Source organism: Papaver somniferum, chromosome 1 (assembly GCF_003573695.1).
Source record: "Papaver somniferum cultivar HN1 chromosome 1, ASM357369v1, whole genome shotgun sequence".
In the NCBI taxonomy this organism is placed as follows: Eukaryota; Viridiplantae; Streptophyta; class Magnoliopsida; order Ranunculales; family Papaveraceae; genus Papaver; species Papaver somniferum.
The window spans coordinates 48,926,286-48,998,374 of NC_039358.1; the positions used below are offsets into that span (position 1 = coordinate 48,926,286).

Sequence of the window (72,089 nt, forward strand, 5' to 3'; positions counted from 1 at the left end):
TTATATCACAACTTTGACAATAATACTATGGTGATATGTATCACTCCCCCTTAGTCAATACTCCATCTCACATGGAAACCACTCCCCCTTACATAATGATCCGAAAATCATATGTATTTGTAGTGTGAACTACGTATTGATTCTCCCCCTTTTTGTCAATAAAATTGGCAAAGGTATGAAAACGGGATCCTAATGAAATTTCCGAAAGAGACATTTCATGACCAAAAGAAAGCACATATCATCTTATTTAGATGCAATCATATAGCCGAAGCTAAATGCATTCATCAAGGAGTTTATAAAGATACAAGATAACCCCTATAATATTCCACAGCCGCACTCTCCACAAATATTTGGCAATTAAGCACAAGTTCAATTAAGAACTCTCCCCCATAATATGTCATTCCCGAAAGAACAACAAAAGCGACCTTAATTTCAAAGGAAAAGAAGGATTTCTTTGGACATAACAAATCACATACAAGTATGAATTTGAATCCAAAATACTCAATTAAATTAACCACAAGAGAACCCATGATTAATTTAATCGGAAATGCTCAACATAAGTGAACTTATGGAGACTCAAAAATACACAATTAAATTAATCACAAGAGAACCCATAATTAATCTAATCGGAATACACAACCAAATTAACCACAAAAGTAATCAATTTAATTGATCATGCTCGACATAAGAAAACTTACGGAGCAACAACTACATAACCAAACGAGGATGATTAATTTAGTCGAACATGCTCGACATAAAGTACCTCAGGGACTAAGCTAAGAATAACTCAGTCGATAGTGCTCAACATAAGACACCTTATGGAACAACACAGTATATACACAAAAAATGTGGATCGGAGGTCGACCTAATACCGTGGAATAATCAATGATTCATTCTATCTTCCATCACCATTTGCACAATGACATACAATACACATAATCCTTGTAAACAAAAGATTTTAACCTATCTTCCATCAATAATTGACATAATAGGCTTAATTTTTGTATTTGTCAAAAGTTCATTCCTTCTTTTATCAACACATGTATATGGACATATAAAGGACTTAACTTTCGACAAGGTATGGGACAATCACAGTTCACGGACGCAAACACACGTATCCCATAACAAATTGCAATATATAAAATCCTAAAGATTAATACTGCAAAAATCATCTTCCAAACAACTTTAGAATTTAAACCAATAAATCTAAAAACATGAAAATGAAAACGTTGGACATAGCTATGTGTAATCACAATAATGGCTATTCCAAACTCTAGTTATTCTTCTAAACAAAACAAGAAAGTAGAAGATTTACTAGGCATTAAGACCTTTGAAGAATTCTTTATCGTCCCCGAACTCCTTGTTGTCAACATCCAATGGGACATAAGGTTCATGAAGATAGGAGTTAATATCAATAAACCTTCTTGACCGATATCGGACCAGGGCCTTCTGAATCTCATGATTCTTAAACACAAAAGCCTTATTTGATGAATCTCCTTTTGCATCTCCTTCAACACTTCAAGAACATCAGAAAACTTCTGAGAATTTGAAGGAACAACTTTAGGCTTCCTCACATTCCTTCTTTTTCTCTTCAATGTCGGAGATAACGAAGATTTCTATTTTTCCTTCATGATTGATAGCTTGACAACCATATTAACATCCTTTCCATCAGAAGACATGGTACTTGGAGCATCCATAGGCGTATGGGTTTGTGAGAGGAAATCACAATCTCAACAAGTGGTCTTGAGATAAAAATAAGTTTCAAGGAAGGAAAAAGGAATTTAGGGTTAACCTTTAACAGGTTCGTGCACGCACAATTCTGAACCCTAAAGAGAGTAGAATTGTCGAGAATAACCCTCCTTTATTGATAGACTCAAAACTAAGAAAAGAAGAAAAAAAACTTTTCTTAAAGCCTGAGAGGTACACAATCTTGTTTCTTTTGATCAGGCACATGAGACAGGATTTACCAATCAACACAATCAAGTTGTGCTGCGGTGAACAACAATTTGTCCACCATTTTCCCTTTGAGATAAATCCACGGGATTCTGTCTATCAAAGATATTTGACCATACTTTCTTATCTAATGGTCTTGGTTTATCCTTGGAAACTAACTTCTTAGACAAAGATAAAATCCTACATACCTCAGCGGTCTTCTTAGAAAGTTTAAGCTTGTTTGCTAATTGATTTGCTCTTCGTTGAAGTTTTTTGACATGCCTCAATTGGTGTTTGTACTTGTAACACCTTGAAATTTCATGACCCTTTAGAGAACAATATTGTTTGTGGGTGAAAACCGTTTCTGCGGATTCTGGTAATTTTGGGTGTGTGGATGGGAAACAAATCTAAACCCTAAACAATGCACTGCACGAGAGTACTTTTGATTCGAGAGATCAATCTGTACAATCCTGGCCTAAACCAAGAAATGGCCATTCCAGGCTTGCTTCGATCACAAAGTGAAGTAGAAGGGTTGGTCTTAGGGAGGGAAGCGAAGAGAGTGTTGAAACCAGAATAGTTGATTCTGAAGGTGTGATTGTTTATGACTTGTATCTGAAAGTAGAACTGGTAGCATAATGGAAAGCTACCAGGTGATTTCTAGATACTGTGTTGTTGCCGACCAAAAACTTGTCGTCTGGTGGAAATAGGTGAAACCTATTTATACAAGCCGTAATAAAATGTACCCTGATCTCGTAGGAAGTGAAAACGATTGAGTGGTGGAAGAGTGGAGTAACGTGTAACGTTAGAATTTATGCTTCCATGATGAAGGAAACGTTTACATCATTATAACTCACGGCTCACCTGTACCTGCTACTCATTTGAAGGTATTGATCGACGACATTCTCATGCCAGATGAACCAATTGTAAAAGCAAACAGGTTCACACAGACCTTTAAAGATGTTGGAATAGGAGGATATGTGGTTCATCCAAAGAGGTCCATCAATTATAATTAAGACGACTTCACTAATTTTTTGGAGATATGCTATGGAGTTCTTCATGGATATCTTAGCATCTTTTGCATCACTTATATAAATGTCTAGCTAACCCATGGCTTTAGACTTTTTCTTTTGGCTTCTGTTCACACTTTTTTGTATGTATGTTGAACACTCTAATATGCATACTCTTATGTTTTTTTTTATGTATGTTGAACACTCTAATATGTTTACCCTCATGCATTTGTGCAAACAGAAGAGTTTTATTCTATTGTGCTTAAGGAAGAATATTACGCAGTTGCGCATAAGAGGTTTTAACTTTACCTAGTAACAACTGATCTTTTTGATATATGTATATGTGAACATAACGATTTATGAATCTATATTTACTTTTTTACTGCCTTGTTTCTATTAATCATATATATGTATGTGTGGTTGGTCTTTATGTTATATGTGATTGCGCAGGTGGCTTCATTTAGAGTCAATTGGAGAAGTAGTAGTCACCCGGGAAAATATCAACCCCTGGTAAGTACTCCACTTGCTTTCACTTATATTGTTAGGTTTATGTTTGTGGAATCTGACCTTGAGTTTATATATACTTGCGAGGTTTTATACTTAATATTCACTTTTGGGGAGTGAGAAGTGCACTGCAGTGGGATCACCATCAGCTTGTGCTGGCATACTTTTTCTTTACGATTTTGAATTCCTTTTAGGAGTCATTTAACACAACTATCTCTACTAAAGAACTTCTATCTTTCTTTTGGATGTTTAAACAGTGGCCCAAGGTCCGATAATGAACAAGGAAAAAGTCACTGCTCACAGGTAAGTCTTATGATTTTTTTTTTTGGTTTCATCTTATTCCACTTAGTACAACAGTTAGGGTTTCATTCCTTAGCATATTTGAGTTTCCTATATGACTTGAATAGTTTTTCTTCGTAATGTTGTCATGGATTGTATCTCATGAATAGAGGTTCATTCTGCAGGATGTAGAATAAAGTTGGATCTTCTGGTTAAAGTTGAGGATGTAGAATATGAGAAGAACGCCATTATAGTTTATCTGATGGTAAGTTTTCTCTAATCATTGTTGCATTGTTCAGTTTGTTATGTCTTAGACAAGACATAAGTTGGAGGTGTACATAAAAGTTATATTGGTGATAGAGATTATAGTGTTGAGACTGCACCTGATATAAGTTTGAGTTGTTTGTTGCATGCAGTGAGAGTTATAATAGAAGTTAGATAAATTAGGAGAGGTATGAACTGCCGCAGGTGGAGTGGGATGAGGCTTAAGAAGGAGATGTTGCTTAGAATGAGAACTGGTTTTGTAGGTGGTGAGAATGCTGATATGTTGAATGTTATGAATTGCCTGAGTACAAAAATAATATTGTTATTGAAGCTAGATGTGTCATGGATTATGTCTCATGAATGAAGGTTCATTCTGCAGGATGTAGAATGAAGTTGGATTTTCTGTATATGAGAAGAGCACTGGTATAGTTTATCTGATGGTAAGTTTTCTTTAATTACTGTTGCATTGTTCAGTTTGTTATATCTTAGACAAAACATTCAAGTATATCTTACTTTATTTATCGAAGCATCTCTGTATTTAACTTAGTTTGAAATTAAACTTTCTCATTTCCCATAAGAAATAAACGTAGTACTTATATATGTATTTTGTTGTCTAGACAGAGTATTTCAACTGGACTATAACCAACTACTCCCTGCTCACTGGTATCCTCCTCTACCGAGATTTCATTCTTTGGTTAACATGATTTCAATTAGATGGAAGAGAAGTTTGGAATCGAACCACCAACACAACATTACTTGTGTACGATTGATCTTCTTGGAAGAGCAGGGAAATTGAGCTGAAAAACTGGTTGATGCAATGCCGTTTGATCCAGGCTCGATAGGTTGGGCAGCATTGCTTGGTGCATGTAGAACACATGGGAATGTTGAGCTTGGAGTTAAAGCTGCAAACCATCTTATTCGGGTTGCGGAAGGAAGGAAAAAGATGAGAGATAAAAGGGTGCAGAAAAGTCCAGGACGTAGTTGGATAGAGGTGAACAGGGTATTTCATACATTTGTCGCAGAAGATAGTTCACACACACAGATGAGAGAAATTCATAAATTCTTGGAAGAGATGTCACTCAGCGAAGAAGAAATTAGCTGGATATGCACGTGACGTGAGGTTTGTCAAAAATAAGCATAAGCTTCAAGATGATTTCTGGGGCTTTAGTAACTGAGGTTATTTCCAGTACTGTGGAACTACAAGTTCACCCAGAAAAGTAAGCAGTAGAATGATAAGAGTAGAGATACGAGATAGCTACAGGTGCAGTGTAATTAGTGAGATTATGGAACTAGAGAGCATTTTTGCAACAACGCGACAGCTTCCTCGATTACAGTGTTCGTTTTTCAAAGAGCTGTAGTGGATGGCCCAATGACAGTTGACATGTATAAGCCGCACAAACAAAATAAAAACCTGAAACAAGGCAAAACAACTGCCATTTTCATTTTGGCTCTATCACCCACGGAACTTGTTTAACATACTCAGAGAATCAGACACAAGCTTAACAACCCCATTCCAGAGCCATTAATTACCACCATAGTCTCTCGGCAACAAAATTAGTCAAAATGCCTAAACCCAAGGCTATAGCTAAACCAAAGCCACCACTAGAACTTGTACAAATTCAACCAGGGTTGCCACGAGAGACACCATCACAGCAAAGCAAGACCAACTCCTGATCTGTTTCCGATCCAAACCGGTAGTTTCAGCCAAGGCTACCTTCTCCAACTCCTGTTTTAATATCGAACACACATAAATCTCTAATTGATTTCTCTGAGCAAGTGGAAATTTCTAAAAAAGAATCACAATGGATGAGCCCTTCTTTCCTTACTAAAATAGATCCCAACTGAATCCATGATAGAAGCTTATCATCATTTGGGTTTATGGTTGACATACCGATGGGTATGGCCACTTGTAGTGTAATTCCCACCAATTCAGTAGCTTCTGCCCTGCATCCTTCACTAGATTTCCTTTCCGCAGTTCTCTGTCTTCAGCACGAGGATCAATTTCAGGGAGACCCACTATTAATATTCCGGACATCTTCAGATGAACTCACCCCTTGACAGTTTTCATCCGTATGGATCAAGTGATCAGTATCACAAACAAACGGAAATGTAAGAGGGATTTCCTGTTTAGTCCACTAAACCCGACCCGGGTTAGTGGTTAGTCCAGCGGGATTAAACATTTATCCTTTAGTCCAAAAAGGTTTAAACATATGTAAAGTTACCAGGCTATCCTCACTCACGCTTTAACCATTTCCTCCCACTACTTCCTTCTTTATTCTTCTCTACAACTTCTTCGTTCTTTCTTCTCGATCAACAGTAATGAAAACTGCAAAATCAAAACAGCAAAAATAAACTAAAATATGATTAGGTTTAGAGCAAAAATAATCAAAATGAAAAATCAAATTTTCAAACCAACCAAACAAACTGAAATGTTAAAAAGGAAATCATCAAACAGACAAACAAAAAAATCAAACAAACTCATCAAACTGTACATATTGAAAAAAGATTGAAGAAAACCCTATTTTACTAAAACCATGGAGAAATTTACATTTGGTGAATCCTGGTAAAAACAAGATCGAAGAATACAAAGAATACACAAATACCACAGTAGAAGAAGAGAGTACAAAGAAAAATAAAGAGTAGAAGATCCAATTGTACATATTGATCAACAATACATATTGATATGTACCGAAGGAAAATATGTATTGAAGGAAAAAGTATGATTCAACAGTACATATTGATCTAATAGTACATGTTGATATGTACTCATGGAAACCATGTACTGAGGGGAAAAGAACACAAAAGAAAAAAAGAGTAGATGATCCAACACTACATATTGATATGTACTAAAGAAAAATACGTACCCAAAGAAAAAGAGTGGATGATCCAACAATACATATCCAATAATACATATTGATATGTACTGAACAAAAACGTGTATCAATGGAAAAGTATATGATTCAATAGTACATATTGATACAACAATACATATTAATATTTACTCAAGGAAAATATGTACAGAAGAAAAAAAAAGTACAAAAGAAAAAAGAGTAGCTGACCCAACAATACATGTTGATATGTACTGAAAGAAAATATGTATAAAAGGAAAATGTTGATGATTCAATATGTTCTGAAGGAAAATATGTACAAAAAAAGAAAAATAATTGGGTTATTGTAGGATCGTACAAAATCTCCCAATCTTTTTTATACGAACCTAAAACCCAAAACAATTTGATCAAAGATAAAATTAACAAAAAATTGAAATCAAAACTAACCGGAGAGGAAAGGAGTATTAATTTTCACTTTAATAAACTAAATCATATCGTTTTGAATGGACTACCTTCGTTTTCAATGTTGAATAACAGATCCAGACGAGGGAATAGATTAAAAAGTTAAGAATCCCAATATTGATTAAATCCATATCTCTTTATTTTTTTTCTTCGCTGATCTATTAATGGAATGATATTTTGTTCTTCTTTCTTATTCTTCTTCTTCAATTGAATTATATCTTCTTCTTCTTTGTTCTTCTTCTTCATTGATCTGCTCTCGGTCTTCTTCTTCTTAATCGATTCAGATCTGAAAAATAAAAATAATATGCTTGACGTGTTTTTATGTTAGGTATTGATTGGACGGAGGGACAATTACGACATTTATGAAATACACATAAAACACCTTGCACGTATGCTGGACGAGAGAATAAAAAATCTGGTCCAAAAGCATGTTTTTGGACCAGCGAGTAATTGTTTTCTGATGATGGACTACACAGTAACCGGTTCTTCCTATAGTGGATTAACTAGTAATTCCTAGAATGTACAAATTAAAAAGTTAGCAAGCTAGGCATGTATTTCAATATCTCGCGAACAATCAAAATGTTCTAATAATTACCCCTTGCAACATGACCCATACTTGTCAGACCAAGACAGGTCAAGAACTGAATGTTCACGCAGTCTAAAGACACAATATGACGGAAATTTGGATAATCATATACAAGGTAGTCAATATCGGTCGTACATGCCGATATTAAAGGTTTTTATAGGATATATGAAAAAAATCTTTACGATACTAAAAATATCGGCGATACGAAGGAGAAACGACAAAAACGCGTATATCGTCCTGTACGGACCGATATATCGGTTTTACTTGTACACTCATAATATAGGTTTCACTTGTACACTTATATATCACTAATGTATTTTGTCTTTTGATTATGATTTCTTGAACTTTTTAGTTCAAGAAAGTAACTCCACTAATTATGCTAACTTCATATATGATTACGGTGGATGTAATTACTGTAATGTGATGTTGATGGGCTAACATACATTCAATGCTTGGTTTCGTTGTTGATAGTATAAAGCTCTAATCAATTACCTCTTATTTTGTAAGGTTGAAGTATGTTTACTACAATTATTATTTTTTATTACGCTTATATCAATACTAGGTATCACCGGGGCCGCTCAACCTCTGATAAGTGTCAAGCGTCACGTAATCTTCGGTAATGGGCTCATGATTTTTATCTTGCTAAGTCCCGTAAAAATATTTCAAATTATCAATAATATGATTGTTATCCAGATGTTTCCATTGACATTGTCTGGTTTATTTCATCTAGGTATCACCTTTGATGATTCCTAAATTTTTTTCCTTCGTATTTTCGGTTCATTGATTCCAGGATAACTAAATGGTGGCTATTGATTAAATGTTAAATCACCTGTCAAAGATGGAATTCAAAGTATCATGTGACTTTAAGTGGATGATGTTGAGCATTTTTAAGTCAAAATTAAGCTGAACCGTGGTTTGAACAAAAATTGAATGGTTTGAACAAAATTTTGAATTATTTACTTGAAACGAACAAATGAACAATTTTAGTATTTTCTTTAACAAAAATAAAAGTTTCTTTTTTTTTTTAAGAATTTCGAAGCAAAAAGTATAAATTTTAATATAGCATTCTAGGAGATCTATTCCGAAGAGAAAACAGTTTGATATGGATAAGAATTTAAATTATCACAATAATAATAAGGTAAATAATTAGATGAATAATGCAAAATCTATTAAAGTTGTTCAAGCAGTTGCTAAGGTCTTTGACACGGCCAAAAATCTGGTGCACCATGAATATGATACAATGAAGAATATAAACTTAAGTTATTACACATCTAGTCAAGAATGTAAATTGGATATAAAATAGTAAATGAATTTAGATCCATTAAAAACTACTCCAAAAAGTGAATAAATATGTTTTTGACCCATTTCATGAACTCCGAGCTTCTCTCTTTGGACATTTCATTATTCTAGTACAATTGTATTCTTTTTCGAGTCCAAAATTTTCCACACTGGATCATGTATTTGTAAACTTTTGTTCAAACCCACCTTATAGAAAAAGACTGATGCATACTCATTGTTTAAACACCGATGCTATGACCCGACCTCCTAAAAATGTAATCATGTTCTCGTTAAATTTCTTTGATTGTTAAATCGCAGTTATATACCCCATATTCAATGTGATCTTCATTCTTCAAATAAGTCGTATCTTGCTGTCATGTTATAATAAGATTCAATGTTGCGATGATACTTCTCGTTGCTCTTAACCTGATCAAAATCATGCAATATCAAAAACTTAAAAAATCTAATACCATTCTAAACTTTTTTCATTTTCGTTTAATTAATTATTGTATATCATACCTTGTTTTTTTTTTTTTTTGCATAATCTTTCATTCACTTTTTCGTTTCAAATTCATGTTTGGACATTTATTTTTTGGATTTTAGTGACTCAAATTGATAACGTTTTGTTGATGTTGATACTCCAAGAAGTTCTCCAATTTTTCTTCACTATCAGAATATTTTGGCTCTTGATTAAGGACCCATAAGAATCCCTCAAGAATCGATTTCCCTTTCATTTATTTAGCGTTCTTGTTCCTTTTCAGTACCACTGTCATAGCTCTGATCCTTTACAGAATTTATTTTCGAGCAATGATTGCCTTTTCTTATGTCTCCAGGCATTATCATGTCTATGTCCTTGGCTCAATCTTTCATCATTGTATATTTTATTTTATCCATGGTTATTCAATATAAGTTTTATTAATTAAATTATGAATAATGCTAAGTTCACATTTATATTTTGAACATTAGTGTAGTCCACAATAAGCCTATTTAATTTGGAAGAGAAGATTCAACATGTTATTGCTTGTTACATTCTCAACCTATGGTTTTGGTATCCGATTACATGTTCATGGTTATCCAATATTAGGGTTCTTAATTTAACATATTTCAGATGTTTAGTTGATTTTAAAGTCTAATTTCTTCACTTCTAGGTAAATACTCGGTACATAGGGCTAAGGAAAAATCTTGACTACAGTCAAGTAAACTGGCAATCAAGATGTTCAACAACAATCAATTTGCAATATGTTTTTGGTTGTCAATGGAATCGTTTTCCATGCCTTGACCGGTCCTTAGCCAAGTTAGTTTGACTTGATTGGACAAACATGGTAATGCGAAAATGAGAGTTTTCAATATGTATGAAATAAAATTGTAAAATTTGAAGACATGATTTTCCAAAATTTGAAGTTGCAGTTCACGGTGCCTTATATAGTCAACCACTACCCATAATTTGATGTTTAGATTGCAAAGAACGCCATATTGAAAAACTCACAAATGCATAATTTTAAAGTTTTCTTAATTGTCTGATGCTCTTGCAGTTGTTATTTGGCTGCAAATCTAGGATTGGACACCAATTTAGGAAGAATGACCGCAATGTTGGACTGTTAAATAATGGAAACCAAAAATCTCAAACATCTACAACGGATTAATTTTTTGAAGTAAAACAAAAATGTCTTCTCAGAAATTTTTTAAAACTTTCTATATCCTTTTGATATCTTAGATTATGGTAGAAACAAAATATTAAGAATAAATCTAGTCTTAGACATGCTAATATGAAGATAACCTTGCAAGGATTTTCATGACATTTCTTGGTTGTTGATAATAATAAATAAAGCCAATAATAAGAGAACTCCGAGGGTAAACTTCCATAAGTACAACACTGAAATGTCTGGTGAGCTTGATCAAGGTGGAAATCTCGTTGTTGTAAAAATCCCTTAGAGAAGATTTTTGTTTTTGAGAAATCACAGTAAAAAGTTGTGCAGTTAACAGCCTTAATAGCTTGCTACGATCCACACAAAAATCCAAATTAGATCAAGTCAGTACTCTAGATAACATTCAACCATATCAAGTTTCTAATCGATGCTCAAATTTTTTTTGAGGGAAGTATATTAAAACAAAAACGATCACAACATCTACCTACAATGAGCATCAATTGCAATCTCATCAATTTTCTATGTGACAACACGTGCTTATGGTGTTTGTACATTCCCTATTAAGCATGTGAAGAATATCATTCACATGAGAAAATGATTGATCTCGATCTATCAGCTATCAATGATTGATGGTAATATGATAGTCAATTTCAGACCGAGAATGATTGTTGATATTTCCAAATGGATTGGATATTAAACAAAATGAAACAAACAGCGGAGGAAGACAATTCATATAGTAGATATAATATGAAACTACAATCGGCGCATTCGTTGTAGCCAAAATTTGTTGAAGCCGTTTATGTGATGAACTATATACTTCTGTAGGGTGGCTGCAAATTTTCACAATTTTTTGTCTCAACAGTGGGACCAAGAGTCCTAAGTGGCAAGAACACAATATTTACATCAATTACCAGAAAACCCTAAAATGTATATCAGGAGTAGGTTGTTATTATTTTACAGACCAGTTGATCAATCTATTATCATAAATTTATTAAGATCTACAAAATAATAACATATGGCGCATTTTCAGTTTCCTAGTAAGGTCTTATTTTCTTCTTCTCAAATGGTGATTTATTAAATTGATATATTTATTAAATTAATTATTTAAATGGCGATTTATAAGTAGGGGATATATTTATAGAAGTGTCCGATAACTTTTCCAGATTTTAGCCGCATATAATCAAAGGTATCATCCCTTATTTCGTCTATCTTCTTTTAATTTTCTCCCTATATATTATAGTCACACTATGTGTAATTTTACTTGATCAAACACAAACACAAACACAGTTTATATGACTTCAATAATCTTGTAATTGTTGCGTTTCCCGCTCTCAATTAAACGCAATCAGTAAAACAACGCAACAAAGATTGTCAATCAAATGAAGAATATTTTTAAAAGCTACATTTCTTTATCTTTCATTTGAAATTTTTCATTCTCACAAAATATAAATGAGACATCGTATAACGATACACATCCAAAAATTTGATACGATATTCCATTAGTAAATTTAAATAAATATTGTATAGCATCGATAAATCATGCAGCATCATAATCCATTTTTCAACATTCATACGACATATCTAACTTGAGGTTTCATGTGAGGCAGAGTATAAAAAGAAAACTAAAAATTTAAAATTCGTGTATATGTTATTATGAATGTCTAGTCGATTTCACAGTTACCTCAATTCTACATCTGTGTAGTACGTCTAATGCCTACATCTATGTAGTATCTCTGATGCATATCCGGTGAGAACATTAGTTGATGCAATGTTAACCTCATTTTTTTTTATCATATCACACAAACTCATTTTTTCTTATCATATCACACAAACGCATACGTGCGTAGGTCTTGGGCCTTAATAGCCTCTTTAGGTAGCAGAAGCAGTAGTCAGAAGCAAAATGTTTTTGCTTCACAAAAAGTTGAATGTTTTGCTTTTAAAAATCATTCTGAAATTCTGCACCCAAACTAATTTCTAACTTTTTTGCTTTCCGAAGTCAAAAAACAATTTCTGTAATAGTAACTAAACAAGTATAAGTTATGGGAATAAAAAGCGGAGATTGGTAATCTCAAGGCTCGCTCATATTGCTTGCGAACGGAAACCAAAATCCATTTTTCATCCTTATAGAAGGAAATTCTTTGTGAATTCTCGGTACGATTTGGAATTGCATCCCATATCTAACAGACTGATTTGAGAAAACTTATGAGCACAAATATATTTATTTTCATCTATAATTTAAAAGAGCTCAAATAGATTTAAAAGTACCTTCAAACTAATAATAACTAATTTACTTGCAGGTTCCACTATAATTTATTTTCATCACAATTATTGTTCCAGCTAATTGATCTTATTTACAGACGAACTCAGAGGTCATATGCAAATGCAATCATCTTCTCGCAAAAATCTTCAAATAACTCAAGTGTAATGCGCAATCAACTTCCAACATATTCTCTTTTGAACGAAGTGCTGAGAAAACAATATTGGTTTTTGTTTGATAGAGAAAATACAGAAATGAAAAGTTTTCTACAGGTATGCCTATGTCGCGCCATATTTATAATATAGAGATGAAAAGTTTTTTATATGTATGCCTATGTCGCGTTATATCTCTGTATGGGTATCAGAATGCATGTACCGTTTTTGCTTACTCATACAGCTATGCTATCTGTGGGAGTCGAACCCACAACTACATGGTAAACACCATATGCTCTGCCATTTGAGCTAAGACAACAAATACAATTCCAATTGTTTGCTCACGAAGGGATATCCAGAAGAGAGTGTACCTGACACCCTACTTCGTATGCACATGTAACCCTAACATCATGCATGATCTTAAAGTCTATATCGTTTGTCTCTATATCATGATCTTAAGTTTATAACCCTGCTTCATATGCATTCTCGGCTTCTTCACGTATTTCCCTTGGGTTCTTCAGATGATTTATGTAGTCAAACGGGAGATGCGGGGCATTATAGCTATATCAAGCTGACATACCAAAAGGGAAGAAAATTAGGACCCAAAAAACTTCTCAAACATCCATTCAATAAATCAAAAAAGAACAAATCAGACCCAAAAATGTTAGTAACCGACTGTGAAAAGAGTCAAAACCAACCTAAGCTGAGAAATGCAGCATCCACTTTTTTACACAACTTTTAGAGTTTGTAAGGAACTCTTCAGACTGGACAACAGACTTCAACATGCTAACGCAACACCTGTTTCTCATCCTTAGAATGCACCTATGATAGATCCTACAAAGATGGATAAAATTTTAAAAGCCAAAAATAAGCTTTTATAATAATTTATAGTTTCAAATAAAATTATAGATTCTATAAAGTGCATATTATTCCAATCCACCAAATGATTTTTCAGAAGCATCCAGATTGTTTAACTCCTCTAAATAGTGCAACCTATAGTAAGGGGTATGAACATCATGATGAACTCACGAAATTGCGGATCATTATGCCAACTTAAGACCTTACAAAAGGGAATACATACTAAAGAAGTCCTTCGTTAACCCCAACTATTTAGTACTCAACTGATTAAGATACATGCCTAGAACGTTGGAAATTTATTTAAGAAACATAAGAAGCAAATCCTAAATACCAATAGAAAAGCCCAAACTGAGCATTACTATCTATTGAGTAGGGCATGCACACAAAAAATCTCCACGGATACTGTGATATATTAACATGCTTTCCTATAAATTACGTAAACACTATGTGCATTTATTATGTGCATTTGAAATGCAAAAGAGGAGCAACAGGGACAAATACTTCTTGACTGTGGAGGGGAGAATAATATACAGTCATTAAGATGATGTGCTAGTCGTGGCAAGAATGCAAGGTATTAAAAGGCCCATGGCTATGGAGGGGAGAATAATATACAATCATTAAGGTGATGTGCTAATCGTGGCAAGACAACAAGGTATTAAAGACCCGATTTGAAGTGCCAAGATATTATAAAAACTTCACTATTTTTGGTACCCAAAGATAGATTTTAAAGAAGCAAAGCCAACTGCAAGATGTGTGAATAGCTCTCGTTTTTCAGTAAATGAAATTTGATGCTATACCAGGAAAGCTTCAAGATTTGTGTAATAAAACAGTATTAATTCTCATTGGCATGTCAAGTTGATGTGGAAGTTATGTGATACTTTCAGACACACCATGTAAGCTATACATGGATTAATAGTAATACATTGAAAGTTTTGAAATTCCAGTGGTTTCTTACATATAAGAAAGTAATATTAGCTGGAAATAGATGGTTAGAAACTTCTCAGAACAAAAGCGATGACAAATACTCACAGTTCTCACCTCCCGCCCAAATAATCACACATTCCCAAATTTTGTGCATTAACAAAACAAAATATAAGAAAGTGAAGCACCTGATGGATATTAGTCAAAGTCATAGAATCCCCAATATCACGCTTCCTCGGCATCCACGGTCCCATTACCCCCTTGTCACGAAACATTTCCCATTTTAAGCTTTCTTATCTAGAAAAATCAATAGATTTTGATTATAACCCCAAAAATAAGTCTCCCACTGCATCATACTGTTGCACAACATGGAAAATGGGTAAAAAAACGTTAACTCATTACATTGTAGCAATTAATGTTGTCTGAATGTGTAATTCAGCCAAAGTATATTTTTCCCCGTCTGTCAGAGTTTTATTATTCCTACCATGTGAGAAAGAACCATCAAATATGTACATATTCTATCAAGAAGAGATAGAGGTATCAAGAAGCATACTGCAACACCAAAATTATAGTCAGAGAAGAGATAGAGGTATCAAGAAGCATACTGCAACACCACATGCGTACCATCTCATGAGTGACTGTTGGACAACGAAATAATTTTAGATACAGAGGGAGCGAAGTAGGACCTTAATGAAGGAGACTATTGACTGCATGTTCTGCTTGTATTCATTAAGGGGAACATGTTGGAAATCAACCCCATCAATTATCTTTCTTCTCTCTTTCTGGCATTTATCACTGGCCCCTACATATTCATTACATTAGGGCAAAAATAAAAACCCTTGGTTACTGAAAGAAACCAAAAACAATTTTTTTTTTAAAAGATTAAATTCTGACATACTCGTTGCGCTTGTACTACATAGGATTTAAAAAATTTAGGTCTAGAAATCACGACTAAGATGTTACCTACCACTACGCAAACGATAAGAACTCTGAATATTAAAACAGTTGTGTTCTAAGAAACTATCCATAAAATATTTAAACAGGATTTGGAAGAAATAATTGAGTTTTATTTCCCAACCGATGAACATGAAACAATGAGCTTAAAAAACGCTATGTTTCCTTTTTTTTTAGGATAATGGAGCTTTGTTAATGGCAGAAAATGAATCCATATTTATGTTACATGTTGTTACCTGGATATATTGAGATGCAAAGACCAACAAACCAATAAATCTGTTCGCGCTCACAACTATTGTAGGTAGCTACTTCTTACAACTCCTACATAAAGAAAAGTGATGTAGATCAATTCAACTAATACCGAAGTATTTACCATGAACGTGAATTAGTTTAAGAATAAACCTCCCAGTATTTTGCACCCGTTTACGGTTTATTGTACCTCCTTGACCGTGAAAAATCACTTTATGTTGATGTGATGGGAGGAAAGTTGTTAGCCTTAGGTCTTACAGATCAGTTTGTGATTTTGCGGGGGGTCTTCATTACCTTTTTTTTTGCAGGGGTAGCACTTGAATGACTATCTCAGTGATATTATGAAGCGGAAGCCTGAGCATATATATCTGCGAATCAGGCCTGTGAAGCCTGAGCTGTTCATCTGAAAAGGGAAATTTTACATCAGACTGCTAGCAATAGCAGTTTTAAGAATAAAATGGACAAAATACACCCAGTATTAACAATGGAGTGCGGAAAACATGCACTTACCTTCTGATTCTCTCTAACTTGCTTTTGAGGGTTCTTGTCTGAATTTCTCTCTAACTTGCTTGGAGTGTAGCTGCATTTGTAACATGGCATCAGAAAGAAAAGTCAGAAGAGTAAACAATTTATATTGATTACACAAATAAAACTGAAATGGTATCAACATCAACTCGTTTAGGTTTAAGAATTCTAGATGGAGCACTTGTTGGTGTCAGTTGAAGCTGTGAATGTTGCTATATCCAGGGGTAACAGACTTCGGATAGATCTTTCTAAGTGTTGGAGGTGGAATAAAGAGACTTCTACATTAGAGCTCTTCAACGTAGCAGAAACTGCATTGAAAGCCGGAGACCCTGCCTCTAACACGAACTCAATCTGGACTAAAATACATGCTTCTGGATCACTGCGACTTTTCAGCAACACTTGATTTTCCACCATATGATCCTGGAGGTCTACTGTTGGGCCTCTCGCATGGCAGATTTCAGATGAGATTCATATAGTTTCTTACGTATTCTAATTAAGGGGAACCAAATCAATAATGCAAAACGTGCAAGGATATGAGCTGCAATTATCAGCTACTCGAGGTCATAAAAGGTAAAGATATTCTTACATAAGAATAACTACTACCACATTGTTTCAAGATTGCATTATTATTAATAATAAATTTAAGAAAATCACGAATCTTCATGCTCATTACTCAGTATTCCACAGCTATATTGGATTCCGCCTGAAAAATAATGAGATGCAAGGGTATATAACACAAAAATGTAAGAGAGGGAGGTTAGATGTATGACCCCTGTATATAACTAAGAAACAATCAGAGTAAAGGCTGAAACTGAGTTAAGAGCGACTCGCTAATAAACCTCTTTCCCAAGATGTTCATAGTTAAGTAGAGAAGCCACCAAAACCTATGGGTCATGACTCCCTCCACTAATGTAGCTTTAGTACCGACAATCTTATCACATAGTGATAAAACTGTGATATGCTAGACTGCATATGATATCAACATCAATCACATTATTCAAAGGAATATAGCAGCAGGCATACTATCCATTTCGGCACATTTATACCCCGAAAAAATAAATTTACCCATCAATTCAATTGAACTAAAACTACAAAAGCATTTAACATTCACATCTTTAGTTTCAGAAAAACCAATGAAGAAGTAAAATCGAATTGGTAAATCTATTTTTTCCTACTCATGTAAAGAGATCTACTTACATGGGTGGCAAGAGAGCAAAGAAGAAAAAATCAGATGTTACCTCAGTGATTTGAACCTCCAGTTTGAATGAATGTTCAACTTAGATTGTAATTTCTGCCTCAAAGGTGTAAAATTTCAGATTGTACCAATGAAAGCCATGTAAAAAAGATGCCAAATTAGGTGTACGACAGAATATCTCAAATGAAGGCCATTACTTTGTAGAACTGCGGTTTTCTGCTTTTACAAACAAAAAATAGCTGGGCAAGCAAAGTATAATAGCTAGAGACTAAATGCAACCAAACAACATCTGTCTGTGGATTTTAAAATCAATTAAAAATTGTTATTAACCAAAACAGAAATTCCAATAGTAAATACTTCAATTGTGTTACCCATTATACTATAACAATTATAGATCTTCATTGGAGTTGGTAGATTCAAATATCTCATGTTAGTGTCGCACTGAGCTCTGCCACCTGAGTCGTTCACTCGAATAAGGTATCCAAGTCACACACAATACTCTGACATAATATTACATAAAAATAAAAGATGGAATAATCTAAATTGCAAGTCAACTGAACTGTATGCAGCAAATAAGAGATATACATCTGCAACGTACCATGAAATTTGGCCAGAGGATATATTTCAAATGCTTCTTACGACCTCAGCTCCAATTCAACCTCTGATTGTCCCTAAAACAAAACATCAATGAGCGAAATATTTTTAGAGAAGCTGGTGCAGGTGTTAGATGGAATATTCCGTAGCTTCGGTATTCATGTAATATATGGTAAGTACATAGTCGCTATTAGGGACCTATTGATACTGTATTACGGGGGGGAAAAACAAAACACCGAGAGCAAAGATTACATAACAGTGAGTCAAATTCTCACCTGGTTGAGAATTCTCGTTTATGTACCTGTTAACAAATCAACATAACACTGAGTCAAGATGACAAAATATGATGAGAAAGAAATAGACCAAAAGAGATCAAGGAAAAGGAAAGCTGTAAGGTAAAAAGAATACGGGAGATGGAAAGCCGTAAGTGAAGATTAGGGCAGTGAAGATTAGAATAGTATATTAGTCAATTCCAATTTACATAATTCAAAAATCTAAGATGATTGAATGTTAACCTCATATTGAAATTGAATGGTTAAATCATGTAGTACTCAGATTTCATCAGTATTAAATACATCTTCTTCTCTACCAACAAACAAAATTCAGGACCTATTTAAGAATTCCTAAAATTATATCACCAAAAAATAATAATCAGGGTTTAAAAGTTCTACAAAATAAATTAGTTTTTTTTAAAAAAAAAAAAAAACTTGCCACAAAAAGAAAACCCGTGAAATCACCAGGGATTCTTCATATTTCGCTTCAATAGCCTGATGCTGATAGTTTGATGATGGTGAAAACAAAATTAGGGTTTCCACCCAATTATATATAATGAAACTGCTAGAACAGATCAAGAAATTAAAAACGTAAAATAACGTTATTTAGTGAGGAAATTAAGCAATTAAGAGATGGAACCAAGGTTAACACCTGACTATGTTTGTGAGAATACACCATACATGTCTTACTATTGCATCGAAAGCCCCAACAACAACAATTATCAAGTTTCCATTGGTTCAAATAGATTTGGATTGCCTCTAGATATAACTTCTTAAAAGTAGCTCTATTTACTGCCACAAAGTCCAACGCTATGGCTTTGTGGCAGTCGTGTTGTTACAACAAGATATCATCATACGCAACCCTATACAGTGGTAGTAAATACCCACTTTTTCAAGAAGTAACATATCTCTGTCGCACACAGGATCCTGCTACCTATTCTCTCGTTTGTTATTGTGAAGACTTAGAGAGCATTCACCATTTACCACCACATCAAACCTACCCATGAAAAGCACATCCAGTAATATAGTTACGAACATTGTTTGTCTGCTTAAAAGACGGCGAAGATGCACAATCTTCTCTTTGTTACCCAGACTTCAGGAGAATGAGCATTTCCACGAAGTTATTTTGTTCATCTGTAAAATAATTGCAGATACAACATTAGTGACAACAACACCACCTAGAAAAAATTTAAATTATAATAAGTCACACTGTCAATTCTTCCAAGTTATCTGATGATATTTCAAACCTGATAAGATTTTTTTTTTGCAAGTAATATATGACGAATACACCATTCTCATTCTCCAGCTGAGGTCACATTTAGAATATATTGTCTACTCACTGTAGTAGGGAGTCACTGCCACGATAGATATAAATTAAAATTAAAATAAATGCGAGAACGTATTTCATATCCAGTGGACAAAATCTAGGAAGTAAATGGATTGTTAAATCAGTGATGATTACCTTTTGTTTTATTATACTAATAATCCAGATCATCCAGTTAAAATACTGTAGGTCACCATACGTACATATCATGTTGAGAAAATATTCTCTTAAACAACTCCTACAGGTAGCCAATTGGACAATACTATCCAGTTTCATGTAGTGACATCCAAGTTGAAAGCGCTTTTCCCTGCGTATCATAGTAGATGGGTAGGGAAAAAAGCGCTTACGTTGAAGTTAAAAAAGCTCATATCCAGTAGACAAAATCTAGGAAGTAAATGGACAGTCAAATCAGCGATGATTACCTTTTGTTTTATTATATTAATAGTCCAGATTATCCAGTCAAACTATGTAAACTGCACTCAAATGCAATTTTGGGAATCTTCCGCACTATGCTGCTGTGTCTTTCTCCATGTGTAAACTATCCTTTCGGTGATAAATTACCATCTCCAATGAGCAGTACTATATTTTCAGTGTCATCCATGTCCTCTCTTACTTGCCGTCTTGCACCACTATATCGGTCAGGCCGAATTTGTCTACCAATACCTAAATCGGCGACATAGTCCCATAATAACCCTTTATGTATTGTTTAAAGAGACCAAAAAAGCTACTAACCGGAAACGTATACAAATGACTATCACATTTCCTGAGCTGCCTTCTAAATGACTTCTCAACATCCTTATTGAGAAGCTTCCTTTGGAGCCTGATTTGCCTCGAAAAACCAAGCTGCTGAGACATCTAGCTAGAAATGTTTTCCTCCCCTAATTTGTACCTGCATATAGTTGTATAAAATTAGACTGGGGATTTTTGTTTCTCTAATCAAATAGACATATAGACAGGAATGCTAATCTTTCCATTTTATGCTGGAATCTGAACCAACCATCATCGTTGCTCACCGATAAGATAATGCCATCAATACAATCTAATATTTAACTTGTATGAAGGATGACAATCGCAATAACATATTGTGAAAAGCAAGAACAAAAATAGGAACTAACTAATCAGAAAACAACGAATGCAACTGAATGAAACTCAATTTATTTATCCGACTTTATTCAAGCAACCTGCACGAAGTGAACATCTCATAAGCCCTAAGAAATTCAGTCCGCCAGTCAGAGAAAACGCTGATACCAAAAATCAAAACTCTTACATTGTTTTGACCTAATTTTCAAACACAAACTCAATTGTATGCAAACAATAGGCCTCAATTAGGAGATTCATGTCTGGAATCAATCTGTAAGGAGCTAATGAAGGCACCTAAACCCCAACAAGTTGACTTTTTATCTATATATTGAATGCCATTGTCCACAGGTTGTTAACCAATCTACAAAAACGGAATGGAATTACCCAAGAATTTGCAAAAACTCATCAACAAAATTGCAGAAACAAAAAAATCAAAAGCATATAACAGAGAAACTCAATAACTCGAAACAAAAACGAACAGAAAACCTTAAAATCATATAAGAAATTGATAAATTGGTATTTCTTAGCAAGTTAACACAACAACCATTAAACTTATAACAATATATTTAAAACCCCCAAATTTACCACTAGATATATGAAACCCTAGGTTTTAATTTCTAAAATATTAACAAAATTCAATTACTATTACAAAATCTCTTCTTACCTAGCAAATCCCTTCATGACCAACTGAAATCAACTAAAAGATGAGAAGATGTGTGGTTAACTTCGAATCATTTTTGCTCCTCGAGAAGGAGAAGTAGATGAAGGTATAGCTGCTGGTGGTAATTGTGGTGGCGGCAATGCCGGTCCGGAGAAACCAAAGAAAAACTTAGTAAGTAGAAGAAGAAACCTCACAACTCTACGTGGAAAACAGAGAGAAAAGGCCAAGAGCTTAAACCCGCCCAATATTTGGTTCACCCACATGACCAACTTAACATTAACAGAACTTTCCTAGGCGTCCATTGAAAAACTCCATCTGCAGCTTCCCAACCGCCGGATCGGGGTCCTCGTTAAATGACGTCCGTCTGATAGCCTAGGCTATCATAGAGAGAAAGCTCATACCTTTATATAACTATGCTATTTTTTTGTTTGATAAATAATAAATATTTTAAAAAAAAAAACTAATAAAGTATCGCCTATAAAAACAGATAATATCATTTGTATAGATGAATAAGACCCAAACGATACACGACATTAACTACCTTGATCATGTATTCACCAAAACATTCTGCCCCCGAGAATTTAAGAGCCAAAGATGCCGTGGAACAGTGATAGACATTACTTTTATGAGATGTTATTTCTTCTACGATTTTGGATTTAGGGGTATCCATTGATCCGGTAGGGCCAGGACCTAAGTTCAGGGGTAAATAACCAAAGAATACATGGAAAAGACTAGGTGAACCTCTAGTCTAGACAATTGGTTTACAAGTCTATACTAAACCCCTAAACCCCAACACATTCAATTCCCTGACTTTCTCAGAGACAAGCGAGAAGGGTAGAAAAATCTCAATTTCCAATTTCAATTACAAGTCCCCCTTGGATTGATTTGTGTTTTAGGGCAGTAATTTCTGGTAAGTTCTTTTTCTTTAAGCTTCTCTGAGTTCAATCCTTTTTAGGAAACTTGAGCTTTGGTTGAATGAAAACAAAAGTGGTTACTAGGGCTTAATTTTTAGGTTTGAATGTTTTCTATCAACCCATTGAATTTCTGCTCATTTAACCTTGCATCACTGTGTCGTTAGGTTATTAGATGTTTAGAGTATAGTCCGTCAAGAATTAGCAAAATTTGATGGTGAGACCTTGATAAAAGGGCTGGTAAGGAGGTGATGGTTAGAGGCTCCTAAGCTAAGCTTTGATGACCAATTTATTAACACTTTCATGTTATTCTTGTTATTGGGTTTTAATGAAGTTTCATGTTTGTCTAATTATCGAATCAAGCATCTCAAAGATTCATAGAATTTGTATTGTTTGGTTCTTGTTGTGAAACCCAATAAAAAACTACTATCAATTCTACTTATAAAATTGTCCAATATAGCTTACTGTACAAATCTTATGTCATCTTCACACCTGCTTCTGTTTTTTTCTCAGAGATGGAGTATGTTAGTCCTGAAGGCCTCCGGTTAGATGGTCGTCGTCCTATGGAGGTCAAGTTTTCCTCTTTCACATTCTAAACAACAAATTTCATTTTACATGGGGTTCTTCTTCTTTTTCCGAGTCTAACATAGTATCTCAAAAAACATTTTGTTTCATAATTACAGATGAGGCAGATTCGTGCAGAGCTTGGTGCTGTTGCCAATGCAGACGGGTATAATACTTCCCATTCCTTAAACACTTTGTGGACGTAGATTCTTTTCTACATATGCGCATAACATTCTTTAATATTTAGATGTCTAAAATGTCTTTCTATTGTGGGATATGTTTTGTATATGGTCCTGGAGTTAAACCGTAATAGTTTCTCTGTGCTTCCATTGTCGCAGGTCTGCTGTTTTCGAAATGGGAAACACTAAGGTTATAGCTGTAGTATATGGACCTCGAGAGGTAAAGATCAAGCACCTTATTTTTCAAAGTTAGTGTCTTCGCAGCCTCAGTCATTTCAAAAGTAAACTTCTTAACAGTAAAAATATGGGCGTAGGCGCATACAAAAACTAATATACATTTGAGTAGTCAAATGAACTAGACTCTCAGTGATTCATCTGATTTATCTATTTGAGTAGTCAAATGAACTAGACTCTCAGTGATTCATCTGATTTACCTATATTTGACTCTTTTGACTAGACATATTCACAAGTGGGGAGGTGAAATAGTTAAACGTGTATGTAATTGAGCTTTATGCGCCGGCCTTGATTTTATTTATATACTGTATTAATATTATCTCCTAGCTTTAACCCATGCACAAATGGTTTATGTTCCTCCAACTGGGTCAGCAGAAAAAATCTGCGTGGAAAAGCACAATGAGTAGTACAGCTAGCAGGACACTTAACAAGAGATAGTATTTTACCGAAAATTGAACCAGTGATTTATACTTATAGAGAGTTTCATTTTTGATAGGTTGAAAATAGGAGCCAACAATTGAATGATCGGGCTCTGGTATGTATTATAATCTCAATCTCTCTAGTGCTTTTGATTTTTTTAATTTATTTTGGCTGTCCTTGACTCCTTTGATTTACAGTCGCCGTTTTTTTTTTCACGTTGTATTTTAAAATTTGGCACAGGTTAGGTGCGAGTATGGCATGGCTAACTTTAGTACTGGAGATCGAATGAGGAAACCAAAGGGTGACAGGTAGTCGTTTTCATTGTTAACCTCTTAAAAGTTATTGAAGCTCGTAGCATGCCTTTTAACCAGCAACCGATAAGTTCTTTTTGACTTTGCAAGAACAATTTGTATTGGAATCTAGGCTAGCACTAACAAGAATGCCTTTGAGATTTGACTCTTTATCTTTCACATGTTTCTTTCATATCCTCAAAAAGAGTACACGATGACTTGATTAGTACATAAGTTACCTTAGTAGACTGAAATCTTTGCATTCCATTGAATTTCTTGTGTTATGTGAAGGCGATCCACGGAGATATCTCTTGTTATACGACAAATCTTGGAAGCTTGCATTATGACACACCTAATGCCTCGTTCCCAGGTTTGTTACAACTACTTTTGCAGCAATCTCTTTCCTGTATGCAGCATGTATATTCCCTTTTTGAGCTCCTTTTAATATGTGTTCTGCAGATAGACGTTTTTGTCCAAGTTCTTCAAGCTGATGGAGGTAAGCCGAAACACTGTTGCAATCAATCCAGAACGATAGTTAAATATTTGATGATCACATCTCGTATGACAATTGCTTGTTTTGGATCCAAAATTCTAGGAATTGGAAATTCTTTTGGATCCAAAATCCTACTGTTCTTTATCTTGTCTGTAAGTTTTATGCATTTACGCCTGTGATTTTTGTTTTAATATTTTCGACGAAATTGAGGGTTATCCTTCTTTGCAGGAACAAGGTCTGCTTGCATAAATGCTGCAACCTTGGCACTTGCAGATGCCGGAATCCTAATGCGTGATCTCGCCACTTCTTGCAGTGCTGGATATCTTAACAGGACTCCTTTGGTCGGTATGTTAATAATAAGTTTGTTTTTGTCTTAAAAGTTTTGCCATATAGAAGTTTCAAAACTCCATTGCTAATCAAACTTAAATTATGATTCGTCAGATTTGAACTACGTTGAAGATAGCGCAGGAGGCCCTGATGTCTCTGTTGGAATTCTATCAAAGATGGACCAAGTGACCCTACTTCAGGTTCAATTTCTGAGGAATTTGTTTCGGTGTTATAAAAGCGCAAACATTCAGCTTATGGCTTGACCCTGTTTTGAAAAAATTTCCTTTATATAATGGCAGATGGATGCAAAACTGCCTATGGAGACCTTTGAAACTGTAATGCAACTCGCGGTAGAGGGGTGCAAGAAAATAGCAGATCACATCCGAAAAGTATGTATATATATAGCCTGAACTTTTTGTAACCTTCATCCTACAAATATTTTTTATCCAAAGCGTTCTCCCGAGTTCGTTTCTCGGTCTACATTATCATGGAGCCAATTTGTGCCTGACCCTCTGCTCAATTCTCAGGTACTACAAGAAAACACCAAGCAACTGGAGTATCGCCGTGGTGTATAATACTACAGGACGACGACGATGAAGTTGTGTCCATTCTTTCGCAGTATTACATCATCTTTTGCTGAGATTATAACCTGTTAGAAGTGGAAGCAGAATGATATCAATTTTGATCGTAAGTATGATAGATTGTAATTTCTCCATTGTAGAATTTCGAGTTGGAAATGAAAGTAGTAATCATTTAGGTTGATCTAAAGGATTAGTTTTCTGAGACTAATTTCGTACAACCAAACAAAGACATAGAGTAGCCACTGAAAGTATCCTTGTTAGAGCACCAAAGAAGTTAAGAATTTTCTTTATCAATAAAATCCGCTCATCTCTACTCTTTACTCCTTCCACCATGCACACGAGTATTCTGCAGTTCTACACTATGGAGAATGATATTTTTCTGTAACTAGGTAAAATTCAGGAACTGTTGTATTTTAAGAGCTTATGGATATTGCGCAACCTTAACAACCTAAAAGTTTGGTTCTTTTTCTTGGTGAAATTTGTTGTTTCTGATTGGATTGGACAACTAACATGGTGATTGTTTGTGATGCTGTCAGACCACAGTTGAGCAAAACTCACTCAGTGGATGCCTGCCACTTTAACTACCAGTTTTACTACTCAGAAAAGGCTAGGCACCGTTCACTTGACAGTGCCAATCTGTCTAGAAAGATATCTACCATTTACTTTGGTTCAGAAAATGTTCTTAGTGCCTGTTTTCTGTTCAGCAAGACCTACAAAAAAGAGGTTTTGGCCAACCTCTTTGTTATGGTGGGGTTGAAATATTACTTTCATTATTTTATTTTATTTTTTGTTTTTGTGTGTGTATTTATAGGTCTCTCAGGAAGTCTTCTTATCATAACAGTGAAAACCCTAATCATCTTCTTCTTCATTTTGCTCTGGCGACTCAGTAATATCACTTGCAAACTATTTGATTTGCAAGATCCACTGATTAGCTAATCTTTGATTAATGGAGTTTGCAAATCAGATCTGTTAAGTAAGGCCAGAAAAATGATTGAGAATTTAGTCATTGCTGGATTTTGTAGAGTTGGTGAAGCTGGTACTGCTCTTCAATTGCAAAGCTTTGATTTCATATTTGATTGAGATATTAAGCTCTGCATTTGAAGAGCTGCACCTACTTCACCCAAATCTCTGATTTTTTTTCTGTTGGTTTCCTGCAGGATCTTAGATTTGAATTTTAATAGGGTTTCTTGTAAATGGGTATTGAGATCTTCTTTTCATAGTCCATTGATTAATATAACTACTTTGTTTTTGTGTTTTTTTTTTTTTAACTCCTTTGATTGATTAACTTAGATCCCTTTGATTAATCTACTTTACAAACTAGTCTTGGTGATTTGTTGTATTTTGTTTGCTCAGTTGAACCTTTGAATCGTTTATTTGATTGATTACCTTTACAAATTGATGTTGCTCTGGATCACCATATCCAGTGAACTCATGGACAAATTACTTTCTAAATGATTGATATGAGAAAACTAGCGACTAGATTTTTTTTTTGTAGATATAAGTGAATTACAGAGTTGCCTCTTCTTTTTTACAACCTATTTAACAATGGAAAACAATCTACTGTTACTGCTGCACTCAATGTTAATGCTTGGGTTGGATCTGCACAGTTGTTTCCTTGAGTTATTAGCTGATTTGGAACCCATCTGAGGACTTCCACTCATCTACACAGAATCTTGGTTTCTATTTTTCAGTACAATGATACGTGCCTGTGTTTAGGGACTTGATTGTTAACTCTATCAGTGGCTTTGCTTCCTGGTGTAAAATCGGTTGATTGTGGTAACAACCTGGATGTGGACAGTGTTAGATATAGGGCTTATGCAGCAGCAGCGTTTGGTGCAGATCAATTGAAATTCTTGAAACTGAACTTTAATGAATCCAAGTCTAAGGGCTCTTTCCCCATTTGTTGTCAAATTGGAGCATCTGTGTCGGAGGCTTGGAGCCACTACTTCTCACTTGACACTGAAGAAGCTCAAACTATAAATTCATAGTTTATATACATATTGTTTCAAAATTAAGGGATATTCTGTAGGCATGAAATAAACTTTACCAGTTCCAAGTAATTAACGTATTCAAGGGTCATTACACCCTAGTACTTCAATGTATGCATGTATGTCCGGTACTTCATTGTTTGTAAATAATGGAGTGACAACAACCATCCATCCTCCTCTCCGCGTCAATCTATCTCAATAGAGATACCAAACTTTCTATTTCATATGTTTCTCTATAGAGACTCCTGATAGTGATCATCATTCTAATGCACCTCAAAATATACTAAATATTCAAAACCCCGTGACATTTAATCACTATTAAACTCAGAAAGGTTTAATCTGCTTAATCAGAGAGGCTGTAATGGGTAATCGTAATTCCAATTATTCACAACTGGTTTGTGGTAAAAAACTGTTCTGCAAGGGTGGCAGAATATGAACAATTCTTGCCGTAATAATGCAATTTCCATGCATCTCATGATGAGTAATACTAGTCATCCTCATCTTGGAACTACTACAGAAATACGTGCAAGCAATATATTCCAGATTTTACAATGTTTATGTTTGACACTTGCTGTACTACCGCGGACCAGAAAGGAGCGACTCTGCAACTGAAGATGTCCTACTTATCGACGGAGACATACTTCCTTTGCAACTTCGGTGCTCACCAGAACTAGTCATCACTGTCGAGTTGGTATAATAAAGTGCCCACAATTCCGTTTGAGGCAAGGCAACTCTCCCTCTAAATACTGCATCGCTTGTCTCATGCTTGGTCTAGCCTTTGCATCATTCTGTGAACATAACAATCCTAGCTTCAATACCGACTCCATTTCTTCTTTGATATACTCGTTTCCTAAAACTGGATCACTGGTTTGCAATATTGCACCACTTCTCCAACAATTTAAGACCCAATCAACAAGAATTTCACTCTCTTCGTTTTCGGGTACATTTAACTCTATTGGTCTCCTACCACAAGCAACTTCAAGTAATAATGCACCAAAGGCGAAAACATCTGAGCTTGTTGTTGCTTTGCCTGTTCTGATCAGTTCCGGTGCCATATAACCCAGCGTGCCGGCCACATTGGTCGTCTTGGGATTGGTTCCACGATCATATAATCTTGCAAGACCGAAATCACCTAACCTTGCATTCATCTCACCATCTAACAAAACATTACTATCCTTGATATCTCTGTGAACCACAACTTGTTCCCAATCTTCATGCAAATATACTAGTGCACAAGCTACGCCTTTAATGATTTGAAATCTTTGGTTCCAATCGAGAATTGTTGTTGGTGCTGCGGCGGAATCGTATTTGTGAAAAAGTAACTTGTCTAGACTTCCATTAGCCATGTAATCGTACACTAGTAGCAATTCTCCATGCCTTCTGCAATAGCCCAAGAGGTGTGCCAAGTTTCGGTGCCGAAGGTGACCAATGCTAATGATCTCGGAAATAAATTCCCGTACTCCTTGCTTTGAATTATGAGAGATTCTTTTGACGGCAACATTGACCTTTGAAGCAGGCAGCACACCGTTATAGACCTTACCGAAGCCGCCGTTCCCAAGAAGGTTTTTCTCCTTGAATCCGTTTGTAGCAATGTATAGATGTTTGAACGAGAATCTCAACCTTTCATAATTTAGTTCCCAATCTTCAACAACATCATCTGCCATCTTACAATTCCTGATTATCGCAAGGACGAATAAGATGCCAATGATAAATGTTAACGCAAGAACTGGGATAATTATCTGCAACTCAACTCCGAGGAATTTCGCTGCTGCTCTTTTGCTCTTTTGTGCTTTTGCTGGAGGCTTAGGAAGCTGAGAAATATCAATGGGCAGGTCTGTTCCATTGTTAATTACAAAACTCCATCCCAAGATGTAATGAGATGTTTGTGCAAAACTTGTAGCTGATGAGAAGCCAACGTACATGGAATCTAATAATAAATCTGAAAGATCATGGTTGTAAGACAATAATGGAGTGGCAGGTTTAGGAACGGTAAGTGGAGCTAGGGTTACGGTAAGGTTCTTACTAACCTCATCATATTCTATCCAAACGCGAATTGGAACTCCACTTACAAGGCTAAGGTTGCGAAAGCTACTACCATTGTTTTCCGTATAATACCCTGAAGGTTTGGATATTACAGAAGTAAGATCATTGAAATCGATTCCTACATGGTCTCCCTGTATGATATCATATTCTCTATTATGGATGGTGTCTAGTTCTATAGCAAGGACAAAGTTTGTAGGTTGTGTATCGGTTCTTTGATCAAACAAGCCTGGCAGGTCGCTTCCTTTTTCTCCTGGTAACTCTGCTTGAGGTGCGATGATAAAAGCAATCCCTAGACCACGTAAACCTGGAGATTCTGGTAATATAGAGAAGATGAACGAAGTAGAGAAGGAAAAAACACTACCACCACCTGTATTATTATTCTTGAATCGGATTGGATGAGAATAGTAAACAAAACTCATTTGGTACGTACCATCGAAGTCGTTGGTTAACCTCAACAGTCCAGTGGATGTGATGTCTGCTGCGTTACCTAAACTCATATTAGAAGATGCATCTTTAAAGCCATTGTAGACGAAACTCTCAGTATAATCACTACGATCAATAAGTTAAATAAATCAAACTTTTGTATATCTGAAAAGCAACACAAAGTTTGAATACTTCATGCAAGGCAAGAAATAGAAAATTCATGCACGTAACAAAGAATATATTACATCATCCGTGCTTCCGCTAGTGACGACTATTAATAGTGCACTTCTTTCAAAAGTAGTTCCAAAATGACGACTATACACATGGAATTGGTGTAACATTCCCACTAATGGAAATCGAACTCTCGCTCCACAATCCCCGGTTCTTTTCACTCTTCTTGAAAACCAGCTTGCAAGCAGAAAATGAAGTGATATTAGTAATTGTCAACCAAAGAAAAAGAAAATCAACATTAGATTGATTTTGATCAAGAAGACAAGAATGATAATTTAGTTTGCAGCTACAATTAACTTCTCTGGGAGAAAACAATTTTATTAAAGAAAGCAAAAAAAATTCCACATTTAGCGTTTATATTCACCTCTTACCGCAAGTATGTACTACCTCCGTGTACTGTACTAGCAGCCACAGTGGAGAATAGAAGGCTTAAAATCTTGCTCAAGGATTAATTGACAATCTAAAAGCAACAGTTCCTATGGCCTTCTGGTAATTGATTCCTCAATTTGTCTCGTCGGGTGTTGCTCACCGGTGTCTCTGGTATTTTTTCAAGTTCCCAATGGGCCAAGGAGTGTGGTTTTGTCCTTGTACTCAACCATGTTTGGCCCATATCACACATTTCCTTGGAACGATTTTTTGGGAACTCCAATTTTGGGCATGCCTAAAACTTTCAAGGCATACAAAGGACTAGTCCTAACTTGGGTGATCTTATAAGGGGTACCCTATGGGGTGGTTCAATTACCTATATGCCCTTAAATCCATTAAATTACTACTAATCTATCCCTATAATCAACTACACCTAAAATCAGTTTCATTCACCTTCTTCTTCTTCCTTTCCACAGCCGAACTCCACCCTTCCCTTCCTTTTTTTTTTCATCGCGGAAATTTAATTGTCGATTTGTGAAACTATATAATGGATCGTCGTAAGGCAGTATCTCGTTCAAATCGATCGATTGAACAACCTATTCATGAAGAAGAAGATTTAGAGAGTGAAGAACAAACTCAAAATCAACCACAAAATCAATCGGAAGAAGAGATTGAAAAAGAACCAACGTCGGAAATGAAAATAAGAAGGTTAGTTCTACAAACCCATCTCATATTTGATGTTTTTGATTGTTTTGGTCGATTTAATTCGTCAAAATCATGTGTTCTGCGGCGGTTACAGGGTATGGTTCGGCATAAAACAAATGTTAGATGTGCGTCGAGCTGTTCTGAACCCTGAAAGTGCATATGAACGGCTCGGCGTATATCTGAAATCTGTTTTGAGCCGAACTTAGTAAAACAGAGACTTATATTTAGGATCGGCTTATTCGATGGTGTTAGTTTTGTGTCGAATATGTTTTGTGAATTTCAGAAATTTTGCATGTGCGTAGGATCGGCTTGTATGGTAATATTAGTTTTGTGCCGAATAAATGTTGTTTGATATTCAGAAATTTTGCATGTGCTTAGGATCGGCTTGTATGGTAGTATTAGTTTTGTGCTGAATAAATGTTGTTTGAAATTCAGAAATTTTGCATGTGCTTAGGATCGGCTTGTATGGTAGTATTAGTTTTGTGCCGAATAAATGTTGTTTGAATTTCAGAATTTTTGCATGTGCTTAGGATCGGATTGTATGGTAGTATTAGTTTTGCGCCGAATAAATGTTTCAATTCATAAGTCTAGATTCGGCTTATTCGATAGTATTAGGGCTGCGCCGAATATCATTGTTAAAATTTTCATAAATTTTACAAGTGTGTAGGATCGGCTTATTTATATGATATCATGTTGCGCCGAATACATGTTTGAGTTCATAATCATAGGTTCGGCTTATTCGACAATATCGGTTGTGAGCCGAATACAGGGTTCGGCTTACTCGACAATATAGGTTTTGAGACGAATATTTAGGATCGGCGTATAATTATTTTGTGGTATGAGCCGATCCACTCTCTGTGTAAGCTAATAAAAATTTCAAGACATGATTCATACTTGCGCCGAATTAGTCTTATAACTTTCATACTTGTGTCAGGACCAATGCCGCGGGTAGGGAGATGTTGAAAAAAATGAAGGACAAAATTGATTCCAAAACACCAATGACCGTGGAAGAACAAAACTACCTCTACAAAAAGTGGGATGCAATCATCAACAAAGGAGAAGGACCCGAGGAACCCGAGCAAAAGCCTACCACTAAGAAGAGGGGTCGTGGTTAAATGTCCTTTTATGTTTCCAACTTCCTTTTAATGTTTTTCTTAAGTTTTAAGTACACTTTTATGGTGTTGCAAACACCTTCGCTTTTAGGTGCTCAACTTTGTTTTTAATTGTGCTGGGTTTGGTTATGGACACCTTCAATTTCATGTTTTAATGAATAGCTTAACGGTTATGCGCCTAATTTATAGAGTTCGGCTTATCCTCTAATGTTAGTTACGCGCCGAATCATTTTCTTCATAGACATCCTCGGTGATTGACCATATCAAAGCTTCCCATTCGCCTTGGAAAGAAGCCCACAACATCTCATTATGTTCATATGCTTTCAAGAATTCCTTCTCGTGTCTCCAACGGTAGCTTAGCAATATTCTCTAATTCTTTCAACTTAAGTGGTTGAATTATCGGTTGACATTTTTTCCTCACATTGCACCATATGTGAAACGTACAAAGAAAATTGAATACATCCGGAAATACCTTCTTAATAGCATACATCAATGATGAATCTTGATCGGAAACGAACACTTTAGGAAGAGCACCCTCCCGGAAGATTAACTTCAATTGTTCTAACCCCCAAACATAACTCTCTTTCTTCTCGTTTTTCATGAAACAAAAATCCACGGTGAACGGTGCCTTTGTCGAAGTATGCCCCACAATCTTGTACGTGCAATCCAATATAATAACTTGTGGGAAGCATAGAGCCAATTGGGCGCATTCCGGGTGCGAAAGGAAAAGGTGTGGCACTTGATCGAAGTCATCCAACTTCTTTTGGCAAGCGTGGTTATTCTTCACCCCTAACCACATTACTTGTTACATCACCATCCTACCTTGGAAATTGAGTATTCTAATCTTTTGTCTTGCATTGTAGATAGTTTGCATAGTCGACTTGCTATTGTTGTTGTCCGCCTTCAATTTGCTAAGAATCCTAGAAGGTGGCAAACGTGCTCGTGTCATTTTATCCACTTCTAGCATCTCGTCGGGTTTGAGTCGCGCTACTTTCGCATGTCCATGAAGGTCTTTGGGACGTGGGTGGTTATGACGACAATCCATATCCTTATTCATTATCCAATATTGATCTTCTTTGTTCATGGACTTATTCTTGAGGTTGAAAACGATCTTGAAAGGGAAATTTCTTTTCTTCGTCTTCGTCCTATTCTTTCTCCCGGTCTTCCCAACGTATACAGTACCCTTTTTAACCTTGCTAGCGCCGGTTCCACTACGCTCACAAATCATTTCAAACCGATCCCATCGGCTTTGTTGTCCTTTAACTAGTACACAATTTATCTTCATCGCGTGTTCCTCAAGCCAATCAAGAACTTCTAGTTTAGTTTTCCATATCTACGTTCATTCCAAAACAAGTAATTAGTAAGCAAAATTTTGGAGTATTCCGACAACATTAAGGTAAGCAAAAGGTTCTTACATACCAAATCATTTTGGAAGTGATCCTTGGTATCCTCGTGAATTATGTCTACTGGATCAGGTTGATTTTCCATGGGTCCAAGCACGATCTACAAAGAATATCACAAGGTTAAACACTAGAAAGGGAATATAATAACAAGGTTCGGCGAATTCGATAATCACATTATGTGCCGAACTATAAACATTTAGAGGTTTCGGCTTGTACGATATCCTCAATATGTGCCGAACCACAAACAATATTTTAACCCAAAAATTAACAAATGCATGTTCGGCTCAGAAGATAATCATATTATGTGCCGAACCTTGGACATAAGAGGTTTCGGCTTGTACGATATCCTCAATATGTGCCGAACCTCGAACAATATTTTAACCCAAAAATTTACAAATTTATGTTCGGCTCAGAAGATAATCATATTATGTGCCGAACCTTGGACATAAGAGGTTTCGGCTTATACGATATCCTCAATATGCGCCGAACCTCGAACAATATTTTAACCCAAAAATTTACAAATTTATGTTCGGCTCATACTATAATCAAATTATGTGCCGAACCTTGAACATAAGAGGTTTCGGCTGATACGATATTCTCCATATGTGCCGAACCAGTAACAATATTTCAACCCAGAAATTAAAAAATTATGTTCGGCACATACGATTTTGGATATGTAAGCCGAATTAGTAATGATTCTATTCCGGTCTATTCAGGATGTTGTTCGGCTTACTATGAAACTTTCATATAAGCCGAACTAGTATCTAGCAAAAGGGTTGGAATTGGAAATTATAGGTTCGGCGCATGCAGTAAACAGATTCAGTAAGCCGAACCGTTCATCAATGGTAGATTCGGATCATAGATGTGAGCCGAACCTCAACCTGTTTCGCCGAACCATGATTCAAAAAACCTAACTTCCGATAATTGAGAGCTATAGAAGTGAGATTAAGTATAGGATATAAGTGTACCTGTGTATTAGAAGAATTGGGTTCCTCATCAATGTATTCATCATCAGGATTTGGCTCATAAAAATCATCATCTTGAGTTTGAGCTTGAGTTTGAGCTTGAGTTTGAGTGGGTGTAAAATCATTCTCATAATCTAAGAAATCATCCATTTCTGGATCATTGTTGTAGTTGATGTGTGTTTTCCTAGGTTTTTTAGATGAATGATGACCCTCCTCATCCTCCATTGAATCAAGAATTAGAATTTTCTCACTTTCTCTTTCTCTTTCTCTCCTTCTTAACCAAACCAAAACTTTGATTTTTTTTTCCTCAAATTTTTCATCTAAACAACTCTTATAATTCTGAAAATTATCTTAATCACTAAACAAAATATTTAATCACTAATCAAGATTATTAACACTAATACGTAAAGGGCAGATTTGCCATTAAAAAAAAATTGGGTTAAGGGGTTATCTGATTTTGCTATTCAACAACCTTTTTTGTCCTCATTCAGTATGCCTTGAAAGATTTTGGTATGCCCAATATTATGGTTCTTTTTTGGGACCATGGTTTTTTTGGGGGACCATGGTCTTATTAGGCCACCTACCCTACAATTTTAAGGGATGTCCTAAAATCATATGGGATTACTAATTTGCCCCTTACCCTAATTAAAATTAACCCTAACCTAATAACCGTCTCTAACTTTATCTAAAACAAAAACTAAAACAAAATCATCTCTAAACCTAGCCGCACAAAACAAAAAACAGTTTTCTCAAAACTGTTCTCCTCTTCTTCTTCCCCATTTCAACATCGTTTTTATCGATTAATCGTCGATTCACAAAATTTTCATCGTCGATTAATCAATCAAGTATAAGAATGGTTCTCGTAAGAAAACCAATCGACTCCCAGGAACAGGTCCCCCATTAGGGCATCTAGCAAATCTCCCGGGTGAAATTGTTGAAGAAGTGGAACCGCAAGTTAAAGGAATCATCGAGTATAAAAGACGACAGCCGCAACCTGATTCTGCCATGGGACCACTACGGAGGTATTTTCCAACAAACCCTTCACTTTAATTTGATTTTGATTGCTTCAATCGAATAGAAATCATCAAAATAAGGTTTTAATAGGAGTTACAGAGCCATGTTCGGTTAGGCCGATTTTCCAAAAAACCCTAGTTTACTAACCGAACTTCCTTAAAATGAAGAATACGAAGAACAGTTCGGTTCTATAGGATTGAAAACTAGGTCACCGAACAGTCAGTTCGGTAAGTTCGCAAAGAAGCTTAAAACTTTTATCTTACCGAACTTAGCCAGTTTTACAACAATTTTTTTTCCACATGTAACCGAACTGTGCAATTTTGCCCCCTTTTTTGAGTTTCTATGTAACCGAACTGAGTTATCCTGTTCGGTTGGTCCGCATAAAATTTTAAAACAATTCAGTAACCGAACATTACAAATAAAATAAATAAAAAATTTCAATGTAACCGAACTATCCTATTTTGCCAAATATGTTGAGCTTCAATTTAACCGAACTTGTCCAACTTTGTTGAGTTGCATACATGTGGAGTTCGGTTTATTCGCGAAAGACCTTGACAAACCAAACTCTTCACTAATAGTGACCAATGTTGAGTTAGGTTTGTTCGCAAAAAAAAGTTGACAAACCGAACTCTTCATTAATACTGACCAATGTTGAGTTCGGTTTGTTCGTAAAAATACTTTGGTAACCGAACCTTACGCTGAGAACCCTTATTTGCATCTGATTTAGTGAATCGTTTATCGGTTAAGCTAATATATTTTGTTTTCTTGATTTTTGGCAGAGGAAAACAATCCAAACAACCTTCACTGGAAGATCTGAGAACTCCCACGCCTCGAGGCAAAGTACATTGCGGTGCCGGTAAGCGTGGAACCAAAAATGTTAAGTATGGAGGTAGATCATTACCGGGTGTTGTCATCCAAGATGATATCATTAGAGATAATGTTGACAATGTAATCCAACAAGTTAATGAAGAGATTGTGGAAGAGATGGGAAGTCAAGAACATAATCAAGGTGGAGAAGATGAACCATCTCAAGGAGGAGGAAATGAGGGTGGCGATGATGAGGGTGAAAAAGATGAGGACGATGGAGACAAGGATGAAGATAAAGATGATGATGAATCAGAGGATGACTCGGATGAAGAGGAAGAAGAAGAGGAACAAGCATAAATAGTGGTAAAGAGACCTAGAAAGACGCCTAAAAAGCCTTGTGCTAAATATTCATACATTCCTCATAAGGATTTGTGCTTGCCGCCAAAGAATCCAACATATGGTACTCCAAGAGATGGCGGGGAGGTATTGATGGGCTACAAAAACTCATGGACTGCCAAGATATTTGCGACAAAAGTATGGTTCAATCTTAACCATCAAGATTTAGATTTCTCAGTCATTTTATTATATTTTGACATATATTTTTCTTTTCTATATATATTAGTATATAAGATATGATGTTGTTTTTTTAGGATCATAAAAATGTTGTTCGTGTTTTGAAACGTCAAAAGAACAAGGTATGGAATATATAAAATGAATGTGATGAGGTCCGCTTGGCGGTATTTGATTGTGTACTATGGAACGGGATACAACATGCACACCAAAAATTTATGCTGTCATTGTTATTGCATTTGCCGAGAGGGATTATCCAGAGACGGATACCTTTCATCTACCTTTTGGTGAGATGGCAATAACTCCGGATGATTGTTTTAGAATCACATCCCTACCAATTACAGGAACAAGTGTTCCAGATGGCTACGATCCCTCGATGAGTTATAAAGTTCTTGAAAAACTAGTCGAAAGGTGTCTAGGATGGAGCGATAAAAAGGCACAATGTGAGTTTAGGCGAGCTAACAAAGAGCCTAAGGAAGGTGATGAGTATAATGAGTTTGAGGAAGACCGCACGTACAAGAAGAAGTTGAAAAATATCAAGCTCAAAACCTTGTTTGATGAGTTTTCAGGGACGAAATATTTGGTTGCTCAAGGAAAGTTGGTGATAACAGAGGAGAAGACTAAGCACCATGTGACTGCTTATTTGTTATATAAACTTGGAACCATCTTCTTCCCTGAAACTTCAGGCCACGTGGTAAATGCTCATTACCTCCATCTATTGGACCCCTTGGATGAGGTGAACAACTACTCTTGGGGCATTGCGGTTCTTTCATTCGTTCAAGCGGAACTCAGAAAAGCTTCGAGGCTTAGGAGTCTGTATTTTGGAGGCTTATACACCCTTGTGAAGGTACCCCGTTAAATTATCGTTTGTGTGTTTGAATATATAAGTGAATGAATGTGTATTGTTACTAATCATATTGCGAATGTATAATTTTTTGCCTCTTATCATAGGTTTGGGTGTACGACCACTTCCCTAAACTGCAATTGTCTCATGCTCACACTCCTTGGCCTTATGGGAAGTCTACAGCTAGTAAATATGAATTTTTGAACTCACAGGAAAAGAATAAGGAAAAAAAGGTGTTGGAGTTGAGGGAGACATTGGATAATTTAACAGTGGAAGATGTGGTTTTCCATCCTTACAGCATTGCATCAGATGAAGACGAGGAGGATGTTGATGTTATTAATTTCTCACCTGTTGCGGGTTATAATGGACCGTTGTTTCATCCTGGGGGTTGTACAATGTATAATCCTCGAAGAGTACTTAAACAACTTTCTTGTGTCCAAAGTGTCCCACAAGTGGAAAACTTCAACTTCAAGGTAAAGAAGGTCGGAACTACGAACAATGAGAAGAATTTCATCCCCAAATACGATCCTGCTCCATCATCGGACCACTGGAAGAACTTTGGGGATTATCTTGTTCCATTCGAAGAGTTACAAGATTCGTTTGATGTTAAATATGAAGATCATTTCCGCATCCTTGTGCACTTTTCCGTAACGCGTTTCGGATATTAAATGTTATGCAATTTTAGCTTTAATATCACCCACAACTTTTGTTTGTTATTTTGGTGTTGTATTTTAATTAATTATTGAAATTTTAAGTATCCGAATTAGTGAAAATTCTCTGTCCATAAGAAGTTCTGTTTGTTCGTTATTCTGCGGGATCAACCGACCTGCTAGTTCAGTAGTATCTCAAATATATGTATGCCACCCAACTAGTTGTTCGGGTACTACCATAAATTTGATAGGTAACCAAACCTATCACTGTAAACCAAGAGTGACTTTTGTATAAAAGCAAATTATGCAAACACACTATAATACACCCAAATTCCAAAAAAACACAATCTTTAATTCTTATGATGATGTTCAAAGCATACATATTCTAGCTAAGGGTACATTTAATCATCCCCAAGGGAAATTGAACCTTCGTGTATAATTTTGTCTGATTCCTCCAAAGCTTTCCACATCTCCATGTTATGTTCATACATAATGCACCAAACCAACATTGTGTCGGGGTTAAATCCATTCCAATAAGAGCATCCGCATATCAGAGGCAATGGACAATTCTCTTCTAACCGAAGGCCTATAAAATGGTTATGGTTAACGAGCGCAATCACCACTCTCCTACGTCTAAGTTTCTCGACACATATGGTTGTTTTGGGAGTGTATGTGAAACTAGCACCTTTTGAGAAATAGTGAACCACGCAATTGAATGCGTTGGCGATTAAGTACCCGCATATCGGCATGGCCATACAATGATCATTTGTGATTGGATGGGCCCCGTGGAGACACATTTGAAACCTAACAAATTGAATATTGAGACTAGCATCACCATCGGACAACATTGTCTTGTAAAATTCCGGTTTCTCCTTTAGCTTCATCAACATCCTTTGACAGACATAAGTGATTTGATTATCATCATCTAGCTTGGCACCTTGAGTGAAAGGCCCTATTTGTTGTACGACTACATGGAAACCACAATTACCATCCGGAGGGACGTCATGGGTGGATATGACGTAATATCTAATGTAAGGAGGTAACTCTTCCAAGTACCTTTTATCATCAAGAGGTGGTGTATCAATTGGATCCTTTAGATTCACGTCTCGTTGACTTGGTTGGCTCGGTTCCGACGGAGTAGGTTGAGGTGTAACTTCAGAACTTTTTTCTTCATATCCCGTTCACTTGACTCGCCTTTTTCAATAATTTTCCTTCCTCTTTTCTTAGAATCTTCTTGGTACTTCGCCGCGGTATACTCATGCCCCGAAGGATCTCTAGTAAAAGGAGTAATTTCACTTTTCCTTTTAGCTAACACCTTTTCATATTCTCTAACTTGTTTTTTTGTTTCTTTGGTTTTTGGCCTACCTTTGCCCTTGCCTTTACCCGGTTCTTGCACATTCTCCGAAGTATGCGGAAAAACGATTGGCCGCATGTCATCCCAAAAGATTTGCCTTTCGAGTTTGTTCATGTTCCGGTACATTTCGATAACCATTCTTCCCATTTCATTGTCACCAAACTCTTCTCCGACATCGCCCTTTGGAGGAGGGACAAACTTAATTGTTTCCAATATGGATCAATATCGCTTAAAAGGATTATGCCATGTTCATACTTAGCTATCATGTGGCGACAAGGGAGTCCCATAGACTTCCTCATGTTGCAAACACACACCTCGTCCGTCTTGGTTACCCATATGTCGATCAAATTCACCTCAACCATTAACCTCTTAATGCAAGCATGTGAAACAATATAGTGGAGTCCCTTGAACAACCGAAGGTCCGCCATTTTCTTAATGTTACCACCTTTGTTTACAATCTTTTTGTACTTTATGATGCGGCTTTTTTGGAACTTCTCTTTAATTCTCTCAGTATCGCGTTTGAAGTAACTCTCCATTGCGTTAAACACGACCACAAAATTATCGACATATCCAAAGAGATTTTTCTTCAACCGGTGGTGAGCCGATTATACTAAACTTGTCGCTTGATTCCCAAAGTGTTTATAGTTGTTCGTAAAAGCATAAACGAAGCGCTCTTTGTGCGGTTCCAACAATTGCTCCACCACATATGTTATTATATCCTCTGGATATTCGGGGCTAGACCAGTGTTCTCTAAATTCGGAAAGATTTAGATAATACTCTTCTTCGGTGAGAGACCAAGTCAATTCCTCCCATTCCCCGGAGAGGACAACCCATTTAGCGTGATTTATGGTGTATTGTTTATCGAATTCCTCTTTTTCATGCGCTTGTTCATCTTCCGGAAGTTTTATTAATCTCTTCCAATCCTTTCCTCTTAGGTGGAAAAGTTGAGGCTTGCACTTATTCATCACATTGCACCATATATGAAATGTACAAAGCATATTATGTTCCAATGGGAAGACTTTCTCTATTACGTTCATCAATGTTACTTCATTGTCCGTCACGATAACCCCGGGGATATCATCATCTCGGTAGATCGCTTTCACTTGTTGTAACGCCCAAGTTTAACTTGGTTCTTGCTCGTCCTTTAGAAAACAAAAATCAACGGTAAACGGTGACTTAGTCGACGTACGACCAACAATGTTCAACAATGGCATCTCGTATTTGTTTGTCTTGTAAGTGCAATCCATTATGAGAACTTCATGGAATGATTGAGCCAATTGAACACTCTTCGGATGAGCAATAAAGAGATGAGTAATTTCTTCTTCCGGACCTACCTTCTTTTGAACCGCGTAGCCTTTCTCTTGAGCCAAAAAAAGAAAAACAATTGTTGCATTACTTGTCTATCCTTCCATTCATTCCTTTTAATTGTCTCAATTGCATTGTAAATGGTGGACAAAGATGATACGTTATCCGGGTTATCTTCCTTTAATAAGCGAAGCATAACGGTAGGTGGAATACTCATTTTCCTATACTTAGCAATTTTTTCCATTTCTTGAGGAGTGAGCCTTGCAGCCATTGCATGTCCTTCAAGATCTTCCGGGCAAGGGTGGTTATGACAACCTACCACCTTATCCATAGCTAGAAACCATTTACTCGTTAATTTGCTCTTGCTAAATACTAACTTGAACGGGCATTTAATTTTCTTTGAGCATGTTGTGTTCTTCCTCGTCGTCTTTCCTTTATACACATAACCCTTCCTCTTGTGACTAACATCGGGATCTCCACTTCTCTCACAAACCATTTCAAAACGAGTTTGGCTTTCTTTTCCATTCAAAACTAAGACACACTTGTCTCTCTTAGCATGTTCTCTAGCCCAATTCTTCGCATCAATAGGTAAGTCAAATACCAACTCATTAGCATAGTGATGAGATGTATCTTCGTACAACATACCAACCAGAGAAGGTTGATCATGCATTGGTATAGGTTGGCATTCCATCTACAAGAAATATAACAACATCAATTAGAATTACATTATAGTTCGGTTACATAAAATTTTTATCGCAAAAACCGATCTCTCAGTTCGGTTCATAAGCCAAAGTTGAAATGTAACCAAACTAAACACTGTAACTTTTGATATTTTTTTTTCTGAGTCCGGTTGTTTACGCTTTTGTTTAAAGTTTGTGAAACAACCGAACTTAATACATTTAGTATACTCTTATATTATGTCAAGTTCGTAAACATGCAGTTTGCGAAACAACCGAACTTTGTACACTAATTTAACTCTTATTTGTACGTAAGTTCGGTTAGTTATGGTTAATTGGTTGCGAACCAACCGAACTTTGTATACTAAGTTAGATCTAATTTTTACGTAGAGTTCGGTTTGTTAATTATGTTACGAACCAACCAAATATAACGCCGGTAATCCTAGAAACTTCCATTAACGGTGAGTTCGGTAACCTGCGTGTTTGGACCAAGTAACCGAACTGCACTTTCAGCCGAGTTCGGTTACTTGTTCATCACGCGATGAAACAGAACTACACATTCAGGAGAGTTCGGTTACATCTTCTTCACAGAAGGTAACCGAACCGTCCCAAATCCAGTTGAAATTTTTAGATTTTTAGGAAAGTTTTGGCCAATTCAACATACACTATCCAAGTTTGCAGCATACCTGGACACCCAAATACTCTTCCTCCGGTTGTGGTTGATAAAATCCATCATATTCATCTTGAGATTGAGTTTGGGGAAAATAGAATCACCATCTAAGAAATAACTCATATCCGGATCATTGTGAAGATTAACAAATATTCTAGGAGAGGATGGAGATGAAGAATCAGATGAGTCTTCATCACTTGAATACCCAAAGTTAGTGAATTGGAAAAAAAAATTATTTTCCATGTTTTTCTCCTTCATCTTCTCTAACTTTACTCTCTCAATAATTCTACTCATCTAATAAAAAACCCATCTTTTAATTTAATCTCACTAATTAATTTTAACTAAATCATTTCATTAATCATAACCTAAAATTAATTATGAGAATAGTTTAGATATTAATATAAATATCTAGATATGGGATGACCTAGGTTTACTTCTAATGTCTTTATCCAAATAAAACCATGGTCCCCAAAAAAACCATGGTGCCCAAAAATCGTTCTTTCCTTGGTGGTATCAGTCACCCAAAAGGTAACTAGTGCAGGTGGTCAACATGTCTGGTCTTTCCCTACCTGAGTCAGTTGTATGATATTTTTACTGTCAGATTCCAAAATTGACAACCCCACTTTAAATTTTACTGTAATTTTTTTCAGCGGAAGTAAAAAATCAATTAATGGGGTAGGAAGCTCTATTTTGTTTGTGCCAAGTGATGTATGGTTGTCCTTATCTTCGTCAGGGAGGTATGGGGGGTGTCCTGGAAGGGGCTTATCAGTGCAATATTCCATCACTCTTTGCATAAAGAGAGCAAATGAGATTACTTTAGTTGCGCTTAAACCTCATTTGTGAGATCTGAACCCCAAATGAAACTATGCACCATCATAAAGGTTACTATTTTAATAATTCATCAGATCACATTAAAAACATAAAGCTTACACAAAGACACATCCCAAAGGTAGCTTCCAAAGCCATGACCGTACAACACTAGAATTCTTAAACAAAAGGCCAGAAACAACAACAACAACAGCACAATATTCCTAGAGAAAAATGCAAATTTAATTGCATTTTAACATTACGTATCTTGATTTCTGGATTTAGTTTTGTACTTCTTCTTCATGATGATGACAATGCTTAATGCAGACGCAGCGAGAACGAAAACCTCTGCATTTCCCACTGGAGAACCCTTCAGTTTGGCAAATGGCAGCACAGTTACTCTTCCTTACACATATTCCCTTGAACCTGTGACTGGGTGACTCACAGTGCCTGGCTTCCGCTACGTTTGGCCCCAACTCTTAAAAATTTAAAATCAACAACCGATAGTTAGTATATAAAATCAGTATTTAAACGTACAAATCATTTTTGGTCTTACAAAACAAGTGAAATACAAGAATAGCAAATAATTTATGAGATCTTGTGTTGTGTTATATGTATGAGTCCATATTCTTGTATGCGAAGTATAAAGAGAGGTAGAAAGTGAGATGAAGAACAAACCAGTAGCGAGAAGAAGCAACATGAGAACTACAACAGTAGTTGAAAACACACGAGTAGCACGCTCCATTGACAGAATTAAGAATCAGAGACTAGAGAGCGAGAAGAGTAGAGAAGAAACAGAGAAAGAAGTGGAATACTCAAAGGAAGCTATGTTACAAGAGATGATATAAACCTTACTATAGCTAGTCCTTTTTATAGGCATTTTCTCTACCTATAAAGTCCATTAAAGTTAATTAATTTGGTTTAGTACATTCTCCTCCCTGTAAAGTCCATGTTAACTAGTAATTTGGTCTAGGATTTTTTTCCCTGTAAAGTCCTAGTTAATTAATTAATCTTATAGTTTTGGGAAAGACGATTTGGTTGCGATTACCTTTTGAGAAAGTAGAGGAATGGAACCAACTCCGAATCCCCATTGAGTTTGATGATACCCCTGACCGAGTGGGACCAGCTACCAGCGTGGTGACGTGCACTTCGAGTACTGGTAACATTGGCATGTCAGGTTATGGTTACCGTGTGCCATGTTACTGCATCTTTTTATTTTTAAAACAAAAGCCTTTAGTAATGGGCAAAACCAAAGAGATTTTTTAAGGATCATGGGTTTGTTTTGGAGGGATCATGGGTTTGTTAGGCCACCTTTTCTATAGTTATAAGGGGTGTCTTAAAACGTTGAAATGACTAACCTATTCTTCACCTAATTTAATTTAAAATCAACCTAATAACCACCTATATATATAACGACCACCTCCTCCTACCACCACCGCCCACCATCATCGATTACCACCATTATCACCACCTCCAACCACCGATTACCACCACCACCACCCACCACCGCCGATTACCACCATCTCTGATTATCACCACCACCAACCACCGATTACCACCACAAGCTCTGATTACCACCACCACCAACCACAACCACCTCTATATATATAGCTTAATTTAAATAATTAACAAAGATATTCTCACAAACCCATTACTTGTCATTTGTTTTAGGTTGAAAAAATGAGAAGTAATCATCAAAATGAGTTGAAAATGGAAGTTGCAGAGAGGTTTAATGAAGGTTTTTTCAGAGAAAGGTTCGGTTACGTCGCAAAAAACAAGTCTCAGCCGAAATTTTAGTTCGGTTACGTCGCAAAACGTTCGGTTTGGTCGCAAAAAGTTCGGTTATCACGAATTAATTTTTTCCTAACCGAACTCAGAGTTCGGTTGATTCGCAAAAAATACTTTTAACCGAACTCAGAGTTCGGTTGATTTGCAAAAAATAATTTTAACCGAACTCCTTGTATTAGAACAACACAAGTCCATAAGTTCGGTTTCTTCGCAAAATAAACATATCACCGAACTTTATTTTACGAAAATAATGAGAAGTCCAAAAGTTCGGTTCGTTCGCAAAAATGTTAAGTTTTTACTTTAACCGAACTTCACTCTGATATTGAGTTAGGTTAGATATGTTGTTGGGTAAAAGTTTGCGAACCAACCGAACTTCTTACACTTGGTATAAATTTTTTTTTTACGTAAAGTTCGGTTAGATAGTTGGTTGGTATGAAGTTTGCGAACCAACCGAACTACGTACACTTGGTAAAATCTTATGTTCACGTAAAGTTCGGTTAGATATTGTTTGTGAACCAACCGAACTTCTAGACCCTAAAGTTCGGTAACATTTGCGGAAACCGAACATTACTCTGTAAATCCTATAAACAAAGTTCGGTAACATGTCTGTTAACCGAACGACTAAAAACCTCCATTAACGAGCGAGTTCGGTAACCTGCGTGTTTGGAAAAAGTAACCGAACTACACTTTCAGATGTGTTCGGTTACATGTTCTTCACATAAGGTAACCAAACAAGGCCAAATCTACTTCAAAAATTTACATTTTTTTTGAAAATTTGGAGCAATTCAACCAACATTATCTAAGTTTGAAGCACACATGAGTACCCAAATACTCTTCCTCCGGTTTTGTTCGGTTACATGATTCAGATGAGCCATCAATTGAATCATCACTTGAATACTCAAGCTTAGTGAACTCAAAAAAAAATTTCATGTTTTTCTTCTTCATCTTCTCTAACTTTACTTAATAATTCTACTTCTTTTTAAGAAAACCCATATGATTTTTTAATCTAACTAATTATCTTTAACTTAATCATTTCACTAATGATTACACTAACTAATCATTACCCAAAATTAATCAGGAGGGTAGTTCAGGTATTAATATAAATATCTGGATAAGGGATGACCTAGATTTACTTCTTAATGTCTTACTAAAAATAGAACCATGGTCCCTCCAAAAAAACCATGGTCCCCAAAAAATCGTTCAAAAGAAAACGAAAGTTTACAACAAAGAGAACTAGGGTAAGCATGGGCCGGTTTTTGCCTACTCCAGATCCAATTGTGATTTAACATAACATAAGGTACTGGAGAAATCTTGATTTGAATCACCGTTTTTCTTTGATTCTTGTCCTTTCTTTATCTTATCTGGGAGCTGATCACAAATGAACAGGTGTGGAAGCTATAATTGTAAACCACGATATAATCTATGGAAGCATTGGTTTATACATTCCTCTTAGTCTCGACTCTAGGGATTTTTTTTTCGCAATCTTTTTTCGAGAACCACCTAAGGATCCGACTAAGAAATAATTTTCTTTATCTCAATTGAAGTAATGTAATGAGCCCCCCTAGAAATATGTACGGAAGAGAAAGATTCCAACCCTAAATAAAGAACTGTTACAAATAATGAAGAAACTAGTAGATTTGAATAGGAAGCAACATAAAATAGACCAAATTTAATACCTGAATATTTGGTTTGATAACCTGTTACTAATTCTTCTTCGACTTCTGGTAAATCAAAGGGTAAGCTCTCACATTCTGCTAGGGAAGAAATTACAAAAACTGCAAAACCTATAGGTTGACGCCATAGATTCCACCCCCAAAAACCATATTTTGACCGCGCCTAAAATATATCAATTGTACTTGAACTGTTAGATAATTATAGTAGGTGATAACATCACTGCTTCCAACCAGAGACTTTAGTGACTCGAGCGTATGCGAGAGGCTCAAAGAGACTCGACTGCCAAGGAGAGGGACGAAGGAACTTTCTTTTTCAATAGATAGCGGATTACAAATTTGACATCCTCATCCAATCCGATATCTTCCAGATTCGCATCCAATGGATACACGAATGGATGGATTGGATTCACATGATCCAATGTATAATTCTTCTATAATTAAAATTGTAAACAAAAAAGATAAAATTAACAAAAATGACTTGAATAAGGACCGATTAAGGAATAAAAAGAGAAGAATATGACTTAATTTTTCGTCTCAAGGTCAAGCCCTAAAAATTTGATGAAAGAAAATGATGAAGAGATAAACCGACTATATGGTGGACTATTAAAAATACATAATTAACATCATATATTATAAAAATCTTACGAGTATTTTAAATCTAACTGATGCGATGTCCAATGGATTATTAAGAGTGTATCCGCATCCAATCCAAAACCCATCAGATCCCAAAACTTGGATCCGCATCCAATCCAAAATCCGTCGATCCCAAAAATTTCATCCGCATCCAATCCACTAGTGAATGATTCAGGCATCCATCCGCAAAAATGCGGCTGGTAGGATGGAAACCACGGATCTCAGGACAAACTAACCGAAACGAAAATAAGCATCACAAGGCCATTCAAGCCTGGTAAGAAAGTTGGGCATATCATTATAATATAACATACAATATGACCTACCTAAATCGGACCCTATTAGCGGTGAAGTTAATTTCCCTGTAATTGTGGATGAACTATACGAGCTGAGGTTTACACATCACCCATTGTCATCTAGTCTGAACAAACCCCGACAACTTTCCAGAACTGAAAAGTAATTGACTTAGACTGGATCATCATTAGTAACAGATTTTCTGCACAACCCATTCGATAGCCCTTATGATAGTTATAGTTTCAGCTAAAAACATTAGTCGTAATACCAAGACCTCCTGATTCAGCACATATAATGCTGCTGCATTTTCCAGATCTACATGCAATTTTTTTTCATCTCTGTAAGAATCCTTTTATCGGGGCTCACTAAATGATAAAAACGAAAATAGAGATATCATTACTTAATGGAACAATTACACCAATTTGGTGAGGTTGATCAACTTCCCAGGTGCCAATTACATTCATCATTCTGTTATACTTAACATCTTTGTCAGCCTTAGAATTGAAATCTCTACTAATATATTAAAACTTAGAAAAAAACAAGATGGCTCGCCAAAATAAAGAAATCATCCAAAATCGAACTTGCAGCCCAGCTAATCTGGAAATCTGCTTTATTTAAATAAGAGGTAGCTAATCTGGAATCACTTCTTATGCAAGTGTAGTTAAATTATTTGGTACTGGTCCTCTGTACTTGCACAATACGCGAGGCTAAATGAAAGCCTCTATTGTCAAGGGAGTTTGGACCCTATTTAAACATGTTCTTTTGAACTCGATCTAAATCTATTTCGTTCAGATTATCACCCTCACTTAAAATAGGGGTTGCGATATGTACCCCGCGATTTCTTTTACTTATCTCGTGGGTATAAGTTCTTGCAGAAGGACGTCATGATATCGTCGTTGCTGGTGATGTTTCAATTTCTTATCGGAGTGGGTGATCAACATCGTTCTGAATTCTTCGTACTCTTGCATCTGCAAAAGACACTCTGGTGCTTCAATGAGTAAGAGCTCTAAGAAGATTTTATGGAGCGAGAGAGGGATTAAAAATGTGTACCTTTACAGTTGAAATTCCACCTCTATTTATAGGTTATAGAGGAATCATATCCAGTCCAATGTTTGTATAGATACATTTTGACAATGTATCTGGAAAAAATGCATTCCAAGTTCATCTTGGTCAAAACTAATTTTCCCTTTTTTAGGGATCTATAACCTCCAGGTTATACCTGGTCTTATTATGTTTCCCCCTTTTTCTAGGGATTTGTAACTTCCAGGGTTTGAATGTGTACTTGGTCTTCTTAATAATCAGTTTCTTCTTTTTTTGAGAATCTGTAACTCACATGTTATATCTGGTCTTCTCATTAACCGATTCCTCCCTTTTCTGAGGATATGTAACTCCCAGGTTATACCTGGTCTTCTCAGTTCCTGATTCCTCCTTTTTTCTGAGGATTTGTAACTTCCAGGTTATACCTGGTATTCTGGTATATAACGATAATTGCTGACAGGGCTATATATATGATTATCCTTCCATATATTTTACCCAAGAACCCAATGCTTATCTTGGGTAGAATTGTTAGGCTGGGACACTTGGACTCATATACCAAACTATATGGTACAAACAATAATCATTTTACAATCAAAACATAACATACAATTCAATTGGTCCAAATCTTTGTCAATATTTTTGTAGGGTGGTTTTTTTGGTTAAACAAATGTAAAAGGGAGAGAGAAAATTACATGAATCTGTTGACTCTATGATCCGTAGGTCCTGTTTTCTATTCTCTTGTGGTGGTTTTTCGGTAAGAAATTAAAAAATGTACCAAGGGGAAAGAGAATTCTATGAATCGGTTTGACTCGTACATGACTCAGTGCGATACTGAGATAAAAAACGAGTCATTCAGACTCTTGTGGTGATTCTAGAACCACCTCATCGTAGGGGTCTGGATTGATTGATGGTCCAAAAGCAACAGTTCATGTGTCTGTCTACGGGGTTGATTCACATTGTGTCTTATCGGGCCGGTGATGCTCTTGCATTCACCAATGTTGGTTTACAAAGAATTTTCTTTGATCAGTTTCCCCCGTTGGGCTAAGGAGTGTAGGTTTGTCCCCGTGCTCAATCATGAAAGTGGGAATGTTATATATGCCCCTAGTATCCATGGGCTTTGCACGAACATCCTTCAGGGGCAAGTTTACAACGGGCTTAATATCCCCAGGATGTTGATGTCCGATTTTAACCTCAACTCTATTTAACCTTCCGCTTCTTCTTCTTCTCTCAGGAACCATTCGAGACGCCAGTCTCCGTTGATGTTACCAGTACCACCAACATCTCTATCGCCATCACCACAACCAACACCACGAGCGCTTTCTTCCGAATCCCACCACCACCGCAACATCTAATACTGAACTTTCATCGCCGCCACTGTCAGATCGATAACAAACAGAGATGGTGGTTTTCGACTTCAATCAAATCTCAAAATCAAACTTCATAAACACCATCAATAGATCTTCTTCTTCTCATTTTAACTGTAATTTCTACATCAATTGAAGATTCAAGCGATCAAGATAGAGTTTTAGGTTTTCAATTTCGGTTTCAGATTTGAATGGAGATTTTAATTTTGACAATGGAGACGATGATGAATAATGGCTTGAATTATTACAGATGGGATCTGATATCTTGTCAAAATAGGGACGAAACTGAGCTGCTAATGTTCTCTGGTGCAGAATATACTCTATACAAAACTAATCCGGTGAAGAATCAATGAGGAAATAGTTTTCAAAACTTGGATCTGGTGAGGAATCGACGAGAAATGTTTTCTTTAGCGAGAAATCAACACCACCACCATTACAATGATGACCACCACCGTTTCAACAACAACAACTTCCTTTTCTAGGTAAAAAAAATGGAAAATAGGGTTATGATTTGGAGATTTAGAATCAAAAAACAAATCAGAAACTAATTCTTCAGCTTCTGCAATTTAGAGTAGGTTTTAATTTCTGAACATTTTCGATCTTTGTTGCACAGACTTATCAAACGGAGATGTAGTCTTCATGGATCGATACAAATCGATTGTGTATTGATGATTTTTACATTACAAAGGTCAGATTCAAACCATGAGACGGAGTTTCAAGACAATAATTAAGTGCAGAATGGGTTCTCAGGTAGCAAATTCAAATAAGTTAAATTGATTTGTGTGGTGGTTGTATGGGGCTTAGTTATGAGATGGGAAGTTGTTGGATGTGTTTGGTGGTCAAATGGGTGTTGATTGATTTGGTTTTGGGTTCGAGTTGTTGGTCACAAAACAGATGAAGGAATAAGATGTTGCTACTGTAGTTGTGAGATTGAGACTCATAGAGAATTAGATATGGTTTCAATGAGGGAATATGGTGTTCATGGCTGCAGCAATTTCTTTATATCACATTTCTCTACAGGCAACAAAAACATGAAGAATGAGGGATACAGATGATGAGGAAATCGAATAGACGGCTTGTGTCAATGTTATCGAGTTGAATTGTTGGCAGGAAGGAATATATAGATGGCTATTGACAGTGTCGCGGCCATGGTTGATTATTGGCTTCTATTTACTATTGATGTGTGCCTATGGCTTGGATTGGAGAATGTTTGGTATCGTGGGTGTGTTGGGAACTTGGGTTCTCATTAGTGTGTTGTTTGATTATTTTGGGGAGTCACTGATTTATCAGCCGAGAAATTGATACATGGAAATGGTGAGTTGAAGGTCGATGCCATGGTGCTATTCTCAGAATTTGAGGGTCTGCATTTGGAAGCAAGTCAGTGATGGACATGACTCAGACAATAGAAATTGCAGCCGATGAGTGCCTAAATCTAGAAGTTTCGTGAACCAAACTTGGTTGTGTAGACATGAGAGGTGGACTCAAGTCCCATAATCTGTTGGCAGTGTCTGTGTTGGCTGGAGTAACTCGTGGCGATGGCGAGATTTTTGCATTTGAATTATGAAAGGATGAGTCTAAATTCGTGATTGATTTGGTGTGTACAAAATGAAGAGAGTTTGCTGTGGCTGGTACTTAGAAAGTCAAGTTGTTGTAGCCGGAGTTTTCTAATGTGGTTGAGCTGATTAGGGCTGCACATGGGTTGGATTGGGTCGGGTTTGGCCTCACCCACCACCCAACCCACTGATGGTGGGTAACAGAAGTTGTCACCCGCAACCAACCCAACATTACAATGGGTCGGTTTTCACCCTACCCACATTACGGTGGTTTGGATTGGGTGGGTGGTGGGTAACCCACCACAAAATACAATGAACATTACAGTTACAGACTTACAGTCTTACTGTTAAACTTACTTGTGTATAAATAACTAAGACTCTTACAGATTGGAAGTAATAGCTTTTATCAAAAAGCTGACCCCAAATCAAGTGTAGACAATTAACATCATAAGAAATTATTTAAAAGTGTTTACAAAATAAAAATCTAGAGAAGTAAGAAGTTGGTGCAAAGTTGCAAACTGCATGAAAAGTGATAAAGCTAACAATAACAAGAAATAAGTTCAACTGTTCAAAGCTCAAAAGATAAAAGAGTACATTACCATTTCCTACTATACTAAAGCCTAAGATCATATATCATTACTTCAACAGTTGTGGTTAATTTAGGATAGGTAATCTAAGGGTTAGAATTAACTTAGAAAGCTGTCACCCACAGTCGACCCGCCATACTATGGGTTTTAATGTTGTGACTCATAGTCGACCCACTTCTAGGTGGGTTGGGTCGGGTGTGTAATTTCAGGCGGGTATGGGTTGGATTGGTGGGTTGAGTCGGTTTTGTGCATCTCTAGAGCTGATTGTATTCGTGGAGGGAGGTAAGCAGCAAAGATGGAGAAGATTGTATGTGATTTGAATCAGTTGTGGAGATGGACTTGCTCGAGTCTAGTTATCTTTTGGTACTTATGAAGTGGATGGAGCTCGCAAGAGTTCTGTGATAACCAAACTGTCGAGGTCCGTATTATGAGAAGCTTGTGGCTCGATGTTCTATGATATCGATTGAATGTGGGATATTGGCTTGACTGAGATGTAGATAGTTGTTGTGCAGAGAATGGAAAGTGACCAGTGGTTTTGAACGGATGAAGTAATTGGCAAATAAAGTTGCGAGAAGTTACGATGTATGTGTTGGCTTAATTGCATTTGACGGAACTGTGTTTGAGTGAGACGAGGCATTTGGGTCTGAACTGATTGCTAAATACATGCTGATGGTGCAATTTTGGTACTGCAATGTTGATTCCACATCAACAAGGAAGCAAATAAGTCCTTAAGATGGTACAACAATTTTGGAGCTGCATCCAGGGGAAATCAATAGCATCCCGAGAAAGTCTCACTTAGAAATTGGTATCTTCTAACTCTAGTTGATAATTTCTACAGTTATATGTTTATTGGATGTGATTTTGAAATGTTGTACAAATGAATCTGTGGTGCAATGGTAGCACAACTGACTATATGTCAGAAGATGTGTGTTCAAATCACACTAGGTTCACTTTTTTGTGTACAATTTTTATTTTTTGGAGACAACTTGAGATGGTTGCCTCCGTATATGAAGACAATTTGTGCTAGTTGCCTCCATATTTGGAAACAACTTGGGCTAGTTGCTTCCACTTTTGAAGACAATTTTATACCAGTTGCCTTCGCTTTTGAAGACAACTTGAGCTAGTTGTCTCAGATTCGGAGACGACTTGAGTTAGTTTGCTCCATTTTTTTTTGCAACTTGTTCCTGTACACTATTTATTGAAGACAACTTGAGCTAGTTGCCTCCGGTATAGACACTATTTATTGGAGACAACTTGAGCTAGTTGCCTCCACTTTTAGAGACAACTTGATCTAGTTGCCTCCGATATGGACACAACGTGTGCTAGTTGACTCCACATGGTAGTGGTGGTCGTCAGCGGAGGTGGTTGGCGGCGGTGGTTGTGGTTGACGACGGCGGTGGTTAGTGGCGGCGATGGGTGGCGGTTATTTACGGCGGCGGTGTGATTGGTGGCGATGGTGGTGGACATTGGTGGTGTTGGTTAGCGGGGGTGGACAGTTGTGGTGGTTGGCGGCGGTGGTGTTTGGTGGGTAGCGGTGGTGGTCGGCGGTGGTGGTGGTGGTGGTCGGTGGTGGTTGGTGGTGGCGACGGCGGTGGAAAGTGGTGGCGGGTAGTAGAGGTAGGTTTTTTTTTTTTTGAATAATGGTTAGCCCTTTTTGTATATACACTATATAAAAGAGAGTATTTTAGTAATGTATTAATCTTAGGGGTATTTGTAAAGTTCAATAGGGTATATTTGCAAGCGGCCTCATAATAGGCGTATATAGATAATGTTCCCGACAGTGAAACGCATATGAAATTTCCTCAGCGTCTTCCTTTTAGTAACTACTGCGGGTGGTCAACACGGATTGATGGCAAACAACCTGACTCAAGCTCATTCTAACCTATGGATGGTCATGGGGCAGGTAGTGCCAATCCCAGTCACTGCCCTTTCATAAAAAAAATACCCATCCCTACCTCGTTATCCATATGAATTGGGGCGGGGCGGGTATGGGGAATACCCATATGGGGCGGGTTTTCCATGGGTTACCCGTAGCACTGAGTTAACACATAAATTTTATCATAATCAAAATTTGAATATGATTCAAACAAAAATAATAACGTAAGAACAATGCATTCTGAAATCTTAAATTCAGTAATTATCTTAAAGTGAACAAAAGAATTTGTTAATGACTTATTAGTTTTTCTGTTTTTTCCTGTTCCGTTCTATCTTCGTCCACGTTAACCATTTCATTATTTGCTTCATTTTCTCTATTTTAATTTTTAGAGAATGTGTCTGATCACAGAAGAAAAGTAAAGTGATGAATGTACAAGAACGATCGAGAATATGATAAATGAAAGAAAGCTCGACTAAATGGTGGAAGTATAAAAATTATACACATTGTTGCATAAAAGTCTAAACCCTAAGTTATGAAAGATACGGGGCGGGGACCTTGAATCCCATCCCTACCCCATCCTCGTAGCTTAGATTTCGGGTATTACCGATACCCGACCCATCCCCATTTGTACGGGTAAAATTCTATCCGAACGGGACGGATACCCACGCGAATGGGTTTGGGTGGGGCAAATGGCCACCCCTATTCTAACCACTTTATCATTGCAATTTACTTTCTTGAAAATTGCTTAAAATGGAATTGATTATGTTGTCAAAAAATTGCTTATCTTTAAAAAGAACATACCCAAACTAGAATTACCGCGTGAGACCAAGCCCATGGTCTTTCAACGTCTAAAATTGGCAAAAAAAAATGGAAGTTTCCAAATCCATAAAAGAAGGCATTTAAAAACAGATAAATTTGTCATTAATGGGAGAGATCCTTTGACAGTAGCAGGAAACAATTAGTAGCCTGAATGCGTTTTTCTTTGGTTTCATCGGGGGATTAGGTACCAAAACTTGCATCAACATCGGGGATCTTGAAGTGAACAGGCAACAGTAAGCTTTTGGTTTTGGGGGTTCTCCTTCATTTTTTTGTTGCAGTTCAGTAGAGGTGGAGGCAACAGTTTTTTTTTTTTTTTTGGATTATTTTCGTTCCTGCCAGGGATCTCTCAAGCTCTAAAACAAATCAGAAAATGGCAAACATAAATTCAGGGTAAGTAGTAGACCTAGTTCCATATTGTTGCACCTTACATATTTGACATAACTTGAATTTTTTCTCTTATAACCATCTGCGTAGAATTTTAAGAATTGGTGGAAGCTCCAATAGTGATGCCGAAGATTTTACTGCCGTTACTAAGTTTACGTTTCATGAACTTGCTGCTGCCACTGGAAATTTTGCACCAGAATCCCTTTTGGGCGAAGGAAAATACGGGCGTACATTCAGAGGTTGCTTAAAGAGCAGTGGCCAGGTAAGCTTGTATCTATTATCCATAACAAAATTTTCAGTGCATCAGTCAACAACTTGGTGAAAAATCGAACAAGTTGTTTTTGAATTGCTAGTGATGAGTAATGTACAAATGTTATTTTCACAGGTAGTTGCAGTTAGACAAGTTAATGAGCAAAGCATATCTAACGTCTACAGATACCTTGACCAATCAATGTCTTCGACAATTCATTTGCATAGCCTCTTACACCATCCTAACATAGTGGATATGATCGGTTACTGCGTTGATGGAGACCAGATATTTTTCGTTTACAACTTCATGCCGTTGGGATCTTTAAAGGATCATTTACATGGTAAGATGGCCTAGTGTAACTCAATCCCTTTCTTTCATTGACCGCATTCTATTGGCACTAAGATGACTCGATGTGGTATGATTATGTTGTTTTAGATCTTCCGCCTAATAAGAAGCCTCTGGACTGGAATACAAGGATGAAAATTGCAGCTGGTGCAGCTAAAGGATTAAAATACTTGCACAAAAAATCCGACCCTCAAGTAATCCATGGAAATATCAAACCTTCCAACATTCTCCTAAGCGAAGGATACCAACCCAAGCTGTCAGATTTCCTTGGGTTTAAAGAGCGAATTCCAGAATCTGACGAGTCTAACCATGCAAGGATTTTCAGCAGTCAGTGTTATCGCCATGCACCTGAATTTTATATGAAGTTTAAACTCACTCAACAATCCGACATCTACAGTTTTGGCCTTGTCTTGCTTGAACTGATTTCAGGACGTATGGCACAGATTAGGCCTAGTCTCATTGAATGGGTAAATTAGTTGTTTACTTCGCAAACATTTTCTAGAGAAAGAGAAACTGAGCAGATGCAGATTGAGAAAATACCAGCTGATTGAACTTCTTGTATGTTTGGTGAGTGTGCAGGCAAAACGTAAACTGGTGGGTGATCGCGAATTCACTACGGTGGCTGACCCACTACTGAAAGGCCATTATCCAGAGCAAGGCTTGTATCAAGCTCTTTCTCTTGCAGGTGAGTGTTTACAATCTGAAGATGCCAGTCGACCCAAAGGCAATCCAGATTAATCGCGCAGGCACATTAACAATTGGCAATCTTGACAAGGAAAGACTGAAAGAGCAATGGCAGCACGTCTGGTCTTTCCCTACCTGAGTTACTTTCAGTCTTGTATGATATTTATATTGTCAGATTCGGGTAACTGACAGCGCACTTTCTTGACAGATAGGAATCTTACTGTAAGTCTGTAATTCTTTTCAGCGGAGGTAAAGACTCAATATGGAATGGGATTAATGGGGTAGAACAAGCAAGCTGTATTTTGCTTGTGCATACAATTTTCAGGTCCTCTCCGTTTATAGTAATTAAAACGGCGATTCAACCTGATGACGATGGGGTGGCAAATAACCAGCAAAAACATGGTTGCTTCAACCTCATTTGTAAGATCCAAACCTCAGTCAAACTATGCAACATCATAAAGGTCAATCTTTTTAATAGTTCATCAGATCACACTAAAAACATAAATTAAGTTCACACAAAGACACATCCCAAAGGTAGCTTCCAAATCCATGACAGTACCAGCATGAGAATTCTTAAGCAAAGGCCAGGCACAACAACAACAAAAGCACAATCCTAGAGAAAATGCAAATTTAATTGCATTTTAACATTTTATTCTAACATCATAGACACCTCTTGATTTGTGGGTTTAGTTTTTAACTTCAGCTTCTTCTTCTTGATGACAATGCTTAGTGCACATGCAGCGAGCACGAAGACCTCTGCATTTCCCACCGGAGAACCCTTCAGTTTGGCAAACAGCACCACAGTTACTCTTCCTTACACATATTCCCTTGAACCTGTGACTGGCTGACTCACAAAGCCTCGCTTCAGCTACATTTGGCCCCATCTCTTCAAAATTTAACAACAAAAACCAATAATTAGTACATAAAAATCAGTATTTAAACGTGCAAATCATTTTTGGTCTTATAAAATACAAGAAGAGCAAATAAATTAAGAGATCTTGTGTTGTGTTGCCACACCACACCCATGGATTCGTTATCTATGAGTCCATATTCTTGTAAGTTAATATGTGATGAAAACTGTAAAGAGAGGTAGAAAGTGAGATATAAAGAACAAACCAGTAGCGAGAAGAAGCAACATAAGAACTACAACAGTAGTTGAGAATACACGAGTAGAACGCTCCATTAAGAGAAATTATAAGTTAGAGAAGAAGCAGAGAATGATATGAATACTCAAAGGAAGGCAAGGGATGAAAGAAACCTAACTAGAGCTAGTCCTTTATATAGGCATTTTCTCTACCTACAAAGTCCAAGTTAATTAATTTGGGTTTAAGGGAAAGACGATATCCGAATGATACCCTAAGCTAGGTGGGACAGATTTGAACAATTATTTCTCATCAATAATTTTAACTATACCGCAGCAGCGTGGAGACGTGTACTGACAGTGTGACTGTGACTAGTCTGTGAGTACTGGTACGTGAATGATGTTATCTCCATAAATTAACTACCACAGATTCTCTGTAGTGACAGCATATTTTGAGATTAATTTTCTGAAATTTTTACTGTTCTTCACCTCTAGGATTATTGCTATTTCATTTACACTGTCGGTAAAATCACATTGGGATTGTAATATGGGATGGGACTAGAAGATAAACAAAAGCAACAAAAATGCGCATGCATTCGATGTGACGAAGGACTACACTCCACTTGCACTTTGATTTTGATTTGTGAGTAGTTGAAAGAGATACACGGCTTGCACTTTACATGTTTCATAGTGGATTGATGACAACAATTTTCAAAAGAAAATCCAAAATATCTCTGAATCGATAAGAATTCACCAACCAAATTAAGGAAAATGATTAAATGGTACCATATTCATTGATTGATTTGACTGGTACCGTTCACGTGTTGCGTTTACGGTTTATACTTTCATATTTCACGTGTTGTAGTTTTCATGAGTATATATGCACAGTAAATACCTTTCAACTATCTCCGAAGTAGTATTTAGTGCAAACCGAAAATTAGAGGTTTTGGCCAAATAAAACGAGCAATAATTTCTTAGCATTGCAAATAACTATCCTCGTTTGATTGGGGCCTAAGAAACTAATTGGGGGTCATGACATTTTATTTGCACCCCACAATTTTCAGGGGCGCATTAATCCGATCATGAATATACTGTTTTATCCTTGACTATTTTTTTTTTAAAATGACGACCCTAACTAACGACAGTTTAAAGTCGTCATATACATAATTAAAATAATAACGACTCTTCCAAAGTGTCGTCAGCGAATTGATTACGTATATGACGACTCTAAACTGTCGTACATTTCTACCATTAACGATGAAGGTAACGACTCTTTTTAGAGACTAACGATTGTTTTTAACGACACTTCTAAAACATTAACGACTGTTTACAGTCGTCAGATACATAATTAAAACAATAACTACTCTTTCAAAGGGTCGTCAGGGAATTGATTATGTTTATGACGACTCAAAACTGCCGAACATTTCCGCCATTAATGAATCTTCGACAGTTTAGAGTCGTCACTGAAACAATCGAAAAATTAACGACTGTCTAGGGTCGTCACTGAAAATTTTCAATACCATGACGACTTTTCATACAGATCTGGCAAAAAAAAAATCAGACACAAAATTGCAGACAAAAAATCTGGAAAAAAAGAATTAAACTCTAATTAAATCAGATTATCACAAATTATTTAGGGACATTTTAGCCATTTAGAAAATATTTTTTTAAGGGGTGACCCAAATTAGGATTGGGTGACCTTTTTTGTCCTCTAGTGCAAGGGCCCCAATTAAAATGTTTGGCCCCCAATTAAGCTAGGATAACTATCTCATACAATCATCTCCCAAATTCTACAACAACCAGCTCCAACATCTGTCATCTCCACTTTCTGTTTTCTATTCTGGACCTTATGGCCTGTAGTTGCAAGAAAACTTACAACTACACTCCAATGTATCTAGATTATTACTCAAGTAATCATAATAAATTCTTTATTAACTTTCAAGGATTATAATTGGATACAATGGATAACAATGACTTTACAATGACTTTGCTTCCTCTCCAACAAAGTTTCTCTCCTAGTTTCTTGTCTAACACACACTAAAACATCTCTCCTTCTATGTGATGACTTCCTTCCTTTATATAGCGATTCCTCATAGTGGATGACAGCTAAGAGATCCACTTATTTTCGGAATCACTATGTGATACATTCACTCATTTACAATCACTCATTTTCGCACAGACTATACTTCGCATAGAACATCACACTTTACTCGTGATCTTGCTGACATCAACCAATACGTCGCTTCAGCTCTGCCACGTGCGATAGTCCTCGCTTGCATCAGATAATCCTTACTTCGCATACTTATTCATATGTGCGATATTCCACTCCTAAATTTTTGCCTCTTCTCATTTCGCTTACATTGTGTAGTGAACGATATGAGAAATTTTCATCCTATAATATCGCATGTGTATATCTTTTCGTATTCTACCTTGCCAACATTCCTCCGGAATTCCAGTTCATTTATTCACACGCGTCGATTCTTCTCCTTTTTACCGGCTCAAACCGTTTATAACCGGTCGTCTCTTCTACCTATTTATTGACTTACTTTTAAGAAGAATAGAATTTCCTTTTCTTCTTCACTAAAATTTCTCTTTCTTCCGCTGTTTATTTCATTCTTGCTGCTACTGTTCTTCTGCATCTACCGTTGTTGTTCTTCTGTTATTGTTGCCATGGATAAAAATGCGAAGTTTGTTTTCTTCTTTCAAGATTTATCCTTTTAATCTTCTGATAATCATGATTCTTGATTGTAACTGTTATCTTTTTAATTAACCCAATTCTCATACTATTCCAGGAAAAATTCTTCTTTAAGCGCCCTGAGGATAACTGTTCCAAACCCTAATTCTTCCTCAGATGATACAAATAAAGAATCTCAAAAGAGGAAAACTTCGCACAACAAAGAATTAAGAAACATCTAATTTTAACTAAACAATATTGTTGCCTCTATTTCTTATCTACTTTGTTTTCGCAGGTTTCTGATTGTGAGATAGGTGGGGTCAAGAAATCAAAGGTTAAGAAAACTCGCAAACCCACAGTAATGAAGTCAAATCTTTTTATTCTTAACTTTGATGTTGCAGACGTCACCCCTTTAGCAACGATTCAAACTTCTGATACTAATGCCTTTATCACCCCAATTCAAACTTCGGATGCAAATATGTCTGTCACCTTTGAATAAATTTTTCCGGGTGAAAAAGAACCTGCTGCTGATCAAGGGACAAAAGATATTTTTATTACTGCCTCTGCGAATTCATCGGATGCGAATCAGACTTCTTCTTCATTCGTCCATACTAATCCTCAACCAAATTATGTTAATGTATCCTCCCCTACAGATTTTATTATTCCTTCTCCTCCTATATCCATCCCCTCTTCTTCATCTTCTTCTTTGTTATTAAATTCCCCTTCTCTTAGCAAAAAAGCTTTGGATAGCGTGAATTTTTCTTCCCAAATTCTATCTGACATCATCAACTCTGCTCAATCCTCTACTAATGACCCTTGCAAACTTCGCATTTGTTCTGCTTTAAGTAAACTTTTGTGCGAACTTCCCTCTGATAGCACTATAAAAGATGAGATCCATTCTCACATTGATCCAAGCTTCCATACTGCTCTAGATGTCTTTGTAAGTGCCTTTTTCATGTTTTCACTTAACTTTAACATCTTTATCCCTTATCATTGTCTTCTTTCTTCTTTAGGATTCTCATCGACGAATGATTCTTGTCGAAGGACGTTTTAAATCTAGCTGCTCTCAATTGGAACTTTCGCAACAAAATGCCTATTTGGAAAATGAAGTCAATAGGTTGAAAATGGAACTTCAAGAGGTCCAGAAATTAAGGGGAGAACTTCAAGTTGCAAATCTTGAGGCTGAAAACATTTGCAACCAAAATCAAGAACTTAGAGGTGACTTTTTCTCCTTTGTTTACTGTATCTTATGATATATTTCTTCGCTTACTAACATTCCTTAAATTTCTTCATGCATTTATTAAGATTTAAACCAGAGGTGAGTTTTGGAGAGATATACTTTTCAATATCTTGTTGAGGATACTCAAGCGAATAACGAGAAGTTGCAGACTCAGTTAAACCAGCTAAATAATCAACATTCATATTCTCTTGATCAGATTAATAATCTAACCCATGAAAATAACCATCTCATTCAAGAAATTAAAGTATTAAATAGTCAAATATCCCATTTTTCTAAATTGTCACGTAATGCCGATCTAATGTATGAAACATTGTCAGAAGAGAATCATACCCTTTCTAAGGAGAAACATTATTTCTTAAGCAAAGAAGCAATGTTTTCGCACCAGTATTCAATTCTTCAGAAAATAAACGAAGATCAAGCGCGAGCTCTTCGTTCACTTGAAGTACAGCATGAAACATCGCCTAAGGAATTAAAGACCCAGAACGAAAAAATCATTCAAAGTAAAATAAATTTGACTGTGAAGAAGAATCAGCTTCAAGAACAATATAATCAATTAAAGCAATCTCATGATGCTCTTAAGAAAAAGAATAAATCTCTCTCTGCTGATGAAAAGAAGATTCGCTCCCGTCTTAATGGTTCAGTTGGTGATGATTTTGATAAAGCTATGGAAAGTATGAAGAATAACACCCTTCTCCTTTCTAAGTTATGCGAAGTTAGTCAGCTAGAGTTGACTGCCTTGTTATTGTTTAACTATTTCTTTGAATTTCATTGGTGCGAGCTTTATTTCCAATTTTGATAGTTTATTATTCTTCGCAGATTCTGAAAAGTCACATCAATCTACTATTGCTCAATTGAGATCTGGTTTATCCAAAATTTGCAAAGAGCGGTTGAACCTTGAACTTTCTCTTGCTGCTTCTCGAGTTAGAGCGCGAAGAAGACTCGCACATCAACAATCTTTTTTAGAGATCAATGCTAGAAACCTTGAAAGGGGAGCTATTCGCAAGGCTCATGCTAGTGCTCAATCTGTAATTAATGGAATTCTTCTAAGCAACTCTCTTCCTGCGGTAAAGATTCTTCCTCTTAATGTAGGCGAAGATGAAGAGTATCCTGAACCGGATAGTGATTATGAATTTGTGAGCGATGATGAGAAGGATCAAGAGGATGAAGAAGATAAAATTGAGAAGGACAAGTTTGTTGATAAGACTAATGCCGAAATAGAAAATCCTGGATCCAATATTGATATTGAAAAGTCTTTGGTCGAACAAGATATAGTTGTTGAACATGTTTAATTTTCTTTTCACCCAATATTTCCCTTCTCTGTTTTGATACATTTTGAACTTGTTTGTTACAAGGAAGATAATATTGTATTATTTCAATTCCCATACTTGTCTGTTATTAGATTTCTTGTATAAAACAAGTGTGCGATGTGATGAATTTTAAATTTCCTACCAACCAATCATTAGGTTTTATATGTATTCTTTCTTATGAGGTCTTATCTTGCCTTCCTATGTAAAGGTCTTATGTTGCCTTATTTCTGTGCGATGAGATCGCAGGCGGTCTTTACACTGTAGTGTATTGACCCATTGATCTCATCTTATCTTTCTCTTGTATTATTTCCTCTTCAGGTTTTATCGCATAAATATGATAAGTCTTAATATTCCCTTAAGTAAAAAGTCTTATGACATTTACGTCTTTTGACACAATTCAGCTCCCTAATGGAGGGTGCCGTCCTTATCTTCCCCCTGATTTCCCCTTCAAGGAAGCTTACCTCTACCGGGTAAAGTTATGGCTCTTCCCATCCAGTTAATTCAACAACCAGTTGATTTCGCAGCCTCACATCCCATTACCGATGAGGTTTATGGTTTCGAGACCGCACCCTAAGTGGGGTATCTTCGGACCGAGTGCATCATAGTCAGGACTTGTAAAGAGTGGCAACGTACGCTCCAGACACCCCGGGCAGTCTTGACTCAACCGTGTACCTCGGCGGCCTGATCGAGTTTCTGCACTCCCCGGGAGAGACTTTCTCACCTTAGTCTCTCAATCTAAGATTATTATCTTAGACTGAAAAATTTAAGGTACCTCTCCCGGATGGGCATTTTCGTTTGTTCTCACCCCAAATCTCCATGACTCAAGTTCCAGGGTCGGTATAGCTTTCCCTTGATTCTTGCTTTCTAGGTTCTCCGACTATGACGTGCGATAGGTCTTACTTTTTTGCCTCTTGCATGTATGCGAACTAGGTTGCACGCCACATTCGAATTCCTAGCCAATATGATTAAAATCACTTCTGGTGCCTTTTATTAAGGTCTTATTTTGAGGTCTTATATTTGCTTTTTTCTTTTAAAAGAATTTCTTAAACATGGGCGAACTTTTCAGATTTGTTTACTGAATAAAATAATATATCCCTTTTCAAGGATGAGGATTCATATACTTAATTTCGCACATGTGTTAACTTGTGGACGAAATTCGCAAACTCCTATGGATAATATTTCTTCAAATATTGTCTATTCCAAGAACGATCTAATCTACGACCCATATTTCGCCCTTTTGGATCCATTAACTCATAAGCTCCATTCACAACTATCCTTTTTATTATATAGGGTCCATCCCATTTCTTTTCCAATTTTCCATGCCCCCCTCTCTGGTAAATTGGGATTTCTCGCAACACCAATTCTCCTGGCTGGAATTCTCTTATCTTAACACGTTTATTGTATTCTCGAGCTAGTCTTTGCTGATAATTTTTCATATGTTGCAAAGCGACTTCTCTTGCTTCCTCTAAGTCATCAAGTTTTGTTAGAATTAGATCTGCACTTAGATTCTTCTCCCAAGCTTCTTCCTTTGTTGTTGTAATGATAACTTTTGTTGGTAATACTGCCTCTACCCCATATGTTAAACAAAAAGGTGACATTCTTGTTGCTTCTCTCCTTGTTGTCCTGTAAGCCCACATTACATTATGCACTTGTTCGCACCATCCTTTGTTGTGCCCTTCTAACTTCTTCTTCAAGTTGTCTGCGGTCGTTTTATTTATTGATTCTACTTGTCCATTAATTTGTGGATATAAAGGAGTAGATTTGCCGCTTTGAATTTTGAAGTTAAGTAACATTTCTATATTCTCACCCTCGAACTGCTTTCCATTATCAGATACCAACAGTACAGGAATACCAAATCTTCATATAATATTTTCAAAGATGAATGTGAATATATCCTTATCACGAATATGATGAACTGCTTTCACTTCTGCCCATTTTGTAAAATAGTCTGTTGCGACAATCAAATATCTCTTTTGTCCCGTTCCTCGTATAAATGGTCCAACAATGTCAATCCCTCATTTTCCAAAGGGCCACGCATTTGTTGATGAATTTAGCATCTCTCCTGGTGCATGTATCTTTTTTCCATGACGTTGATATTCTTCACATCTTCTTGAGACTTGTTTCGCATCTTCATGCATGTATGGCCAATAATAGCCTTGTACCTTAGCTCTGTATGCGAGTGACCTTCCTCCGCTATGATTACCAGCATCTCCGTAATGTAATGCCTTTAAAATTTCTATCCCTTCTTTTTGCGTAAGACATCTGAGCGAAGGTCCAAGGAATGATCTTCTATAAAGAATGCCCTCCCTCAATTCATAATTCGTCGCACGACTTTTTAATTTGTGTGCCTACAACCTTTTTCTTGGTATTTCTCCCTTCTCTAGGTACAAATGGATTTCAGTTCTCCAATCTTTGTCTTCTCTCACATTTTCTTCTTCCATATTTTCTATTGTCATCACATATGTTTGTGCTGCTTCTCCTTTCTCTATAGATGGTAAAAAGAGTGTTTGTATTTTTATGTCCCTTGCAACTGGATCTATTAACATAGAGGGTATGAAGGCAAATGCATCTGCGAGTCTATTGTCCTTTCTGCCTATGTGTCTCCAACTTATTTTTGGAATTTGCATTGCTAAATCCATAACCAACTGTTTGTATTTTTGCAAAGATGGTTCATTTGTGCTATATGTATATGTACCTTCTATTTGGAGAATTACCAGCTGTGAATCACTAATTATTTGTGCATCTTCTATTTTCATTTCGATTGATAGTCTTAGCGCATGCACAACTTCCTCATACTCAGTCTCATTATTTGTGGATGCAAATTCCAATCTGAATGAGTAAGCCATTCGCGCTCCTGTTGGTGAAATGAATACAATACCAATAACATTCCCTTCTCCATTGGATGACCCATATACTAATATTTCCCATCTATTTGAATTCCGATCAGTTAATAAGTCTTTAAGATTCTCATGGTCTTCATCCACATCCATCATTTCTTCTACATATTCATCTTCTTCTAATAGAAACTCTGCGAGAAACTCTGCAATAACTTGAGACTTTGGTGAAGATAAAATCTCATAACCAATTTCATAATTTCCTAACTGTGCATTCCACCTTTCAACTCTCCCTGATCTTTTTGAATTCTTCATTGTTGGTTCAATTGGTACCTTCGTTAATACCTTGATCTTATGAGCTTGAAAGTAAATGCGAAGCTTGAATGATGCATACACCAATGCGAGAATTAGCTTTTCAATCTTTGAGTAATTTTTCTCTGCTGAGTTGTATGTTTTACTTATGTAATATATTGGTTTTTCTATCCCCCCATCCGAGCGTAACAATACTGCACTTAATACATGCGATGTTGATGCTAAATAGATTAGCAATTCTTCTCCCGGTTTGGCCTTTTGCATAATGGATAAATTCACCAAATAATTTTTTATGCTCTGCAAGGCTTTATCACATTCTTCCGTCCATTCAAATTTGGTCCCCTTCTTTAGTATGTTAAAAAAGTGTTTACACTTGTCCGAAGATCGTGAGATAAATCTTCCCAACGAAGCTATCAATCCATTTAGCTTTTGAACATCTTTCATTGTTGCAGGAGGTGGCATATCTCTAATTGCTTGTACTTTTTCTGGATCAACCTCTATTCCCTTCTTGGACACTATGTAACCCAAGAATTTCCCTAATGATACACCAAACACACATTTTTCTGGATTCACCTTGATATTGAATTTTCGCATCTGCTCAAATATTTCTCGCAAATCATCAACATGATCCTTCGCCTCTTTACTCTTAATTAACATGTCATCGCCATAGACCTCTAATGTTTTATGTATCCACTTTTCAAATACCTTTTCCACCATTTTTTGATATGTCGCACCTGCATTCTTCAATCCAAATGGCATTTTTGTATAACAGTATAAACCTCTTGGTGCGAAGAAAGCAGTATGTTCTTGATCTTCTTCATCCAAAGGAATTTGATTATAACCTATATATCCATCCAACATTGATACCCTATCATTTACTGATGTTGATTCTACCATTTAAGGGATATCTGGTAAAGGAAAACTATCTTTCGGACACACTTTATTTAAATCAGTCAAATCTATGCAGATCCATATCCCCTTATTCTTTTTTGGTACTACCACCATATTTGCTATCCATTCTGGATATTTCGCTTCCCTTATAATCCCTGCATCCAACATCTTTTGTAACTCCGCTTCTACTTGTGGATGATAATCAATCGCAATATTCCTTATTCTTTGCTCAAACAGTTTTACATTCTTTTTAATGTTCAATTTATGACATGCAATAGACAGATCTATTCCTGACATTTCCTCCATATTCCATGCGAAGATTTCAACATATTCTCGCAAGATATTTACCGTTTTTTCTTCTTCTTCTTTATCCATTTTAGTTCCTATTTTTAACATTTTCGGTTCTTCTTCTGATCCAACTTTTATTTCTTTCGTTGGTTCCACTGCGGTAAAATTTGCTTTCGGTTCTCCCATTGGTGTTGGTTCTTTGATCTTCTAAATATGTTCACCTTCCTTTGCTGGTGCTTCACTTGGTATTCCTTTTCCCTCTTTCGCTCTGATCATGTATATCCGAAATTCATCCTCCTTTTTTAATTCCTTTGCTTTTCTCCAGCGATCCTTTCGCTTCTTTGCTTTTCCTTCATAATTGTTACATCTATCTGATTGCAAATCTTCGCACTCGTTACATCTCCTTTGATTTCACATATACCACTTGGGATTGGAAACATGATGCACTGATGTAATCTCGATGCTACAACCTTTATCGCATGCACTCACGGTCTTCCCAACAACATGTTGTATGGTGATTCTATATCAATTACACATAGTGTTATCTTTGTTATTACTTCTCCAAGTAATATTCGCATCTCAATTTCTCCTTTTGGTTTTGTGATTGCTTTATTGAATCCATGAACATTGTAAGTTGGATGTGTCATCTTTGCATCCTCATATCTCATTGCTTTGAATGTGTGATAAAATAAGACATCCACTGCATTTCCTGTATCTATCAGTGTTCTATCTACCGCCCATATTTCTGAGTTCTTCTTCATTACAATGTTTTCTCCTCGTTCAGCTGCGACTGTAATTACCAACGGATCTGTTCTCTTTAAATTTTCTTCCGGAATTTCTTCTGGTGCAAATGTAATCTTCATTTTTTCCCATTCTTTTAATGAAGATTCTCTTTCCATTGTTTCCACCTTCTTTCCTTCATAATTTCGCCTGTGAATTCTACCTGTTATTCTTTCTTAAAAATACGCATCAGAGATTGATGCTTTAGTTATAGAATTACATTGTATATCTCTACCTTTTCCTTGTATTGTTACGATTCTTGCGTTCTCCATAGATTCTTTATTATTCTTCTGTATTCCCAAAAGTTTCAGATCTATCTTTTGAAGATTTTGTAACTTGTTAACAGGATTTATCACCCAAAGTTGTTTCTAGCGCCAAAAATGTAGCTGCAAGACAACTACACTCCAATGTATCTAGATTATTACTCAAGTAATCATAATGAATTCTTTATTAACTTTCAAGGATTATAATTGGATACAATGGATAACAATGACTTTACTTCCTCTCCAAACAAACTTTCTCTCTCCTAGTTTCTTGTTTAACACACACTAAAAGATATCTCCTTTTATGTGATGACTTCCTTCCTTTATATAGCGATTCCTCATAGTGGATGACAACTAAGAGATCCACTTATTTTCGGAATCACTATGCGATACATTCGCTCATTTACAATCACTCATTCTCGCACAGACATCACACTTTACTCGTGATCTTGCTGACATCATCCAATACGTCGCTTCAGCTCTGCCATGTGTGATAGTCCTCGCTTACATCAGATAATCCTTACTTCGCATACTTATTGATATGTGCGATATTCCACTCCTACATGGCTATATAGGAATGAACTAGTATACCGTCAAAAACAAACAACAGCAGCAGAAATCTTAGCTTGGGCTTAAAAAAAAATAACAAAAATATTCACGGCTCTACAGTCCTTACCTCCGGTCCTGCTGGGAGAATTACCGACTCTGAACCACTCAAGAAGCACCAAAAGGATCTCAACAATCTTGGTAGGATGGTCCACTCTGAACATGAACTGGATTAAGATTAACACTGACGGAGCAGCCAGAGGTTATCCGGGTTTCGCTGGTGCAGGTTTCATTTGTAAGGACTCCGACGCACGAATTGTAATGGCTCTATCTCAACCTTTGGGAATTACAGCCGCCTTAACTGCAGAAAATTGGGCTCTTCTTTTGGTATCAAGAACAGCAGCTGAAAGGCAATGGACAAAAGTTATCTTCGAGACAGACTCAGAAAACCTACTGCGCTTTATCACTTCACCTACTCCCGCCCCTTGGCATATCTCAGGGATGATTGAGGAAATAAAGAATAGGATACAACAGATTCCGCAGGCTGTTATAAGACACAACTACATAGAAGAAAATAAAGCAGCAGATGGATTGGCCAATCATGCGGCAGATGGAAGCCAAATGGGGAATTTCTTAACCAAAATTTGGGACCAGGAAATCCCAATTTTATTAGTCAAATTATTCATCATGACTCTGTGGGTACTACTTACCCGCGCCAAATTGTAACCTAAGCTTTGCTTCAAAAAAAAAAAAGCTCGGGCTATGTTTGATACGAGGAAGGTATTCCATGAAATCCATATCCGAGGAGGCAATGAAAGATCTTTCATGGTATTCGATGGAATTTTTAAAACATATTTTAGACCACACTTTTTTATAAATGTGCCCACAATTTTATATGAATAAATTTGTGATCAAATGACGGAAAACATGTTATTTCTATGGAATGATGCGCAATTTCATAAAATTAAATCCGGATAATAGGACTTTGGTAGTCATGTTTTTTCCAACACTGGGATTTTGTAACGTTAGTGCTTGGTGCCTGGACTAGAAGTTGACCCGAGTTTATTGGGTTAAGTCCTAACTTCTGTTTTGTAATTATTAAAAGAATTATATAAAATGTAATTATTAAAGAAATTACTATTTTAGCTTCCGAGCCATCACAATAGGGAACATTCATACACAGGCTCTTTCTAATACACAGCTATCACAACCACCCCTTGAGCTCAATTTTATTAATCTAGGTCACAGACTACTTATCTTCTCACGTTTCTAAAGCAAATTTTAGCGCAACATCCAATTATTCCCACGCCTTCTATACACCACCAATGATTGCAACAACTCATACAAAGTTAGACTACAACAAACTTCCATTCAATAAAATTAACCTTCTCAGAAGCAGTTGTGTAGTCTCCGATAGATAAATCATCAAGTTGAACCTACATTCAGTCGATTGAACATCACCATACAAAACCATCCAACATATATCTCCACCTTGCAATAAAGCCTCTCAATTCACAACCACAATGCAACGGCAGAAGCCCTAGTTCTTCTTCTGTGTACAACCGCTATTACAACACCATATCACTGAGAGCTATAATTTCAGTCATCAAGAACACTTCATTTATACACAAATCTGCAATTCGACGCTTCCTCCTTGATTAAACACTTTCCCTTCTCGGCTGCAAATTCTTGAACATCACAACCAAAAGAAGCAACCTTCACATCATATCCTTACCTTCTTCTCTATCACCATTATCAAATCGAACATGACCCAACTTCTAATTCTTCTCACTGTTCACACCAACAACACCACTAGAATCAAACCCCTAATTCATCATCAGAACCCTAAATCAACCACCATCTTCGATTAAACCACATTCCTTCAAAGCCCATCTGAATCTTACCCGAAATCACCACAGACACATCCCATATTTGTTCAAATCTTCATCCTTGATATCCTCCATCAAAAGATTCAAAACCTATCTCTAATCTCTGCAAACCCTAATTTCGTCTTTTCAGTCCCTTCACTGATTTAAACCGATGCTGATTTTGCCTCAAATTAACACAACCATCTTCGAATTAACACAACCATATTCAACTCATGATTCGTTTATACGATTGTTTCAGTGGGAAGAAAGAAAAAAAAATATACATGGGAGGTTCAATAGAATGGAAAGGGTCAAAAGAGATACTCCCTCCGTTTCTAAAAAATAGTTTTGTTTGGTTTTCACAAAAATTAAGAAAACTAATCATTGTAAACACTTTTTCATGTTTTTTCCTAACATATCCTTTGGTCCCCACTTTTTGATATTAGAGAAAAGTGAGAAAGAAGTGGTCCCAATTTTATATTAAGAGAGAAAAGGGAGAGAGAGAAGTGGTCCCCTCTATGGGTATACTAGTAAAATCATAACATTTTACTTTCCATATATGGAAACAAGCCTATTTTTTTGACATACCCAAATAAGAAAACAAGCCTATTTTTTAGAAACGGAGGGAGTAATAGAATAGAGACCATAGAGTAATTTTTTTATTAGTATAATCGTTGGATCAGATTCCTTCTAAGGGTAAAATTATAAACTCACTAATTTTCAGTATTTTTATCTTATTAAATTAGTTAAAGTCTGGTCATAAACGGTCAGCTTAGGTCAACATCTAGTCTAGGTACCAAGCCCTAATGTTGTACAAATGTTAGACCAAAGGCTAGTGTTGGAAAAAACCTGAGCACTAAAGTCCAATTATCTCAATCAAATCCTATCAAATATATTCTCAGTGAAATATTTATTTTGCAACCATAGGTGGCATGTTTTCTTTGGCGTTTTTATCTTTT

The 72,089-nt window shown here is 36.4% G+C and overlaps 4 protein-coding genes and 2 long non-coding RNA genes across 23 annotated transcripts; 3 read left to right on the forward strand and 3 right to left on the reverse strand.

Annotated features, from left to right (window-relative positions):
• Window positions 1-13,345: 13,345 nt before the first annotated feature.
• On the reverse strand, window positions 13,346-22,111 carry LOC113285922. 17 transcript variants are annotated; one of them, XR_003329022.1, is made up of 14 exons: window positions 21,832-22,111; window positions 20,510-20,976; window positions 20,226-20,394; window positions 20,011-20,118; window positions 19,652-19,897; window positions 18,767-18,792; window positions 16,884-18,568; window positions 16,688-16,757; window positions 16,472-16,580; window positions 16,165-16,249; window positions 15,661-15,776; window positions 15,163-15,271; window positions 13,894-14,029; window positions 13,346-13,766 (listed from the first exon to the last, which is right to left on the reverse strand). It is a non-coding gene; the product is annotated as an uncharacterized LOC113285922 (long non-coding RNA). The 17 variants fall into 17 exon arrangements; XR_003329018.1 differs by adding an exon at window positions 15,377-15,454 and having other exon boundaries at window positions 16,688-18,568; XR_003329035.1 differs by having other exon boundaries at window positions 16,688-18,352; window positions 18,496-18,558; window positions 19,800-19,897; window positions 21,832-22,110.
• Window positions 22,112-22,581: 470 nt separating this feature from the next.
• LOC113328684 (exosome complex component RRP41 homolog) lies at window positions 22,582-26,257 on the forward strand. Of its 2 annotated transcripts, XM_026575717.1 has the most exons (12): window positions 22,582-22,738; window positions 23,253-23,308; window positions 23,423-23,469; window positions 23,642-23,702; window positions 24,213-24,251; window positions 24,377-24,444; window positions 24,718-24,796; window positions 24,886-24,922; window positions 25,148-25,264; window positions 25,361-25,446; window positions 25,546-25,635; window positions 25,774-25,821. In XM_026575717.1, the coding sequence occupies exons 2-12, from the start codon at window positions 23,255-23,257 to the stop codon at window positions 25,819-25,821; spliced, it is 726 nt and encodes a 241-aa protein (XP_026431502.1). In that variant the 5' UTR covers window positions 22,582-22,738; window positions 23,253-23,254. The 2 variants fall into 2 exon arrangements, with proteins under 2 accessions (XP_026431502.1, XP_026431499.1); XM_026575714.1 differs by lacking the exon at window positions 22,582-22,738 and having other exon boundaries at window positions 23,255-23,308; window positions 25,774-26,257.
• Window positions 26,258-28,492: 2,235 nt separating this feature from the next.
• On the reverse strand, window positions 28,493-40,838 carry LOC113304570 (L-type lectin-domain containing receptor kinase IV.1-like). Its single transcript, XM_026553744.1, has 2 exons — window positions 40,669-40,838; window positions 28,493-30,407 (listed from the first exon to the last, which is right to left on the reverse strand). Exons 1-2 carry the CDS (start codon window positions 40,836-40,838, stop codon window positions 28,493-28,495), a joined length of 2,085 nt encoding a protein of 694 aa, XP_026409529.1.
• A 9,588-nt stretch (window positions 40,839-50,426) lies between these two features.
• On the forward strand, window positions 50,427-52,486 carry LOC113285976. The gene is made up of 2 exons (XR_003329039.1): window positions 50,427-51,030; window positions 51,162-52,486. It is a non-coding gene; the product is annotated as an uncharacterized LOC113285976 (long non-coding RNA).
• Window positions 52,487-55,753: 3,267 nt separating this feature from the next.
• LOC113304664 (serine/threonine-protein kinase PBL27-like) lies at window positions 55,754-57,235 on the forward strand. The gene is made up of 6 exons (XM_026553825.1): window positions 55,754-55,773; window positions 55,858-56,029; window positions 56,153-56,357; window positions 56,453-56,829; window positions 56,942-57,047; window positions 57,222-57,235. The coding sequence occupies exons 1-6, from the start codon at window positions 55,754-55,756 to the stop codon at window positions 57,233-57,235; spliced, it is 894 nt and encodes a 297-aa protein (XP_026409610.1).
• A 257-nt stretch (window positions 57,236-57,492) lies between these two features.
• LOC113285981 (defensin Ec-AMP-D2-like) lies at window positions 57,493-58,350 on the reverse strand. The gene is made up of 2 exons (XM_026534718.1): window positions 58,163-58,350; window positions 57,493-57,932 (listed from the first exon to the last, which is right to left on the reverse strand). The coding sequence occupies exons 1-2, from the start codon at window positions 58,227-58,229 to the stop codon at window positions 57,733-57,735; spliced, it is 267 nt and encodes an 88-aa protein (XP_026390503.1). The 5' UTR covers window positions 58,230-58,350; the 3' UTR covers window positions 57,493-57,732.
• Between the last annotated feature and the right edge of the window lie 13,739 nt (window positions 58,351-72,089).

Excerpts from the sequence above, each read along its gene's own strand:
- LOC113328684 (XM_026575717.1), top strand. The coding sequence starts at position 23,255 with ATGGAGTATGTTAGTCCTGAAGGCCTCCGGTTAGATGGTCGTCGTCCT. Across the intron at positions 24,252-24,376 it reads AATTGAATGATCGGGCTCTG|GTTAGGTGCGAGTATGGCAT; the intron begins GTATGTATTATA and ends AATTTGGCACAG. Across the intron at positions 24,923-25,147 it reads AGTTCTTCAAGCTGATGGAG|GAACAAGGTCTGCTTGCATA; the intron begins GTAAGCCGAAAC and ends CCTTCTTTGCAG.
- LOC113304570 (XM_026553744.1), bottom strand. The coding sequence starts at position 40,838 with ATGGAGAGTTACTTCAAACGCGATACTGAGAGAATTAAAGAGAAGTTC. Across the intron at positions 30,408-40,668 it reads TCACATGCTTGCATTAAGAG|TGATTATACTGAGAGTTTCG; the intron begins GTTAATGGTTGA and ends TATTGATCGTAG.
- LOC113304664 (XM_026553825.1), top strand. The coding sequence starts at position 55,754 with ATGGCAAACATAAATTCAGG. Across the intron at positions 56,030-56,152 it reads GCTTAAAGAGCAGTGGCCAG|GTAGTTGCAGTTAGACAAGT; the intron begins GTAAGCTTGTAT and ends TTATTTTCACAG. Across the intron at positions 56,830-56,941 it reads GGCCTAGTCTCATTGAATGG|GCAAAACGTAAACTGGTGGG; the intron begins GTAAATTAGTTG and ends GTGAGTGTGCAG.
- LOC113285981 (XM_026534718.1), bottom strand. The coding sequence starts at position 58,229 with ATGGAGCGTTCTACTCGTGTATTCTCAACTACTGTTGTAGTTCTTATG. Across the intron at positions 57,933-58,162 it reads GTTGCTTCTTCTCGCTACTG|AGATGGGGCCAAATGTAGCT; the intron begins GTTTGTTCTTTA and ends TAAATTTTGAAG.